At 33.7% G+C, this 67,989-nt stretch overlaps 3 protein-coding genes, 1 long non-coding RNA gene and 1 pseudogene across 17 annotated transcripts; 2 read left to right on the forward strand and 3 right to left on the reverse strand.

Annotated features, from left to right (window-relative positions):
• Nucleotides 1-5,347: 5,347 nt before the first annotated feature.
• On the reverse strand, nucleotides 5,348-9,740 carry LOC124821523 (protein KINESIN LIGHT CHAIN-RELATED 1-like). Its single transcript, XM_088102247.1, has 3 exons — nucleotides 8,740-9,740; nucleotides 5,985-6,893; nucleotides 5,348-5,678 (listed from the first exon to the last, which is right to left on the reverse strand). Exons 1-3 carry the CDS (start codon nucleotides 9,276-9,278, stop codon nucleotides 5,441-5,443), a joined length of 1,686 nt encoding a protein of 561 aa, XP_087958373.1. The 5' UTR covers nucleotides 9,279-9,740; the 3' UTR covers nucleotides 5,348-5,440.
• A 2,303-nt stretch (nucleotides 9,741-12,043) lies between these two features.
• On the forward strand, nucleotides 12,044-12,649 carry LOC148191405 (uncharacterized). The gene has a single exon (XM_088101650.1). The coding sequence runs from the start codon at nucleotides 12,229-12,231 to the stop codon at nucleotides 12,481-12,483; it is 255 nt and encodes an 84-aa protein (XP_087957776.1). The 5' UTR covers nucleotides 12,044-12,228; the 3' UTR covers nucleotides 12,484-12,649.
• A 2,346-nt stretch (nucleotides 12,650-14,995) lies between these two features.
• On the reverse strand, nucleotides 14,996-54,092 carry LOC148191406 (uncharacterized). 14 transcript variants are annotated; one of them, XR_015782979.1, is made up of 12 exons: nucleotides 36,571-47,614; nucleotides 36,378-36,458; nucleotides 35,872-36,097; nucleotides 35,602-35,659; nucleotides 33,341-33,392; nucleotides 31,998-32,039; nucleotides 31,014-31,074; nucleotides 30,440-30,890; nucleotides 30,288-30,352; nucleotides 30,117-30,198; nucleotides 29,752-29,901; nucleotides 14,996-15,522 (listed from the first exon to the last, which is right to left on the reverse strand). XR_015782979.1 is itself a non-coding variant. In XM_088102019.1 (9 exons), the coding sequence occupies exons 3-9, from the start codon at nucleotides 51,438-51,440 to the stop codon at nucleotides 15,455-15,457; spliced, it is 480 nt and encodes a 159-aa protein (XP_087958145.1). In that variant the 5' UTR covers nucleotides 51,441-51,486; nucleotides 52,975-53,162; nucleotides 53,874-54,092; the 3' UTR covers nucleotides 14,996-15,454. The 14 variants fall into 14 exon arrangements, 10 of the variants coding, with proteins under 10 accessions (XP_087958145.1, XP_087958148.1, XP_087958147.1 ...); XR_015782978.1 differs by lacking the exon at nucleotides 33,341-33,392; XR_015782980.1 differs by lacking the exons at nucleotides 35,872-36,097; nucleotides 36,378-36,458; nucleotides 36,571-47,614 and having other exon boundaries at nucleotides 35,602-35,846.
• LOC148191407 (uncharacterized) lies at nucleotides 33,864-34,778 on the reverse strand. The gene is made up of 2 exons (XR_015782982.1): nucleotides 34,735-34,778; nucleotides 33,864-34,653 (listed from the first exon to the last, which is right to left on the reverse strand). It is a non-coding gene; the product is annotated as an uncharacterized LOC148191407 (long non-coding RNA).
• Nucleotides 54,093-57,885: 3,793 nt separating the features above from the next.
• On the forward strand, nucleotides 57,886-65,777 carry LOC148191408 (uncharacterized; annotated as a pseudogene).
• The last annotated feature ends 2,212 nt before the right edge of the window (nucleotides 65,778-67,989 follow it).

Below are 67,989 nucleotides of genomic sequence, written 5' to 3' on the forward strand. Positions count from 1 at the left end.
GAAAGAATGAGACGAGCTTCTTAATTTTAAAATAATCGTATAATATAGATATAACTATTAAAGCTCGGTTCATTATCTAAATCACTTCATCTTTCTAAAACCTCCGTTCTCTACTCGTTCTCTGCCTTCCCTCTAGCTTTTCTCCTCACTGAGCTGTTGGATTGACGATCTGGAGGTGCCCAGACGTCCTCAGCGTAGAAGGCTTCATAACTAACCGATCAATTTCTCGATTCCAGCGGGTAAGTTGTTCTTCTCTTTTTCTTCGCTGTCTTGAACCTAGACCATGCAATCTCTGCTGGTTGCATGTGTTTTGTGTGTTCTCTTGTTCATTCTCTGTCCAATTCTAGCTCTAAGAGTTGTTTTTGATCACCAATTGGTGATTTGTAGGGTCCTATTGAGTTTTCCTTGCGGTACAAGGTACTGTAGAGGTGATCCGGCGAGCTGGGCTGTGAGTCTCTGAGGTAAGGGGAGTTAGATTTATGTTTAAATTAGTAGTTTGATAGGCGTGTGTAATGAACTCTGCATTTTTGTTGTTGTTTGAGCTGAAACGTTGTTCTTATGTAGTTTAAATATGTATTATCTGAAATGTTTATTGAGGAAACTGTGAAATGTTGTTTGTGAATTGATTAGATGTATGATGTAACTGTAATTGAGTAAGTTAGAGGTTTGTATTCTGTTATAGTAGCTATTAGAGAGAAAGTTCAGCGAATTGGTGGTGGTTTTAGGTCATTGTAGAGGAAGTGAGGTGGTGAAATTGAGAATTAGAGGTTAGGGGCTCATTTGGTCTGTTTAGGTAGTATAGGTAAGTCATTTAAGACTTGTGTATGTGTTTTAAATGGTCAAAAACCCGTGCAAAGTGGTAGAATTGATTTTGGCTCTCTAAGTTGTGAAATTGAATGATTTAGAGTAGGAATTGGTTCATAATCTCTTTCGATTGGTGGTAAGCATGTTTAGAATCACTTAGACAAGTCTAATTAGGTGTATAATACAATCTACGAGTGTTAGAAGTTGAGGAAAATAGTTAGAATAGGTATTTGGTGTTTGAGTTGCATAAATCTGCAGAATTACGTTCTGCAGATTATGCAGATTCGCTGTGCGAGTAGTTTCGCATAGCGAATCGTTATGACAAGGTGCTCTCTGCCAAGGGCATTCGCACAGCAAGTTGGTGCGCTATGCGAATGACGTGAGAGGTTGCTCTCTGTTTGTATATTCGCATAGCGAGTTTGGGCGTTGTGCGAATGGTTGGAGTGAGTTGCTCTCTGTCTAGTGATTTGCATGGCGAATCAAGGCGTTATGCGCGCTGGTTGTGGTCTGGGGTTATTTCTACTTTTATTCGAATGGCGAAAAGGATAACATAGCGAGTGGTTTGGGAAGGTTGGTCTCTGTTTGGGGTTCTCGCATAGCGACCTGGGTCCGCTATGCGAGAGGTTGAGGTCTGGTACCTCTGCGAGTTAATTCGCATAGCGAGACAAATCGTTATGCGAGTGACTCCTGGTCTCGCCTTGCGAATTGGGTGCGCAGAGCGAATGGTAGTAAGCATATTTCTTTCTTTTGCTATTATATGGGATGAAATTCTATTAAATGTTGATATATCTTGTGAAGTATGTTTAAGGTGTATGACAGTATATAAATATGTATGATTATGATTGAAATTACAAGTAAAAGTATGTGATTCAAGGGGATGAATGTAAGATCAGTATAGAATCTCTTGGTGAGATTCCAGGTTGTTTAGAATAATTGCAGGGAGCTCAATCTTGGGGGTTTCCTGAAACTCTAATGGTCTTTCATTCTCAAGTAGAGAGGATTGAACCATGTGGTGAGGAGTAGCAGGAGGTCTTAGTCTTGAGGGCTTCCAGTATGCCACAAGGCCCGAAACAGACTAAACTCGTGAGGGTGGCAGGATGAAACCCATTGGCAATGGCTTTGCAAAGCAGTAGAGGCCACCATGAGTGCATAACCCGCCATAGCTCGACAATTATTCTAAGTCCGAACGAGTCAAGTCTAGAATTTAACATGGTAGGATGTATGATTTAGTATTATGTGTTTGATTGAACTTTGCATGTTATATGTTATCTTAATTGTATGATCTTTGTTTATCTAGCTCACCCTTCTGCTTGTGTTTGTATATTGCTCATGTGGTGTTTTCTTTTGCAATGATCATCCATTTGGATGTGAGCAGAGGTAGATGAAGTTCCTCTGGAGCAGGCCTTGGAGGGTGATGACGCTGCTGTTTAGTTTAGTGAGGATCTTCTAGTTGTTTTGTATAGTTTTGAAGTACTCTATTGTAGATAAAGTTTTAAATTTTATAACCATTTTGGATGACTATAAGATTAACTTCTTATCTGCAAGTCTTTAATTGTTCTATCATATTATGATGTTGACTACTATTTATATAGTTTATACTATATATTTTGGGATGTTACATATGTTTTTTATAAACGAGTAATAAATTATTTCTAGCACACTAAATTCCAAAATTATTTATTAATACATTAATATTTTTATAAAATTTAGAAATTTCTAATATATAATTAAGTAAAGAAATGCTAATTGGCCCATGTAACATTACTCTTAATACTTTGATTACTTACATGGGATTTTGCTAAATAGTGCTTTCTGGAAAAACCTGTCACTTGTTATATGGACAATAACTAATTTTTACAGATTATAACTTCCTAATAGCCAAACACATACTTAGTTCTATAAAAGATGAACTTGAATTGTTTTTTCAAATTGAAAATAAATGAGAGATATTTATTTCTATCTTGACAAAAATCCAATAAAAGATTGAATTTGGAAGAAGCTTAAGATCAAACAGCATGAGGGAAGTGTTGATTGAGGTTGCAGTAGTCTATTTCAACTATATCACGAGTCCAATTAAGGAATTCAAGAACTATATCATGAGTGATTTATTACACTAACTTTGTTAGATACCCAAAAAATTATATTAAACTTGGTTAGATAACTTTAAATATATATGATAATTGAAGATTAAGAAGTAACTACTAATAGTTTAAGAGATATTATATCTTAAATAGTAATTGAATAAAGTTATTGTAGAGTACAATCATTATGTCGGATACAAATCCAACCATCACTCGTTATTCAAATAGTTTAGTGAGCCATCAGTTTATTGTAGTTTGTGAGAAATTACATCTTAAATAGTAATTGAATAAAGTTATTATATGGTATAATCGTTTGGTTAGTTACTGGACAATCAGCCATAATTCGAATCCGTAAGTTTGGTTGGATACCAAACAAATCATTAATTAAATCAAATATATTAACTTTAATATGAATTAATTTAAGAGTAAATAATTATCTATAATTAGACTGTAATTAAGTTAATATTAATAAAAAAAACTTATTTTAAAAGGTTTGATTTTTCAATTTGACCCCTTAACATGGTTTGGTCCTCATTCAAGTGGGTTGAGGCCAAAAATATTTATAGGACAAAAAACATCCATAAAAAAAGCTCACATAGTCAAAATATTTACAAAAATCATATGATCAAGAGTCAATCCATAGGTTTTTTTCTAGAAAAAATATTTATTTTAAATATAACAAAAATTTAATTAATTTTTAATTTGTTACAAATCTAAATGCTTTTAATTTATCAATTAACTATATATAAATATTTTAATAAAACTAAATAGATTTTATAAGAAATTTTAATAAATTTGATTATTTGTTTATATAGAAAAATTATACTCTAGTTTTAATCAACCATATTTAATGTTATCATCTATTATTATTATTATTATTGTTATTAAAACAAAAATTCATGTTAATATTAATATAAAAGTCTGTGTTACTTACCGCATAGGTCAACTCGTAATCCTTTTAATTTGAAATAAAACATTTTCCTTCTATCCTGTAATTTTTAAAATGGAGTCAGCAGAACCATTCGTGGATTTAACCTATGAAATTTTAATTTTTTGTCATATATTTTAATTTGTATAAATTATTAATTTATTTATATTTTGGTTTTAATAATTTGTATTCATTAGATTATTAATGCCTAAGTTATCATTAATGAGACAGAGTCATTCGTGGATTTAACCTATAAAATTTTATTTTTTTTCATATATTTTAATTTGTAAAATTATTGATTTATTTATATTTTGCTTTTAATAATTTGTATTCATTAGATTATTATACTATTAATATATAATATTAGTATTAACTAAGTATATTTAACATTTTTTGATTGATTAAATATATTTTTAAAGTATATAAAATAGATATTAAAATATATTTTAAAGTATATAAGATATTGTTTTTAAAAATTAATTAAAGTTTCGTGAGATTAAAATTATCTTAGCTCAGACCCTAATTCACTTAAGAGGGAATTTTAGAGATTGGATTTTTTTTTAGCCTCCACTTAACGGGTTTCTTAAAATGAGATTTTTTTTAAAAATAGATTATGACTAACCCATGGATCATGAGTGAAATTGACATCTTTAGATTTGAAATAAAAAGATAAATTACATGCATTTATTATTAAGTATCAAACGTTAAATTAACTCTGACGTTAAAATATTTGCTCAGTTAAATCAACCATCCAGCACTTTGACTTCTACACAACACAAACAGATTATTAACCTGAACCTCGTTACCGAAACATTTATAAATTGTTTATTTCCATCATTCAATTTTGTTTAAGTAACTAATACACTAAATATTTTTTTCCTTCAATATATTATTCGTAGATTTAGGATTCAATTACATCTATATTTATGTTTGAAAACCATGGAACTGATTTTCTAAACTTACTAGAGTATTTATATTATAAGTGTTTGCGACTTGGGATTTTCTTATTTATGTGATTTTATTCAATTTTAGTTTAATATAAAATTTACATAAATTTAGCCAATATTTTTTATTTTAGTTGGAATAAGCTTTTTCTGGTTTTTTTATTATTATAAAAATGTTAAACATCACAGTTAAAATGTTGTCAAATAAATAAATATTATAATCTCTTTTAATAATTATTGTCAGGTTTATAGTTTCAAACTTTTTAACATTATAATTAAATCAAATAACCACATAGTTAAATTTCATAATTGTTATTATATTTTAATAAATGTAAATACTATAAAGATAGATTCTACGCCTATACAAGTAATTGTTTTTCAACTTTTTTTATCATATGCAAGACGAGCAATTGAATCATGATATTCTCTCTTGATATCTACTGTTACTTAAAAATACTTCTATTTACCCCTTCCATCTATTCATAATCATGTTAATTCACACATATTACCACTATTTGATATATTAATGCCTTTTTCAACTACTTTAGCAGTCATTTCCAATGAACTAATCTTATAAAAATTAAATGCTATTAACAAAACATTAACTCTTTTCACTTTAAACAAGAGTAGCAGATGAAACAAAATAAGAAAATAAAACAAAAATGAATGTTTATATTTGGTGTTTAAGTTCTCAAGCCAAAAGCAGCCCATCTCTTTTTCCCTTCCTTCTTCATCTTTAAGGAATTGGAATCTATAAGGTTTTCAAGAGATTTTTTTCCCTTTCTATTCCGAACTCTTCCTGATTCTTTCAAAAGCTCAAATAATCGCTTCTTTTCATCATCAACATCTGGATTAGCAGTTCCAAGTTTTTCTTCTCTCATCTTTAGTATGTATTCCAATATCTCAATGGCATCTTCAACTCTGTGAACAACAATATTAAAAAATCAAGAAACAATCATCACAACATTATATCCTAATACTTCATGGATAACAAAATGATATGCACAATCACCAAGCTTCATTTTTAAGCCAAATTATGAAGAGGGGACCACTCATTTCTCTCATCACATGGCAAGAAAGAGTAGTCTCAGCATAATGAATGTTAATGATGATATTCTATGGTGCAGAGGAAGATGATAGTCCAAGTATTGGCAAGACACAGCAAAGGGAGGGAAAACCAAAGAAAAGGGACACATAATGATGTATATAGAAACAAAAGATGTTTACCTCCCCAAGGCATCATAAGTTGCTGCAAGATTGCTATACACTCCAAGAGTGTCAGAATGATATGTACCACACTCTCTCTCCAATATCGTTCTTGCTTCTTCAAAATGTTTGGCAGCATCCCCTATTTTATACAGTTGCACACATGCCAGCCCCATCTGGTTCAGTACAATTCCAAAAAAGGTAGACTTTTTCTCCCCACTTGCTCTCAGCTTGGTGATGGCATTCTCAAAAGACTTCCATGCCTCCATGTACCTCCCAACCATGTAGAACATCACTCCCATTTGAGCTTCTATTCCTGCCACTGTCCTATACTGTCCAGGGATATCCTGCAACAATTTCACTGCCTTCTGCAGCAGCTTCAATGCCTCCTCAGGCTCATTTAGAGCTTCATAGATGCCAGAGATTTCAGTCAACCCACTTGCAATCTCCCCAGCCGTTGTTCCTACCACGGGCTTACTGTATATTCTCAAGGCATTTTCGCAATATGATTTTGACTCCCTTAATTTTCCCGTCCTGTAGTAAAGCTCTGCAAGGCGAATGAAGACTAACGCCACAGAACTGTGGCTTTCACCTTTGGTGGATTTGAACACTGTTAGTGCTTTCTGATAGGCGAAAACAGCCTCATCAAAACGACAGAGTGACATGTAAATATCTCCAATGCTAACATCAATTGCTGCAACCTCATTTTCTTGTGCATTGGCGATCATTGACATGCTAGCTAGGACAAGGTGCTCCAGAGCTGGTTCATAGTCTCCCTTGGCCTCACATATAAGGGCCATTAGACGCCTGTCGGTTGCTTCTGTAAGAGAAGCAGGAGAGCAATGCTCCCTGTGAATTTCTAGGGTCTTCTTGCAGAACTTCTCTGCTTGCTCAAATTGCATGGCTTGGACATGAGCTTCAGCTAAGTACCTGCCCTTCATGGAAATCAATTATTTTAGGAAATTTTCAGCACCACAAAGTGTTCTAATCCTATTAATCAGACATGATATTGACAATAGATAAGCATAAACAGTAGCAAATCAATGGTATAGCCAATTTCTCCATTCTCTTACGTCCATCACAGCACAGAAAGAACACACTATTTCTTCCACAGAGTTTCACTTAGAAAATAGATGATATGACAAGGGTTTCACCAAAATAGTGGTATAATTTAAGGTGCTGTCAGAGTGCTAAGTAAAATGGTTAAAAAATTATGTCATTTACTGTAAAACTCACATTTTCATTGAAATCATAATTCACAATAAAGCAGTTCAATTTATTCATCCCAACAGTGTAATAAAAAAAGATTAAACATATCCAAAAAGCATTCTCCTTGCTTATACTGCCTCTTGTGAATTTAAAGCTATCCATTCACTTTTAATAACCAGCTGCTCAGAAGATGGCTAATAGTACATGTCAAAGGATGCAGCATTCTCTTCAAGTACAACAGAAAGGAGCTTTTTGTATATGCCGAAAAAAAAGAGAGAAATGATGCCTTCACAACTTTTTCAAATACAACCCTTTTATAATAATAATAATAAAAATAATAATAATAATAATAATAATCGTTATCAACTAAAAATACTTTGAGAAGTAATTAAGTTGTGGACTGATTGTATAACTAATATCGGTTGTCAATGTATCAGTAAAAAAAACATTTTGTTATAGTGAAAGAATAAGGGTAAGCATGATTTTCTTCTGGCCTTTTAACATCCCAACACTCAAATTCACATAAAAAAAAAACTTTAGTTTTAATTATTTGATTTTCCAAAGTGTTTTAAACACAAAAAAATAAAAATGAGACAACTGAGAGATGTTTTCTCATTATGGTCCTAACTCAAGAAATGCTGGTAATCTGGAATGTACTAAATGTAGTGAAACATAAGCTTGGTGGAAGTGTTTGTTTTCTTTATTTTTCTTTCTGAAACCAAAATGAGCCTTTGAAAGTAGATATCAAACGCGTACTATAGCATGAGAGGGACTATCATAGCTTAGTTCCAAGAAGGTTCAGCCAATTCATCAGTTGCTTGTAGTTTAGGAAAATGCTTAGATTCTGAAACTGACATCCCCAGATTCACAGTAGATTCCAAGGCCATTATGGCCAACAGCTACATGCTTATCAACATAGGGTCCAGCACATTAGTGATTCATAATTTGACATTTTAAATAGTACAAAATTGGCAGTGATGCAGTTTGTCACTGCAACTGTGATGCCCACAAGATAAAGGCTATAAATGATTTATACCAACAAAGTAATATTTTAAGAGATAACAACAAACCCACTGCTCTATTTTTCCAACAGCAAAGGCCCCATTCGCCAGTAATTCTCTAAGAAAATTTGACAGCAGATAACAGAAAGTTGAAAAGGAAAGAAAATAAAGCTAGGAATAAATTAGAAATAAAAATGATTCATTTAAAAAAACTGTGACAAAATAATGGAAATAATTTTTCTTTTTAAAGAATAATATTTAAAATTGATTATATTAAATCTGAACTTTCTTTTAGTTCTACTGAATCAAAGAACCAGTATACTAATTCAGTATAAGAGAGAGCATTACTTGGGAGAAAGTGCTAACTACACAGTATTCTTGTCTAATCACAGATATTTCTATATAATAAATTTATTAACTTGTAAAAGTCGTTGTTTAAAATAATATAGATGATGGATTTTTAACAGTTGAGATTATAATTTTTTATATATTGGTCAAGCACAATGGTAAAAAGACATGTGGGTCATAGCAATAAAATGGATAAGGTGATAATAGTGTTACTTTACCTACAAGTCTCAGCTATTCTCGGGTCGGACTCACCCAGAACATCCATTTGGATCTTCAAACCCGACTCGTAACACGAAATGGCCCTATCCAACTGCCCAATCATGGAATACGTATCACCAAGTTGCATGTACCCGGAGAACTGAGCCATGGCATGACCCGACTCGTTTTCCCCTTCCAGCAACAAAATGGACCTTTCCAAAGCCTCAACCGCCTCATCCAACCGCCCCAAACTGCTGTGTATCGCAGCAACCACGTGGAGACACGTGGCAAGCTCCAGGCCCGGGCCCGCACATCGCTCGAAGGACTTGGAGGCTCGAATGGCGAAATCCAGGGCCTTCACCGGGCTCTCACCGGAAGCTATTGTTTCTCGGGCCATCTTCAGAAGGAAAGGGCCCAGATCCGGATTGTCCAAGGAGGACTCTTCTACTACCAGCGTCTTCTTCACGGTTCGGTTCAGCGGTGGGGTCCGCCTCTCACCGCCGTCTGCCTGTGGCGCGGTGCGGAGGTAATCCGCGAAGGGCTGCATTTGAGGTGGCATGGGAAAAGATTGAATGAAGGATTGCCCAGAAATCAAAATTGAAACTTTTGTGGGGAATTTGAATGGGCAGTGTTGTATTTGTGGGTTTGGGATTGTGGGTGGAGATGAAAGGAGGGAAGCTTCATGATTTGTGTTTAGATTTGGAAAAGAGAAAGAAAAATTATTAGGGTTGTTGTGAAAATTGGGGACTGATAAATAGAGAGAAAAGTGGAAATAGATTAGGGGTGGTAGTGGGGGAAGGTTGCTTGGAAGAGACGCGTGATGATGGGAGAATTGGCATACCTTAATTTGAGGACAAGCTTGACGAGGAAGAAAGGGAAGAACAGAGAAATGAAGTCCATGATTACAAACAGAGCAGTGTTTGAATTGAAACAGAGAGAAATTTATGTTATTGAAACTGCTTATTTGCAGCAATGGCTTCTTTGTGTATTGCTTGATATATGCAAGTGTACATGGTGGTATTTGTTCTTAAATTAAGAATGAAGAGGACTTTTGTGACATTGCATTTAACATTTTTTTTGTTTATAGGTATAAAAATTTCTGTTAAATTTAGAAAGAAAAATTATGTTGCAGCTGAAAATAGGAAAATATTCAAAAGGGTAAATTATGTTTTAAATAAATTAATAATAAATCAGTGTTTTAAAGAGTTTGGAGGAAATATTTTAAATCGTGTTCATATATTTATTATTTCTTTATAAATGTTTCGTAACTTAATTTAAAATAAGAATAAAAGGTATGCTATTTGAATAAATTGTAAAAGAATTCTTAATTAATCATAGAAAAGTATGTCAAATGCACTGCAAAAATTATTAAAATATGTAATTCAAATGTTAAAAAGTATACTCAATTTTATTTTACAATTTATAATATGTGAAATATTGGATTAAGTTTTTGGAAAAAATATGAGAAATAAACAGGAGTCTATTTCTTCCTCTTGTTCTCCAGGTTCCATGTATTTATGAGGTTTGTGTTGTCCTTTCTTATTTAGTTTCTAATCCATCATTTTAGTTTTTTTATTTTATTTTATTCTTCATAATTTTAGTCTAAAATTTTAAAAGATTTGTATTTTTTTGTTCAACCTTTGATTTAGTTGTGTTTTGTTTATTTTAATTTAACCAATTAAAAGATTAACATACATAAATCTAAGGATTAAATTAAAGTTGTAGATTGTGAAAAGAGTTATGGGCTAAATCATAAAAAATAATAAAGGAACAAATTGCAAATTGCAAATTAAAGGAGACTAAATCTGCAATTTACACCTAAAAATTGTTTAGAATTGTTTTTCTGGATACTTTTATATTTTACTCATATAAAATATTTTTTATAAATCAATCATGGCATTGGTAATAACAATCATCACAAATTATATAAGAATTATAAAAGTGATAATAATAAGTCAATAGCAATTTATAAAGGATAAATAGTTATAATATTTTAAAACATAGTAATAAATATGTTTTAAATTTACAAACTTTATTTAGTCAATTTTTTAAATAATAATATAATTTTTTTATTTGAGTTTTAAATCTCTTAAGGCAAGCCTTCCGTTCCAATTAAACCATTAAAATTAGTTATTCGCATGTAAAAAGATTACTGCGGCATAACACAATAGTAACAAAGTCTTTAAGAATAATTATTTTCTTTTTAAAACCTTGACATAGTTCTGAAAAGTATAAAGAATTACTTTTTCTTTTTAAAAAAGTAAAACTTTTTGAGGAAATATAAGATTTTTGTCAAAAGTACACTGCTGAGAAGTTTGTTTGAGTTTTCTTATAAAGATATTAATTTCTCGAAATCTTTTTTGTATTATTACACAAATGAAAGTTGGGAGGTTTGTTTATATGTTTATTAGAAAATTATACTAAAATATTGAACAAACACTTTTAATTAGTGCTTTGTAGAAAATCCATCATATAATTTTGTTGTTTTGTGTGGATAATTTAGGTTGTTGGGACCTTGATTGTCTTGCAAGTTTAATTATTTGACGTATATTCTGTATTTATTAGTTGTCGTTTTTATTCTTCAATTTTAATTTGTAATTAACTTGAAAAAGTCAAAGGTCCTATAATAGTTCAAGCTCACCTGCAAATTTCTTATGGTCTACGTTTCTTCTGATTTTTTTATGTTGAATTAAAATGCTCAGAGCTTCGAGATTAAGAGACAGCTTATAAAATATTAATTAAGAAATACACTTCTAAAAATATTTTAATTTAATTATATTAAAATTTATGGGAGACATAACACCTAAGACATGTGTCTAATTAATATAAGATATTGACAATAGTTTTAATTTAAAACTTTTGGATTTCTAACTATATTATTTCAATCTGAATCCGTCGTTAAGACAAATTTAACTATGTTATTATACGTAAATTTTTCAAAAGATTCTTTAAAAAAAACACAACAATAAAATATACTTCAACTTGTTCGAAGAATTTACATCACTTTAAACTCAAATTCTTAAAACAATAATTTTATAAATATTTATTCTTTACATAATTACTGAACCTCTTTATCTTTAGATAATGTAAAACTTCACGTCACTAAAATTTTACATACATTACATCCATAGTTTGTTAAAGATTTAATGGTTAAAGATAAAAACGAGTTTATTTAGTATATAAATAAATATAAAACTCAATATAAAAAGAATGATTTTATTGATTTTATTATATTCCATTTATGTATTACTTTTATTAGATTCAAAATTCAAATATATTATAATGAGTGAAAAATATGGGAAGCCATAAAAGCTGGTGTGTACACTGAATTTGAGACCTGGAATTTGCAAAACGTAAGAGACAGAAATTGAATTAATAAATTGATACAGAAAAGTCAAAAAGTGAGAAAGAAGAAAAAGTTCTGAAGCACTCTCTATGCTACTGTTCTCATAATCTGCATCTCTCTTTCTCTCTCTCTGCAGAAACAGTGTGATTAGGAACCACCCAAAATGGACAACGTTAACAGCAGCAACGACAATAACAACTACTGTGGGTTCATGTCGTGCGACAAACTGGACCGAATGGCCAACTGGGTCGGTGCCAACGTGGCATATGCTTTCTTTGCTTCGTTGGAACGCTGTTCTTGCATCAACCTCAGCATCGACAACGATGATGACAGCAACCACAACCACAACGATGATCATCCTCTCTTCCTCGCTCAACCCACCACCCCTCTTCCCTCCAACTCCAATCTTCCCTCCTAGTTCTTAATCTTATGTTTCCTCTGCTGGGTTCGCATATTTCTTCATGTTTTTACTATAGACATATATGTAAAAAAGCTCTCATGTTTCTGTGTTTTTGCGGAGTTTTGTGGATCCTCAGTTACCTTTCGTGTTTTTAATATATGGAGTTTGTTTATTTTATTTCAGAGATCGTGGTTTCGTGTACGATTTAGTCAATGGGTAGATGGATGCATCTTGATAGGTTTACACTGTCTTCTTTATTTTTACTGTTTTGTGTTTAATTTGATTACAGAATGTGAAAAGTTATTTACTTTTGAGATTTTGAGATATTCACCTGAGTTTCATCATCTACCTGTGTATTTTCTCTTAAAGGGTTTTTTTTTTTTTTTTTTCAAGTTCAAGATGGAGATTTGAAAAGAAAGGAGAGGGAGTGATTGCATATGTTTCTTGGTTTCCTTTTGGTCGAAATGAAATTCTTTGAGGGGTGAATAAGGAGTGGAGGAGATAGTTTTAGGTTTTGATAAGGTATCTGATACCATTCTGCTAATGTCATTGATTGAGGATGAGGTTTTCTACTTCATTTGTGAAATCACACTTTTTTTTCTTTTTTATTGAAAGTAGATACTAAGCACGTTTTAGTGAGTAATGCTTTGAAAAATTTTGTTTTCAGTGTTTTTCTCCATTGTGGAGTTATGGAGTTCTGGTTTAAGTTGAACTCTTATCTTGGATTTCTGTTCTTTTACAAATTTTCAGTTTTCTGATACTATGCATAGAACCTGTTTGCCAAATGAATACTTGAGTTGAGAGCTTTAAACATTGAAACTGGAATAGAATCCAGAGGATTTGCCAAATTAAAGGATAAGTTTTAGCCATTAATTTCAAAATTCCATGCTGTATCAGTTTCAATATTTGACGAAATCAATGGATCAGATATTAAAAGTTTCACTAAATTCAGAAACAACTTATTCACACATGCAAGGCGATATGCTAGTTTATTTAGATGTTACAATGAAAAATGATGCTATGATTATGGTGGTGTTTGCAAAACTGGGAATTCCATCTTCAAAGCATTGTAAAGAACAAAACAAGTGAAAATTTAGTGAAACATCATGCACATGGACTGTTTGCAACTAAACAAACAACTTGGTACTCCTCACATGATTTTTCTTGATACATTCTCTAAAGTGGATGAATGAGACATGTGTACTCTTACCAAATTAAAAATCAGTACAGCACAGTACAGGGAGAATCAATCACAGTTATTTTTCTTCCAGCAAATTAGCATCAGAACACAGTGCTTGATGATGAAAAACCTTGCATACTTCTCCTTCCAAACTTTTCCTTTTGAAACTTGAAGTTCTTTAGGTTCTGACAGCTTACGAGGTAGGCATCCCATGGTTATGTTTGAGTCTGAGATAGCAGAGAAAGAGGGAGAGAAAGTTCTCTCAATTGATATCACTTCAGACTAGGCTATGTTGCTATGATTGTTGTAGACTTATTTATTTATGTATTTGTTTTTTTGCTTGAAAGATGCATTGGGGAGAGGAGGATACAGTTGTTTGTATCAGTGTTTTGTCTCTCAGTGCATCGAAACAAGAAAATGTTTGTGGTCTTTATCAAAAACAATTCTCAGTTAGATTTTTCTTATGTTTCAATTCGAAACCATTAATCTTTGCTAAATCTTGTTTGTGGAAGGTGTCTCACTTTATGTTGTTTTTATTATCAAGCCAAGCTTTGATGTACTGATAATACTGGTTTATATGTTACAGGCTATTATTATATATTACTGGTTACTTATTTTTGTCTTTTATTTTATTTTTTTAAAACTTAACTTCATTTTTTTTTCTTTTTCAATATATTCATTTAGCTTATTTATCTCTCTGATGGATTCGTTTTGATCCATTTTCAATTTTGAGACTTTTCTGATAAAAGATGTTGCTGCCTCTTCACAATTTTGTATGATTACATGTAATAGATGTAATAGGTGATAGAAATAACTATTTTTAATTGTGATACAAATATACAAATTAGAATAAAGTTATAATGTAGCCTTTAGAGGTTTTTCTTGAAATAAAGAGAAATATCTGTATAAATGGAAAATAAATGGTAAAAAAATAGCACAAATAATATTGATAAATGAATTCAGTATTGGAAATTTTTTTTACCTCATTTTGTAATAAGTCATTAGTACAAGTAATATGGAGATCAATCTTTTAAAATAAGATGTCACATTTTTTTATGAATGAAAAATATTCATTATTAGGGAGGCTTTTTAACAAAAGTTAATTAATTACCAAAGTTCTGTTTCTAAAATCTCTTCATTTTATTGTATTTTCGATCTTCTAAAGAATATATGATTTTCTTTCTTCGAGTTCGCTATACTCTCTCGTTTGTTTTTCATTATTATGTTTTTACATATGTTAATTTGTCTTTTTAATTTATATTTAATGAAGACCTATTTTATATTATTTGTATTCATGTGAATTTAATATACTTAGAATACAACTAAGACATTTTATAAGAAAAAATATCATAGGCAAATAAGTTAATAATCAATTAAAAATGAAGTTTAATACCTATATTATATTTTGTTGTATCTCTAATACATTATTACAACAATATCATAAATTTTAATATCATTGTATCATCAAGTAAAAGAAAATATTATTAAAACTATGTCTCTATTTTCGTCCAAAATCTCAAATAGGTCCATTTTTTTTTTCGACGTCTCAATTGGCTTCTTATTTTTGAAAAATTAAAACAAATACACTCCTACCGCTAAATTGGACCTAACGGTGTTATTGTTAAGTTGACATGGCATTGTCATCTTGGTTTTTAAATGACGTGGAATTTATTTTATTCTGACATGTCTTTCAGTCATCTCTACTGTCAACCTTCAGGTCGCTGACACACTAATCGCCACACACCTGTAAACGCAACCTAGCTGCTGCGACCACCTCTACTGCCACCAACCATCCTAGTTGTCACCATCCTATCGCGCTGCCAACACCCAAAAAACCCAATCGAAACCAAACCCTCGCGCCTCCGCCATTAACGCATCTGCAGAAAAACATTGAACAATAATAAGAAGAACAAGAAAAGCACGAATAATAACAAGAACAACAACAAGAACAACCAGAAAACAACAACAAGAACAACAACAATAACGACAACAAAAACAACAACAAGAACAACAACAATAACGACAACAAGAACAACAACAAAAACAACACCAAGAACAAGAACAACAACAACTAAAACAACAACAAGAACAACAAGAACAAGAAGAATAACAACAAGAACAATAACATGAACAACAACAACAAGAACAACAAAAAGAACAAGAACAACAACAACAACAATAAATAGAACAACGACAACAAAAACAATAATAATAACAACAAGAAGAACAATAACAACAACGATAAAAGGAACAACAACAACAAGAACAACAACCACAACAAGAGTAACAACAACAAAAAGAAGAAAAACAACAACAAAAAGAACAAAAAAAACAATAACAATAAAAAGAATAACAACAAGAACAAGAACAACAACAAGAGCAAGAACAAGAAAACTAAGAATAGCAACAAGAACAACAATAACAAAAACAACAAGAATAATAAAATTAACAACAACAACAACAACAACATCAACTACAACAAAAACAAGAAAAGAACAAGAATAACAACAACAAGAATAGGAACAAGAACAACAATAACAACTACAAGAGAATAAGAAATTTAACAACAACAACAAGAACAACAACTACAACAACAATATGAACAAAAACAAGAACAAGAACTACAACAACCCAAAAAAGAAGAAGAACAACAATAAAAAGAACAACAACAAGAACAACAATAAAAAGAATAAGAACAACAACAATAACAACAACAACAACAAAAACAATAATAGCAACAAGAAGAAGAACAACAAGAACAATAACAACAACAACAACCAGAACCACAACAACAACCACAAGAACAATAAGAATAACAACAACAAGAAGAAAAATAACAAGAACAAAAAAACTAAAAACAAGAACAAGAATAAGAACACAAAAAAAGCATGAACCAAACCGAAAACAACAACAATAGCAAAAACAAGAACAAGAACAATGAAAATAAGGTCATCAACAAGACTAATAACAACAAGAACAAGAAGTACAACAAAAAAAAAGCAAAAACAACAAGAACAATAATAACAACAACAACAAGAACAAAAAGGACAACAACAAAAACAAGAAGAACAACAAGAAGAAGAAGAGCAACAAAACCAATAGCAAGAACAATAAGAACAAGAAAAAGAATAAGAATAACAACAACAACAACAACACGAACAAGAAGAAGAACAACATCAACAAAAATAATAACAACGAAACAAAAAATAAGAACATCAAGAACAATAAAAATAACAACAATAACAACAACAACAACAACAAGAACCAAATCAAGAACAAGAATAACGACAACAACAAGCATAGGCATAAGAACAACACTAAACAATAACAAAAATAACAATAACAAGAAGAACAATACCAACAACAATAACAAGAAAAATACCAACAACCAGAAAAGGAACAACAACAAGAACAAGAAGAACAAAGAGAACAACAACACCCACAACAACAAGAACATGAACAACATCAACAACAACAATAACAAAAAGAACAACAACAACAATAACACCAATAAGAAAAAGAAGAACAACAAGAACAACAACAAGAACAACAACAACAACATCAAAAACAACAATAACATCAACAAAAAGAACAAAAACAAGAACAATCACAACAAGAACAACAACAAAAAGAACAAGAACAACAACAAAAAGAAGAAGAACATCAACAACAAGAACAAAAGAAAAAAACAACAAAAAAAACAAGAACAACAAGAATATTACCAAGAACAACAACCACAACAACAACAACAACAAGAACAATTGGAACATGAACAAGAACAATTGGTACAACAACAAGAACAAGAACCAAAATACGAACACGAATAATGACAAGAACAATAACAAGGACAAGAACAACAATAAACAATAAAAACGACAATAACAACAAGAAAAATACCAACAAGCAGAAAACGAACAACAACAAGAACAACATGAACATCAACAACAATACAAAAAGAATAACAACAACAATAACAAGAACAACAAGAAGAAGAACAAGAACATCATAAAAAAGAACAAGAACATCAAAAACAACAACATCAACAGAAAGAACAAAGACAAAAACAACAACAACAAAAAGAACAAAAACAACTACAACAACATCATAAACAACAAGAAGAATAATAAAAAAAAAACAACAACAAAAAGAACAAGAACAATACCAAGAAAAACAAGAACAACAACAACAATAACAAGAACAATTGGAATAACAAGAAGAACAACAACTAGAAAAAAAGAAAAGAAACCATAAAAAAGAACAACAACAATAACAACAATAACAAAAACAACAATAACAAAAACAACAAGAACAATACCATGAACAACAAGAACAACAACTACTACAACATGAACAACAACAACAAGAACAACTGAAACAATACAAACAAGAAGAAAAAGAAGAAGAAGAACAACAACAACAAGAAAAATACTAACAAGAAGAACAAAAGAAACAACAATAAAAACCAGAACCAGAAGAAGAACAAAGAGAACAATAACATCAACAACAAAAGCAAGAACAAGAACAACAAAAACACCAACAACATGAACAACAACAATAACATAAATAACAAACACAATAAGAAAAATAAAAAGAACAACAACAAAAACAAGAACAACAAGAACAAGAACAACATCAACAAGAACAAGAACAAGAGCAAAAGAACATCAAAAACATCAACAACATCAACAAAAAGAACATCAAGAACAAGAACAAGAACAACACTAAACAATAACAAAAATAACAACAACAAGAAGAAGAACAATACCAACAACAATAACAAGAAAAATACCAACAACAACTAGAAAAGGAACAAGAACAAGAACAAAAAGAAGAACAAAGAGAACAATAACATCCACAACAAGAACATCAACAACATCGGCAACAACAACAATAATAAAAAGAACAACAACAACAATAACAAAAAGAACAACAACAACAATAACAAAAAGAACAACAACAACAATAACACCAATAAGAAAAAGAAGAACAATAACAAGAACAACAATATCATAAAAAAGAACAAAAACAAAAACAACAAGAACATAAAAAACAACAATAAAATCAACAAAAAGAACAAAAACAAGAACAATCACAACAAGAACAACAACAAAAAGAACAAGATTAACAACAAAAAGAACAAGAACATCAACAACAAGAACAAAAGAAAAAAAAACAACAACAAGAACAACAAGAACAACAACAACAAGAACAACAACAATACCAACAAGAACAATTGGTACAACAACAAAAATAAGAACCAAAATAAGAACACGAATAACGACAAGATAAATAACGAGGACAAGAATAACAATAAACAAGAACAACGACAACAAAAAAAATACCAACAACAAGCAAAAAAAGAACAACAACAACAAAAAGAACAACAAGAAGAACAAAGAGAACAACAACATCAACAACAAGAACAATAAGAACATCAACAACATCAACAACATCAACAACATCAACAACCACAACAACAATAACAAAAAGAACAACAACAACAATAAAAATAACAAGAAGAAGAACAACAACAAGAAGAAGAACAAGAACATCCTAAAAAAGAACAAGAACAAGAACATAAAAAACAACAACATCAACAAAAAGAACACAGACAAAAATAACAACAAAAAGGACAAAAACAACTACAACATCATAAACAACAACAACAAGAACAAAAGAAAAAAAAGAACAACAAGAACAATACCAAGAAAAACAAGAACAACAACTAGAACAAAAGAAAAAAAATAACAAAAAAGAACAACAACAAGAACAATACCATGAACAACAAGAACAACAACTACTACAACATGAACAACAACAACAAGAACAACTGAAACAATACCAACAAGAAGAAAAAGAAGAAAAAGAACAACAACAACAACAACAAGAAAAATACCAACAAGAAGAACAAAAGAAACAACAACAATAAAAATCAGAACCAGAAGAAAAACAAATAGAACAACAACATCAACAACAAAAATAACAAGAACAAGAACAACAAAAACACCAACAACATGAACAACAACAATAACAAAAATAACAAACACAATAGGAAAAATAAAAAGAACAACAACAAAAACAAGAACAACAAGAACAAGAACAACATCAACAAAAACAAGAGCAAAAAGAACATCAAAAACAACAACAACATCAACCAAAAGAACATCAAGAACAAAAACAAGAACAAACACAAGAACAACAACAACATAAAAAAAGAAGAACAACAACATAAAAAAAGAAGAAGAATAACAAAAACATTATCATCAACAACAACAAGAACAAAAGAAAAAAAACAACAAGAACAATACCAAGAACAACTACAACAAGAAGAACAAAAAACAACAAGAACAATTGGAACAACAACAAGAAGAACAACATGGACAACAACAATAACAACAACAAAAACAAAAGAAAAACAAAACAACAAAAAACAATAACAATAATAGTAACAACAACTATAACAAGAATAAGAACAAAAACAAAAACAAAAACAAAAAGAACAACTAAAACAATACCAACAAGAAGAAGAATAACAACAACAACAATAAGAACAAAAGGAACAACATCATCGACAACAAAAACAAAACCAACAAAAATAACAATAATAGCAACAGCAACAATAAAAAACCAAAAAAAAACTACAAAAACAAGAACAAAATAATTGAAAATGTAAAAAAAATACATACTTTAAGCTATTCTCAAAAACAACAAAAGGATACTATAGAAAGGAATAATAATGTAGCACTTGCCCTACTTTTATCTAGCAAAAAAATGACAACAATTTGGTTGCCAAAATTGAACTCTAGAAAGTGTCTGAAATTTCGAAATCAAACTACAACCACAACAGAAGTCTAAAATGTAAGTTCTTACATTCAAATTAAAGATAATTGAATCAAGATTACACTATAAAAAAGATCCACTCAATTAGATAACTATAGAGAAAGTTATAGACCAACTAAGCCGCAAATGCCACATCTACCAACATTTAAAATCTAACTAGTCTCTATGATTATGCCACACAATTGTTTAAAGAACATTAAGACGGGAAAATGGAGCTAAAAACAAAACCAAAGGCTAACAAGAATGAACTAGAAACATGAAAGTAATCTAATGTCTACTCTTATCACTACCAAAACAGTAGAATAAATATGCCAACAAAGTATAATTCATCAAACTAACTTAAAATTATGGTTATCTACATAAACGAACTAAGGATGCAAAATATAACAACAACAAATAAAATAACAACAACAATACCAACAACGAGAACAAGAACAACAACAATAACAAGAAAACTAATAAGAACAACTAAAACTACAAGAACAAGAACAAGAACAACAAGGACAAGAACAACAAAAAGAATAACAACAACAAAAACAACAAGAAACCCACCAACAACAAGTACAAAAAATATAATAACAAGAATAACAAAAACAACAACAAGAACAACAACAATAAGAACAACGAGAACTAGAACAATAATTAGAATAACAACAACAACAACAGGAAAACCAAGAACAAACCAAAACAGTAAAAAACTAACTTAAAATTGTGCTTATCTACTTATAAGAACTAAGGATGGAAAATATTACAGCAACAAGAACTACAACAAAAACAAGAAACAAAGAACAACAACAATTAGAAGAAGAACAACAAGAAAAACAAAAACAAGCACAAGAACAACAACAAGAATTAGAACAAGAACAACTACAATAACAACAAGAACAACAATAATAACAAAAACAACAACAACAAAAACAAAAATAACCACAAGAAAGACTAAATAAGAATAAGAAGAATAACAACAACAAGAATGACAACGTCAACAATTATAACATCAACAACAACAACAACAATAAGAAGAACAATTTGAACAAGAATAACAACAACAAAATTAGCAAGAACAAGAATGACAACAATAACAACAACAACGTCAACAATAACAAAAAAAAACAAGAACAAGAACCAAAACAACAATAACAACAACAAGACAAAACAACAACAAGAACAAGAACGTCAACAACAAAAATAACAACAAGAACAATTGAGCAAGAATAAGAACAAGAAGAATAACAACAGTAAAAACAACAACAAGAACAAGAATAACAACAACAACAACAAAAAGAACAAAATAATAACAACAAAAAACTAATGACAAGAACAAAAACAATAACAATAACAAAAACAAAAACAATAATTAGAACAACAACAACAACAAGAACAAAAAAAAACAAGAACAAGAACAAGAACAAAAAAAACAAGAACAATAAAAAGAATAACAACAACAAGAATAAGAATAACATCATCAACAAGCAGAATAGCAAGAAGAACAACAACAACGAGAATGAAAACACAACAATAACAAGAAAACTAATAAGAACAACAACTACAACAACAACAAAAAGAACAAGGACAAGAACACTAAAAAGAATAACAACAAAAATAACAAGAAGAAACCCACAAACTAACACTACAAAAACAATAACAACAACAAAAACGAGAACCAGAACAATGATAAGAATAACAACAACAACAGGAACAACAAGAATGAACCAAAAACATGAAACTAATCTTATGTTTAATCTTATAACTACCAAAGCAGTAGAAAACTAACTTAAAATTGTGCTTGTATACTTATAAGAACTAGGGATGAAAAATATAACAAGAAGAACAAAACCAAGAAATAAAGAACAACAACAAGAAAAACAAAAACAACAACAAGAACTAAAACAAAAACAACAACAAAACAGAACAACAAGAACAAGAACATCAACAACAAAAATAACAAAAAAACAATTAAGCAAGAATAACAACATGAACAACAACAACAATAACAACAACAACTACAACAGCAACAATAACAACAACAACAAAAACAACCACAAGAAAGACTGAACAAGAAGAATAATAATATCAACAAGAACAATTTGAACAATAACAATAAATACAACAAGAAAAATAAAAAGAACAAGAACAACAACAACAACAATAATAACAACGTCAACAATAACAAAAAGAACAAGAACAAGAACCAAAAAGATAATAACAACAACAAAACAAAACAACAAGAACATGAACAACAAAAATAACATGAACAATTGAGCAAGCATAAGAATAATAATAATAACAACAACAATAACAAAAACAAGATCAACAACAACAACAAAAACAATAATAACAACAAGAACAACAACAACAAGAAAAACAACAACTAGAACAAGAATAACAAAAAAAAAAGAACAACACCACCAAGAACCAAAAGAACAAGAACAATAAAAAGAATGACAAGAACAACAAGAACAAGAATAACATTAACAACAAGAATGAGAACACAACAATAACAAAAAAACTAATAAAACAACTACAATAATAAGAACAATAATAATAACAATAACAAGAATAACAACAAGAAGAACAAAGACAAGACCAACGGCAAGAATAACAACAAAAATTACAACAAAAAGAACAAGAACAAGAATCAAAACAACAATAAAAATAACAAGAACAACAACAAGAATAAGAATAACAACAAGAACAAGAACACCAACAAGAAGAATGATAAGAAGAAGAAGAACAACAATAACAACAACAACCAGAATAAAAAGAACAATAACAACATCATCATCATAAACAAACAGTAAAACAACAAAAATAGTAACAATAATAATAACAAGAACAAGGACAATAACAAAAAAACCAGAACAACAACAATAACAAAAAAAAAAGAACAAGAACACAAAAAACAATAATTACAATACCAACAACAGCAACAAAAAGAACAAAAACAACAAAAAAAAACAAGAACAATAAAATCAACAAGAGAAATAAGTTCAACAAAAACAACAAGAGAAATAAGTTCAACAAAAACAACAGGAACAACAACAAAAACAACAATAACAAAAAACACAACAAGAACAAACAACTACAAAAAACAAATATACAAACAAAAAGAAAAACAACAAAGACAACAACAACAACAACAACAATATCAACAAGAACAAGAACAACAACATCAACAAAAACAATAACAATAAAACGAAAAACAAGAACATTAAAAACAATAAAATCAACAACAACAATAACAGCAGCAACAGAAAGAACAAGAATAAGAACAAGAACAAGAAAAATAACAAGAAAAGAAACAACAACAAGAAGAACAAAGAGAACAAGCACACTAACATCAACAACAAGAAGAACAGGAACATAAACAACAATAAGAACAAGAACAACAACAAAAAGAAGAAAAACAACGACAACAAAAACATCAACAAGAACATGAACAAAAACAAGAATAAAAACAAAAACAAGAACAATAAGAACAAAAACAACAACAAAAAGAATAAGAACAATAATGACAAAAGAAAAAATAACATAAAAAATAACAAGAACAACAAGAACAAGAACAAAAAAAATAACAAGAACAACAAGACAATATTAAGAACAATAACAACAACTACAATAAGAACAACAACAACAAAAACTAAAACAATAACATAAAAAAAAAGAACAAAAACAACAAGAATAACACCAACACCAACATTAATAACAAGAACAATAAGAACAAGAACAATAAGAAATAGAACAATAAAAACAAGAACAACAAGAATAACATCATCAACAACAATAACAACAAAACAACACCAAAAACTACAAAAACAAGAACAAAAGTAAAAACAACAACAAAAAGAACAAGAACAAAATCTAAGTAGCAAAGGGCACATCTATCAACATTTAAAATCTATTTAACTATTTTCTATGATTATGCAGAACTAAAATATCAAGCCAACTCAACACATTGACAATATAGGAAATGGAAACGAAACAACACAGAAGTTTTGAACACAACTCAAGACAATAACTAATCTAAAATTCAACTATCCGTACCAAGAAATATAATACTAACTAGTAGGTAAAAACTAAAACTGTATTAAACCATAAAAGCAAAATGCAACATAATTGTTTGAACAACTTTTGTATGATAAAAGAGAGCTAAAAAGAAAACCAAATGCAATAAATCAACTAAAGCTCAAAAACTCTCTAGTGAAATCCTACAAATATTCTAAAACAAACAAGAACGAAATAAAAACATACAACTAATCTAACGTTTACTTTTATCACTACTAAAACAATAAAATAACTATATTAACAAATTATAATTCATCAAACTAACCTAAAGCATTCCTTATCTACTCAAAAGAACCAAAGGTAGAAATTATGATTATGTAAGCTTAATAAAACAGATTATTGAAAAAAGTAAAAAAAGGACAAACTCTAAGATATACTAATAAGAATGAAGTAGAAACATGTAACAAATCTAATGTATATTCTTAGCAAAACCAAAACAATAGAATATTTATACCAACAAATTCTAATTCATCAAACTAGTCTAAAACTATGCTTATCTACTCGAAAGAACTAAAGATGCAAAATATGACTACTTCAACCTAAAAAAGACTTAAAACATTACAACAAAATAATGAAAAAAGTAAAAATATGACAAACTTTAAGCTATAAATAAAACAACAAAAGGGACAATATTTAAATCAATTCCTAATAGTTTATTAAGGTGTTAGAGTGAGCAACTTCATTAAATTTTATGTATTTTATCATATGAGAACTGATTAAAAAACAGCTATGAAATACTCGTTAAAATCACATCAAAAACTCAAAAACAACTCTTACAACAAAAAATAACTCAACTCTAAAAACAACAAATAACTCACCTCTAAAAACAACAAATAACTAAGAATCACACTATTGAATTTGAAACAGTATATTAAAACAGGTCAAAGACTCGTAACTACTCTTAAAACAACAAGAAAATCCTAATTAACATCTCTACAATTTTAGAACACAAAAATAAAATTTAAATCTACTTAAAACAATAAAAGAAATTAGCTACAAAAGTTTAAAACTAGAAATGAAAGTTCAAATCAAGACCAAACTATACAAACAAAAAAGAAGGGAATATGATATCCTCCTGTTATGATAAACATATTTGAAGAAGGGGGTGGGAAGTAAAAAATTAATGACAATGTACTTACAGCAATCACAAGAACCCGCACACAAACAACTGTCAAAGCATTATATATATTTATCCGCAATAGTAGCATTTTGATAAATAATAATATCAAAGAAAAAACAGAAAATACAATGACCACAGTAATCACACTAATGCTTAGCTCCTATCTAATTTGTCTTAGACTACTAATTAATTTCTTCTTAAACTAAAATTACCTTTAAAAACAAAATATATAACTCTATCACACACAAACAATTAAAGACAATTAAAAAACTAAACTCCTAATTTTGGACATCTAATGTGACAAAACTTAGAGTTTAATCTCTTTTAACCTAAATTACTCCTAAACAAGTGAAACAAAGATTCAAACAAGCTTAATTCCTATGGTGAGACTTGTAGCTGTGGCTAACAAGACACACTCACCGTCTAAAAAATGAAAACTCCAAACCAAGCAAGAAAAGTTGCCAAGGGTTGAAAGAACACCAAAGATTCTTTCAAAACACTTGGACTTTAATGGCCTTTTACACAGAAATCCAAAAAAAAAGTAAAACTAAGACAAATTACAAAATAGCAACTACAAAACAGAAACAAATTCACAACTATGCTGAATTTCCTCGAGCTGATTCCTTTTCACTTTTACGGCACTGTTTCAAAACTCCACAACGAGATGCTGCTGCTGTTTGTTTCACGGATTCAGCTCACGCTCGACACATTCTCTCTCGGCTTTACTGCACCAACACCACTCTCTTCTGGATAATCCACGCTTGAAAGTGCTTGGAAGCCACTCATCCAATGTCAAATCTGCACATTTCAACAAACATACCAACAGAGAAGTAGCACATAACAAGTAATAAGAATTGCAATGCATCAATCTGGAATTTGCAATGAGACAACACTTAAACCAGAATTTTCAATACAGCAGAACAAGATAATGGAATGAACACTATGGACAAGACTCCACAAAATGACTTAAACCAGCATTTATGATTAAGTGCACTAAAAGAAATTGAAATAAGAGCAGTGACTGCTCAAAAACTAGCAGAAACGAGTCAAATAATTCATTCACTCATGAAATCAATAATTGGAAACCACTCTTTCTCACAGTCTTCAAGTCTTTGCACTCAGTCACACAAACTCTCTCTCTTATGCCAAGGAAATTAGGCCAATTCAACCACATAAAATGGTGTTCTCTCTGCTGTTTAATGCACTCAGCTTAATGTTTTAAGAAAAATCCAGCCTTGGTAGCTCACAAGTTAGAGAATCTTTCAGATCACCACCACCTAAAATGCTACCATTCACACTAACTTCTTCCTTTCAGATTGTTCATAAACAGCACCACAATCCAAGGTAAAAACCAGCCACAAATATCCAGTGTAGGTCTCTAAACAATGCAAACAAGGACTCAGCTGAACAATTTCTTTTTTTTTTACACATTGAAGACAAAACCAGAAGTCCAAGAAATACAATCAAACAATTAAAGCTAATAATAAGGAAGGCACAACAAAAAGAACCTACCACAGCTCTAGAACAGATGAAGAAAACTAAAACGACCAGGCAATTGAATCAGATTGACAAATTTAGAGGTCCACATTATTTATACCAAACTGTTTGATAAAAATATGTTATAGAAAATTCTGGGCCTTCTATGGACGGGTTAACCTTTTCTTAAGGTATCAAAGCCTTGCAATGAACCTGATGTTTCGAGTTCAAACCTTGGGGGAACCTACTCCTACCATTGGGGGAGTCCCAAATTTTCCAAGCCGCAGGGTCCCGGCTTCTGATGTAGGGGCGTTTGTTATATGAAATTTGGCCTTGTATGGACAGGTTAACCTTTTCATAACAATATTGATATAGGAATTCAATAAGAAGCCACGTGGCTCCATATGGCAGCCAATAGCTTAATTACATTATGTTGCAATTCTATTAGAAGGTTGTAGAATTCAGAGGGAGGTGAGAACGATTCTTATACCAGCAAAAAAATCTTCTCAAAATTCTCTGGCATCATTTCGGATTCAGCTTTGAATCCCTAAGATTTGAGGTTCTTCGAATATTTCTATATTCCTAGAACTTCCGTTATCAGTAGTATCAACTTGGACCTTCTATCAACAATCACAACAAGAACAACAACAAAAAGAAAAAGAACAACAACATCAACAAAAAGAACAAAAGAAAAAAAACAACAAAAAGAACAACAACAACAAGAACAATACCAAGAACAACAACCACAACAACAACAAGAACAACAACAAGAACAATAACAACAAAAACAACAACAACAAGAACAAGAACCAAAACAAGAACAAGAATAACGACAACAACAATAACAAGGACAAGAACAACAATAAACAATAGCAACAATAGCAACAATAACAACAACAATAACAAGAAAAATACCAACAACAAGCAGAAAAGGAACAACAACAAGAAGAACAAAGCGAACTACAACATCAACAACAAGAACAATAAGAACAACAAGAACATCAACAACAACGACAACAATAACGAAAAGAACAACAACAATAACAAGAAGAACAACAACAAGAAGAAGAACAAGAACAAGAACATCAAAAACATCAACAACATCAACAAAAAGAACAAAAGGAACAAAGACAAGAACAACAAGAATAACAACAACAAAAAGAACAAGAACAAGAACAACATCAACAACAACAATAACAACAAGAACAAAAGAAAAAAAAACAACAAAAAGAACAACAAGAACAATACCAAGAAAAACAATAACAACAACTACAACAACAAGAAGAACAATTGGAACAACAACAACAAGCAGAACAACAATAACAAGAACAATTGGAACAACAATAACAAGAACAATTGGAACAACAACAACAAGAACAATTGGAACAACAACTAGAACAAAAGAAAAAAAACAACAAAAAAGAACAACAATAACAACAACAACAACAACAATACCATGATCAACGAGAACAACAACAACAACAATAAAAACAACAAAAAGAAGAACTGAAACAATATCAACAAGAAGTAGAAGAAGAACAACAACAACAACAAGAAAAATACCAATAATAAGAAGAAGAACAAAGAGAACAACAACATCAACAACAAAAACAAGAACAACAAACACAATAAGAAAAAGAAAAAGAACAACATCATCAACAAGAACAAGAACAAACAAGAAAGGAATCATAATGTAGCACTTGCCCTACTTTTATCTAGCAAAAAATTGACAACAATTTGGTTGCCAAAATTGAACTCTAGAAAGTGTCTAGAATTTCGAAATCAAACTACAACCACAACAAAAGTCTAAAATGTAAGTTCTTACGTTCAAATTAAAGATAATTGAATCAAGATTACACTACAAAAAAGATCCACTCAATTAGATAACAATAGAGAAAGTTATAGACCAACTAAGCAGCAAATGCCACATCTACCAACATTTAAAATCTAACTAGTCTCTTTGATTATGCCACACAATTGTTTGAAGAACACTAAGACGGGAAAAGGGATCTAAAAACAAAACCAAAGGCTAAAAAACTACAAAGGCTAAAAAACACACGTGTGAAAGCCTAAAATATGCTTAAAGTAACAAGAACGAACTAGAAACATGAAACTAATCTAATGTCTACTCTTATCACTACCAAAACAGTAGAATAAATATGCCAACAAAGTATAATTCATCTAACTAACTTAAAATTATGCTTATCTACTTAAACGAACTAAGGATGCAAAAAATAACAACAAATAAAATAACAACAATACCAACAATGAGAACAAGAACAACAACAATAACAAGAAAACTAATAAGAACAACAACTAAAACTACAAGAACAAGAACAACAACAACAAGGACAAGAACAAAAAGAAGAATAACAACAACAAAAACAACATGAAAGACGTTTTTAAGGGTTATAGATGGAATAATTTGAACTGCTCCTTGACCTGCTACAATCATTAGAGAGCCATTGGTTGTGGATATTTTCTTGTTGCTAGGGAAAGGGGTGTAAGAAGAGAAATTTTTAGGTACGGGTGTCATGTGGTCGGTAGCCCCAGAATCTAGTATCCAATATGGGGAAAGAGTGCATTGGAAGTTAGGTGTTCTGACCTCTTCGAGAAATAAACAACACAATCCAAAACAACCCTCCAAGATAAGGATTTAGAAGAGGAAATGTTCTGACCTCTTCGAGGCGACGAAATGCCCCAAAAATAACATAGAGAATATGGCATACCAGATCCGAGTATCCTCAAAGTATACCTGAAAAAGGAAAAGAAAATTTGGATAACTACATTACATATATTCAAATTTAAAACACTAACCAAGTCACATACTTGTAAACACATACCAGAATAATTGGAGACAAAAGTGCAACTACAACAACAAGATCTTTTAGAGTTGCAAATCACAAACCCTAGAAATTCATTTTGAAAAAATGTAATAATGCAAAAAACTAAAGACTTCCAGCTTACTACCATGGGGAAAGAATTCATGCCACTAAAAAGTTGAGCTTTTTACACTCATTAGAGCTTTTGTTGGTTCCACCAGAGGTTTTATCTATAGTAAAAATCAAAGATACACATCGTTTAAAAAAAGTAAAATTGATATATTTTGAAATAGCCAGACGAATGAAAATAAATCATCACCTGCATATAGCAACTGAAAGCTAGCTTTCTAACTACAAGGACAACCCAAAACATTGTCTACCTGACTATATAAACAATATACATTAAGATTAGATTCCTAGGAAAATAACACTATTCACAATTGAGAGGAACTTCTCAAACTAGATTCTTACTTGAAAAGGGAAAACGTGCCATAGTGCATTCCCCTATCAACAGAGAGACGTGGATGCCAAACACAAAGCATAAAAAACACCAATTTATTATCTCAAGAGCAAAAGAAAAAAACTATTTGTGTGTACAATCCAAATAATATACAAAGAAAACATTGCCATTGAGAAAGAGTCTTACCTCTGTATCTTTGGTGCTTACTATAAGAATTAGGAGCTTTGGTTTAAACCCAAAGGTCTTATCTATGAACTTGTTAGCTAATGTTGGGTTATGACCAAAGGGAGGGTTGAGACCAATGATATGGTACAGAAGAAAAAAACTAACTAGTGCATTCGTTTCGAGGATATCCATGCACAACTTAACCGAGCACACAATCACAATTCTAAAGCAAAGTATAATCAAAAGTACCTGAACTTTGACCAGTAAACTGGGTAGCTCTAACCAATTCCCCAATACCTTCAAGTGCATTCATTATATCCCCGAAGGAATTGAATCGACACAATATATTTTTAATTTCACTAAAATTTTCTAATAACAACTATGTAGAATATGATTTTAAATAATTCAAATTAACATTACCTGACACTTTCTCTGTAATTGGAGAAGATAATTATCCTGGAGCTTTGTTGATCGTTGATTTCTGCAACCACATCCAAACCAAAGAAGCCATCCATCAGCTTATCAGTATAATGATAGTTTATTAACTACATCCATGTGAATTCATTGTATGCATAATGCATCCATTAAAGAGTGTAATGGAAATTTGTTCGAAAAACAAAAAATGTCTGAAATTTTATACCAAATGTCTAAGATTGTCTTGAAAAATTAAAGAATTCAGAATAAAATTCAGTTTTATAACACAATAGCTATTATAGAAAAGGAAAAGAGGACATCCAAAAGCCAAAGAACATATCTTCTAACCTCCAAAAAATACTCAGTCTTAAGGCCCATGGCATAATCTAACTGCCCAAATCATAAAGGATAAATAGCATCCTAAACACACTGTTGGGATATCTTATAATATCAATATTTTAACTTTGAATATTTAGAGTATATTAAAGATTTTCTCTTAAAATTAATTTCATAATATTTGATGATTTGTTTCTTTATTTCATTAGCATTATAGCATGTAGATGGGAATACTTTATATTTTATAATCACATTATCATATCATTATACAACAGCATACACAAGTAAATATTATTTCAAGGCTCCATCCATATTCGATATTTGCATCATAGAAGCTCTTCTAAACACCCCTAGGTCAATCTAAAAGAAGCATACTGAACATCATTTTAAAACTCAAAACTAGTCTCTTCATTGGATTTTAAAGCATTCAAAAGTAAAAAAAGAAACTCACTGTAAATTTACATCAAATTCCCTACTTCTATTAGTTGGTGGCCCAGTTAATCTTGTGTAAGAACTTGGTTTTAATGGGTATAATGTGCTGTGAGAACTAAGACCAATGTCATTTACCTCAAGAATTCAAAACTTTCTTTACATAACAATACCGCAAGATAGTAGCAAATACCAACACCTTTTGAAAAACAGAATAATACTTACTGAGTTGTTCCAACAATACTTCTAGCATTTTGGACATAGATGCTACATGAGACAAAACGTTGCTGCATTAGTTGCCTTGCTTTCAGAATAACTTCACTTTTACTCATAAATTTTTCAAAATATCTGAAAGTAATCCCTATGGAATCATTTTTCAGAACTTTAAATATATGTAAAATATGTAATTCATAAATGTTGACAATAAAGGGATAAAATATTCCTAAAAGGCCTTTATATAAATTAAATATCAAAAGACACGCATAACATGGTTAGAGAAGTTTCTTATATATTCTTTTCTCAGCTATATCAATTAAGAGCGTAAAGTTAAATGACTTTTCATGACAAAGAACATTGGGCTTCCATTCAACTAAAGACAAATAAATATTAGTTACCAGTGATCTATTTTCTAAATCTAGTTCAATAATGCGTACATAAAAATATTACAAATAAGTGATTTAAATATGAAGAATTTACCACAAAAAGTGCATTACAGAGACAATCTAAATATTGCAAGAAATATTACCAGTGCATGACAGAAAATGTATAGTTACACTTATCATTCAGATGGAGCAAGAAAGCAAACAATTGAAGGACTAATCTAAGACAAACTTTTGGATGCCTAAAACTCCCTCCACGGGCAAGACTACTATTTGGAAAAACTCGTTTCACAAGCCAAAGCAAATGGAAGTTCTGATACAGCTAAAGCTCTATAATAGTGGGAAACTGCTTACTTTACGAAGTACCTAAAATTTCCTTCAAAGTAACCTTTACAGGTACCTCTTGCTCTTAAACTTGCTTTCGATTTAGGATATGATAGAGATTATGTTCTTATATTTCTTCGAGGGAGTTACCATTCTCAATTAATCATAAATTATGTTTTCTTTTGTTTTTTCAAAACTATAAGCTTAAGAGAACAGTTTATTACAATTTCCACTTTTCAACCCTCATAAAACTTTCCTTCTCTTGTTCCCTATTTTAGGTCTTTCCCTTCAATTATCACAATTCCATTTCTGTAAAAAGAAATTTGCAGTTAACAATAGAAGTACAATAAAACCTAAGAGTTAAAATGGGTAAAACTGATAGCGACTACTACGAGATAGTTCAAAATTCTAAAAAAAAATCTAGCTAGTGTTGTTTTAGAGCACACAAATAATACCCCAAACAATGTTGAAGATTAGAAATTTAAACAACAAATTCAAGTGAGAAGGAGAAAATGATCAAGAAGGAAGTATGGACAAGAATACAAATTGAAAAAACAAATTAGCATACAAAACTGGAGAATATTGCAAACCGGAATACAATATAAAGAAGATTCTTTAAGCACAATAATGAATAATGACAAATACCTTGTGGTGGCTGAAATGACTTCCTTAACAATGCATGTTACATGTTTTGGAACTGAAGCAAATAAACGTTTTTCATCATAAAAGTGTACCTTAACTTTCATTTCATCTGCCAACCCAGCAACAAAGTGATAATTCACTAGTAATAGAGAGCTAGATTGACTACAAGAGTAGAGAACAAACTTGTCGATAAATGCAGAGCCACTAATAGGCATTTAACATAATTGTATAGCAGAGGAACAAAAGGGAAAGGCATTGACTCAGGGCAAGAGGGTTAAGGTGTTGGACCTGGAAATGAAGGCCTGAGACAAAAGTTGTGTGAGAAAAGGAGCCAAATAGAAGAGAGTGGGGTGGAAATAAAAAGGGCAAGAGGTATGTGTTGATTATCTATACATTTTACATATAAATACAACAGTGAACAAGGAGTGAAACAAGAATAAAACTAACGACAGTGATTAGGATGCAATTGAAGTATTGGAACAAATTTTAAATGGCATGCATCATGGTCGCATTGAGATTTCAAACACTGTTGGAAGTCCCACATCGACTAGAGATAAGGCCAAATTATAATATATAAGTGAGGTGCAAACCTCACCCTACAAGCCGGTTTTGTGGGGTTGAGTTAGGCTTAAAAACTCACTTTCTAATATGGTATCAGAGCCATGGTTAGTGCCTATCCTAGCGAGTTCTAAGTGGACATTCTATTCTTCTATTCCACCCGCTATCGGGCCGTTATCGGACCACCCAATTTCTACTATCACGCACGAGATGTCTATACCTCGACGTGAAGGGGGTGTGTTGGAAGTCCCACATCGACTAGAGATAAGGCCAAATTATAATATATAAGTGAGGTGCAAACCTCACCCTACAAGCCGGTTTTGTGGGGTTGAGTTAGGCTTAAAAACTCACTTTCTAATATGGTATCAGAGCCATGGTTAGTGCCTATCCTAGCGAGTTCTAAGTGGACATTCTATTCTTCTATTCCACCCGCTATCGGGCCGTTATCGGACCACCCAATTTCTACTATCACGCACGAGATGTCTATACCTCGACGTGAAGGGGGTGTGTTGGAAGTCCCACATCGACTAGAGATAAGGCCAAATTATAATATATAAGTGAGGTGCAAACCTCACCCTACAAGCCGGTTTTGTGGGGTTGAGTTAGGCTTAAAAACTCACTTTCTAATATGGTATCAGAGCCATGGTTAGTGCCTATCCTAGCGAGTTCTAAGTGGACATTCTATTCTTCTATTCCACCCGCTATCGGGCCGTTATCGGACCACCCAATTTCTACTATCACGCACGAGATGTCTATACCTCGACGTGAAGGGGGTGTGTTGGAAGTCCCACATCGACTAGAGATAAGGCCAAATTATAATATATAAGTGAGGTGCAAACCTCACCCTACAAGCCGGTTTTGTGGGGTTGAGTTAGGCTTAAAAACTCACTTTCTAATATATTAGAAAGTGAGTTTTTAAGCCTAACTCAACCCCACAAAACCGGCTTGTAGGGTGAGGTTTGCACCTCACTTATATATTATAATTTGGCCTTATCTCTAGTCGATGTGGGACTTCCAACACACCCCCTTCACGTCGAGGTATAGACATCTCGTGCGTGATAGTAGAAATTGGGTGGTCCGATAACGGCCCGATAGCGGGTGGAATAGAAGAATAGAATGTCCACTTAGAACTCGCTAGGATAGGCACTAACCATGGCTCTGATACCATATTAGAAAGTGAGTTTTTAAGCCTAACTCAACCCCACAAAACCGGCTTGTAGGGTGAGGTTTGCACCTCACTTATATATTATAATTTGGCCTTATCTCTAGTCGATGTGGGACTTCCAACAAACACCATAACAGAGATACTTAGTTGTTACTAAACTATATAAAGAGCATGCAGAACACTAACATCAATCTAATTGCCCTGAATATCTACAACTACTACATCTATAGGACTCTAACATATCTACTAGATACTAACAATAGTGAAATCTATTAATGAGGCAATTACTTCTTATCCATGTAAATGAAAGCATTTATTAGCTTACTAATATAAGCCACATTCATAGGTGAAAAAATTATTATTTGAATTATGTGTACTGACATGAATTATAACCCCTCAAACTATTTAATTCTACTTGGGGCTTTTTGGAATAAAATTTAAACTTGTTGTAATTGGACGAAAAACAAGGATAGGATAGCAATTTGAGCATAGGAAGCACACTATATATAACCACACTAAAGATAGAAAAATAGTAGCATACCTGTCACAAAACTTCTCACCAGCATCTGAAGCATATAGAAGGGTTCCATTGGCTTCTTCTATTAGTTTTGAATATGAAAGGAAAAAAATATATAAAATGTTGTTTTCATTGTATTCTGTATGAAACATCACACCTTTTAGTTAATAAAAGTGTAAATATAAACATAAAATGCATAAAGAAAATGCTTTTTCGATAAGGATAGGATAGCAATTTGAGCATAGGAAGTACACTATTATTAACCACACTAAGATAGAAAAGACAGTAGCATACCTGTCGCAAAACTTCTCACCAGCATCTGAAGCATATAGAAGGGTTTCATTGGCTTTATCCATAATCATATAAAGCTCCTTTCCTCTTGTGAACCAAGAAATAACCCATGCATTATTTATGTTCAAAAGCACATCTTTAAATCCTTTTCAAAATTAAAGCCATCCAGTTCCATTCTCTTTTCGAACTCCACCTCTTGCCTAAGCTTATGCATGGCAAGCCAGGACTTCTGCACCAACAAAAAAAAGGAACTAAATTATACAGGATTATCAAACTTGAAAGACAATCCAGAACAACCGGGGTAGAGGTTGAAAATTAGGACATATTAACCTACAACATAAACAAAAATTACATGCTAAGGAAAGTAAGTTAGAAGAAATAGAAGTTACATTACGGAGATTAAGTAAACAAGTTACCAAGCTCTGCAAATGATAACATTAAAATGATTCAAGTAAACAAGTTACATTGTCGACCCAAGAACACTTCCCTCCGGGACTTTAGAGACTTACCGCATGATTCAAGGTGTCTACTTTGATATTTTCTGGAAGTGATTCCAGAAAAGGCCTGGCTCCTCTTTGGACAATAACTTGCTGTTAATGAAAAAAAAGACTAAGCATAAAGATTGGTATGGTCAGATTGAAGAAAAACAACAGTAAGAATCGACATGGAATTGGAATCGAGATAGAAGGAACAAGAAGGTACCCAGCTTCGAGAAGAATGAAAGAACCAAACCACTTGGCATAAAGAGCAGCTTGAACATTTTTTGGGGTTTGAACATCAAACTCCAAAGAATCAATGATGCAATGCAAAAAGAATCAACTCAATTAGATAACTATAGAGAAAGTTATAGACTAACCAAGCAACAAAGGTCAAATCTGTCCGCATTTAAAAGCTAACTATCCTCTATGACTAAGCCGAATAAAATAACAAACAAAGCTAGAAATGACATCACTACAACACTAAACGAAAATTGAAATGAAACTTCTTATACAAGGTCTAAAAGGTAAAAGAAATTGCAGGAAAATTGAATGCAATTCAAAACATCAACTAATCTAAAATTTAACTATGCAAATCAAGAATTATCCTACTAACTAGTGGCTAAAAACTAAAATTGTTATAAACCGAAAAAGTAAAATGCAATGCAACACTTAAAACAATTTTCTATGGTAAAAGAGAGCCAAAAATAAAACCAAAAGCTACAAATGTACAAAATCTCAAAAGCTAACAAGTGAAAGCCTAAACATGTGCTAAATCTAATAAGAATGAATTAGAAACATGCAACAAATCTAATACTCTTAACATAACCAAAACAGTAAAATAACTATAGCAAAATATTTCTAATTCATCAAACTTGCCTAAAACTATGCTTATTTACTCAAAAGAACTAAGTATTAAAAATATGACTACATCAACCTGGGAAAAGACTTAAAACAGCACAACAAAATACTGGAGAAAGTAAAAACACGACAAACTTGTTGGTCCCTGAGTACAATATATTAATTGAGGCAAGACACAAGATATTAAGATAGATAATTTTTTTAACTTTACTTTTTCTTTATAGAATATTTCCTCTTAGGTTTCTGACCTAGAAGACACTTACCTGCCAACTAAGCATGGATCTTCCACTCAAATGCTTTGCACTTGCCACAATTGGTCTCAAAGGAGTGTCTCTTTCCCCAGTAACAAATAGTCTCAAAGGGGTGTCAATTTTCTAAAACAAAATTCTAACTTGTTTTTTATTTTTTATTTAATTGACAGACAATTCTCCAGTAACCTAATGCTTTGCACTTGGTCTCAAAGGAGTGTCTCTTTCCCAGTAACATATAGTCTCAAAGGGGTGTCAATTTACTAAAACAAAATTCTACTTTTTTCTTTATTTAATTGACCGACAATTCTCCAGTAACCTGATGCTTTGAACTTGGTCTCAAAGGAGTGTCTCTTTCCCAGTAACATATAGTCTCAAAGGGTGTCAAGTTTTTTTCTTTTTTTCGCAATTGACGGACAATTCTCCAGTAACCAAATGCAGTGAGTGTCACCATAGAAACCTAAAAGAAAATATTCCATCTTTTTTCATTTCTTTTGTTTTTTTTTTTTTTGTGTATCACATATTTAGGAGGCACTACTAAACCCACACTTATCCTAAAACTTCTTCCCAAAACGATTTTAAAGCTCCTTTAATCTCTATGGTTATGGTATATCATGGTTTTTTGGTTAAAGGCTTCTAATGAGTTATATAATCAAAGAAAACGGTCAAAATTTAGATTAAGGCAATTTTCCCATAAGCTTAAAGAAAGAAGGCCTGAATCATTTCAATATTGCATGAGACAAAAGGCATCAAAAAGAGTCAAAGCAAAACCTAGAGTAACTAGCATGATAAGTGTAATCACAAGAAAGAAATTGCATAGAGAAAATGATTCATCCACAAAATAAGGCCTCAAAACTCACAGTTAAATGTTCTATCACAAATGTTTCAAAACTTTAATTTCTCACAAGTCATCTCACCAAACAAAACATGCACAAATGAGTCATACAAGTTTATAAAACCAACGCACCAAGAGTAATGTAACGTTCACAATTCATACACCTACAATCAAAGAAAACAGTCAAAGTTTTCTGCTGAGAATCATTAGGATTCCCCATAAGGGAAAACAACAAAAACAAAGTTAAAGAAATACAAAACACAGAAATCACATTATTAAGCTCTCAAAACATATTTCAAAAGTTTATTAAGCATAATGGACAACCTATAAGAAAAGGAAACACCCAAACTCCATGACAACATAATGTCTGTCAACCTCAATAAGTTTGGTTCTATCATGCTGCACTAGATTATGAGCTATGCTAATAGCATATTTGTTATCACAATAAAGTCTCATTGGTTCATTCAATTTTATTCCTAAGTTTTCCAAGATGATCTTCAGCCAAAATAGTTCACATATCCCTTGTGCCATTGCCCTAAATTCTGCTTCGGCATTGGACCTGGGATTCCTTTCAAATAGTGAACAATTCTTAGTGCAGCTTGTAAGTGAACCTCCTTCGGTTAGTGCATGAATTGGCTAACTAGACTCATGGTAAATGCAACATCAAGTCTAGTGTGAGCTAAATAAATCACTCTACCAATTAGCTTTTGATACATTTCCTTGTCAATCGCAATATCTTCTTCTGCATTTCCTAATTTCATGCTAGGATCCATTGGTGTACTTGCAGGCTTGCATGCTGTCTTACCATTTTCTTTCCACAAATCAGTAATGTATTTTTGTTGAGATATGAATATTCCGTTTTTAGAATGAGTCACTTCAATTCCCAAAACATACTTCAATTTTCACAAGGTTTTAATTTCAAATTCATTGGCTAGATGTTGGCCTAAAAACTTTTGCTCCTCGTCATCATCACCGGTCACTATAATATCATCCACATAATCCAGTATCACTGTTACTCCCCTTGACTTAGAGTGTTTAATAAACAAAGTGTGGTCCCCTTGCCTTTGTTTAAAGCCCATACCTATCATAACTTTAGTAAACGTCCCAAACCATGGTCGTGGTGATTGTTTCAACCCATACGAAGCCTTTTTTTGCTTGCAAAGAGTGTTGGTAGTTGTTTTTCCCTTATATCCAGGGGACAATTCCATGTAAATCTCCTCTCCAATTTCTCCATGAAGGAAGGCAAATTTAACATCAAATAGTTGCAACTTCCAACCATAATTAGCCGCTAATATCACCCTAACGCTATTCATTTTTGCAACTAGAGCAAAGCTTTCCATGTAATCCACTCCATAGGTTTGAGTGAATCCTTTAGCTACTAACCTTGCTTTGTACCTCTCAATGGACCCATCAACTTTGTATTCTATGGTATATACCTAGTTGCACCCTACTGGTTTTTTTCCATTTAGGAGAGCAACCAAATCCCAGGTACTATTCTTTTCTAATGCTTCCATTTCCAAAACCATGGCTTGCTTCCATTTTTATCACTCAATGGCTCAGATAAAGAGGTATGTGTGATTGCGGTGTTTAGGCTTGTGAGGAAGGCTTTATGGGTAGGTGAGAAGTAATTAAAGGATAAGTAATTGGCTAGAGGGTATAGCGTCTTGGTGGTACATTCCCTAGTCTCTTTCCTAAGGGCAATTGGAATATCTAAGTCCTCATAAAGTGGTGCTGAATTGGATTTAGGTGCCTGCAAATTCCGAAAATCAGAGGTTGATTCAATAGTGATTAAAGGATTAGGGTTAGTTACCTCATGTAATGCTGGGTTGGATTGTGGACATGGACAAATTCTGGAATAGCCTTTGTCTTCCTTGTATAAACCAGTTTTTTCCCAAATTTTACATCAGCTCCATCTTGAGTGGATTCCTTCTCAGCTGTAACACTTTTAGTCCCTATTTCTGGTCCTTATCTTAAGTCAGGGAGCATAGGAAGATCATCTTCATTTCTTGCAGTCTCCCCCTAAAGATGATCTTGGTGGAAGTAACTTTGGTGTTCAAAAAAGGTGACATTTTAAGATGGTGGGTGATAGCATTTATATCCTTTGTGTTGATGAGCATCCTACGAAATCACCACTATGCACATGGACAAAAGAAACACACCCAAATGTACTTGGAATAAGGTGGTTGGATGTGGACACATTAGGATAAAAAGAGGACAGAACCTCCATAGGTTTTTTGGAAGCTAGTATACTAAAAGGTAGTCTTAATTGGATAAAACATTTTAGGAACCTTATGTTGAAAAAAAGGGCTCGCATTTGGTCTAGGTGTCCAGTTTTCCTCTCTAGCATTCCCATTTTGTTGAGGTGTTTTAACACAAAATGACTCATGAACGATGTCTTCCTTTTGAAAAAAGGAAATAAGCCCATGAATAAAGTAATCTTTGGCATTATCAAATCTAATCCTTGTAATGCTAACTCTAAATTGATTTTTTACAGTGGAGAAAAAACGTTGAACCACATAGCTGACTTCGGATTTTTGTTTCAGTAAGAAAACCCATGTGACACGAGTACGATCATCTATAAAGGTAAGAAACCAACAGCCACCAGAAGAAACATTTGGGACAGTTGTGGGACCCCACATATCAGTATGAATTAAATAAAAGGGAAAAGTGTTCTTATTATTACTAACTGGAAAAGCAACACGTTTGTGCTTAGCAAGTTCACACACATCACAATTGAGACTTGCCACATCTAATTTGCTAAATAGGGAAGGGAATAACAATTTTATAACCCTAAAGGAAGGATGTCCAAGGCAACAGTGATGTAGGAAGACATTTTCCCTATTGGTCTTTATTGAATCAGAGAAAAAAGAGGTGTTATTTTCAGGGTCTAGTGGCAGATTCGAATGGTCCAAGTAATACATGCCATTCCATTCTCAAGCATGTCCAATCGCCCTCCCGGAGTACTTGTTCTGTAAAATACATTGTCATAAAATATAGCATTACATGATATATCTTCTATGAGTTTTTTTAGGGAAACTAATTAGGAATATGAAGGACGTTTTTAAGGGTTATAGATGGACTGATTTGAACTGCTCCTTGACCTGCTACAATCATTAGAGAGCCATTGGTTGTGGGTATTTTCTTAGTTGCTCGGGCAAGGGGTGTAAGAAGAGAAATTTTTAGGTAGGGGTGTCATGTGATCGGTAGCCCCAGAATCTAGTATCCAATATCGGTTAGGGTTTTTATCTGAGGCATTAAATCCAAAGGAAAGAACTCACTGTCCGTATCTGAATGTGCCAGAGCACAACTACCGGGTGACTTATCCAACTTGTTGAGGAATGATCTCATCTGCTCTACCTCATCTAGGTTAAGTGGAAGCACTCCTCCTATGTTTTCTTTATTGGTTGCAGCACCTCTATGTGTGCTTGTCCGCCCTTTCTAGTGTTGTCTCCCTTTGTTCCCCACTCCTTGTCACGGTGTTGGGATCCCCAATCTCTACTAGGTGGCTTTCCATGCAGCATTTATCACGAGTGTGAACAGGTTTGTTACAGAAGGTACACCATACTCCTTCACCTTTCTTCTCCATATTAGCTATGCCCCCCTTTTTCAGGTCAACCATCATGGTCGATCCAGCAGCTACCATGGCTGAATTTTCCATGGTTGGAGTTTCTAGCATTATTCCCCTTCTACTTTCTTCACTTTTGACCATAGCTGCTACTTCATTAATACTTGGAATTTTTTCTTTTCCAAGGATCTCGACTCTCAATTGATCAAAATCAGAGTTTAGCCCCACCAAGAAATCATAGACTCTATCTTGCTCAATATACTTTCTGAGCATTACAGAATCATTTGAGCACTTGGCTTTGATGACCCTTTAATTCCATCCATAGGGATTTGAGTTTATTGCCATACTATGTAACAGTCTTGTTGCCCTGTTTTGTAACAATAGTTTTCACCTTCACATCTTATATTTGAGCAACATCTTTAGCTTTGGAGTATGTCTGCTCCATGGCATTCTAAATTTCCATGGTAGATATAAGAAACATGACAGTCTCAGTGATTTTTTGGGATCATGGAATTCCATAGTCATGCCATGATCATAGAATCCTCTTCATCCCATTTTGTACATCTGGGATCTTCTTCTTAAGGAGCATCTTCAGTCAAGTGGTTAGCTTTCCGTTTTCCTTTCAAAGTTCTGCAAACAAGCTGGGCCCATTTCAAATAATTCTTCCCATTCAATCGGTAGGTGGTATTGAGGTTATGCAATTGTTCCTGATTGCTCTGTGACCCAATACTCACCACTTCAGCAAGTTGGTCTGCCATGTCCACAGCAGCAATGAAGGCTGCACTGCAAAAACACAATAGCAATGAAGGTTGCATTGCAAAAACTACAGTAGCAATGAAGGCTGAAGTATAGGCTTTTGTCTGTGACAACACTGAAGGTTGTCGTCTAGGGTTTTGGTGTGCGCAGTCAGAGGTAGCTCCAGGAATTTGAGAGCTCTGATATATATTTATTATGCTGAGAATACTATCCATATATACAAGTCTAGGAAGCTATTTTAGGAAGCATAATAATAACTCCTAGACAACCAGATCCCTTTGATTCAAGGATATCCCCATTATTCATAATGATTCTAACATAAATAAAACAGATTCTAACACTACATATGTAACTTGAAAGAAAAATAACCCGGTGAAAATTTCGTGTACTTATTCAAATAGTTGGCAACATCCAATAGTCACACACCAAAAAAAACAATAATAATTGTCAAACATTTATGGACACATAAAATTTATGCTTGAAGAATTGCAAACAATTGAGGAAAGAGTGCATTGGAAGTTAGGTGTTCTGACCTCTTCGAGAAATAAACAACACAATCCAAAATAATCCTCCAAGAAAAGGATTTAGGAGAGGACAATGTTCTGACCTCTTTGAGGCGACGAAATGCCCCAAAAATAACATAGAGAATATGGCATACCAGATCCGAGTATCCTCAAAGTATACCTGAAAAAGAAAAAGAAAAGTTGGATAACTGCATTACATTTATTCAAATTTTAAACACTAACCAAGTCACATACTTGTAAACACATACCAGACTAATTGGAGACAAAAGTGCAACTACAACAAGATCTTTTAGAGTTGCAAAGCACAAAACATAGAAATTCATTTTGAAAAAATGTAATAATGCAAAAAGCTGAAGACTTCCAGCTTACTGCCATGGGGAAAGAATTCATGCCACTAAAAAGTTGAGCTTTTTACACTCATTAGAGCATTTGTTGGTTCCACCAGAGGTTTTATCTATAGTAAAAATCAAAGATACACAAAGTTTAAAAAAAGTAAAATTGATATATTTTGAAATAGCCAGACGAATTCAGCTCACGCTCAGACACATTCTCTCTCGGCTTTACTGCACCAACACCACTCTCTTCTGGATAATCCACGCTTGAAAGTGCTTGGAAGCCACTCATCCAATGTCAAATCTGCACATTTCAATAAACATACCAACAGAGAAGTAGCACATAACAAGTGATAAGAATTGCAATGCATCAATCTGGAATTTGCAATGAGACAACACTTAAACCAGAATTTTCAATACAGCAGAACAAGATAATGGAATGAACACTAAGGACAAGACTCCACAAAATGACTTAAACCAGCATTTATGACTAAGTGCACTAAAAGAAATTGAAATAAGAGCAGTGACTGCTCAAAAACTAGCAGAAACGAGTCAAATAATTCATTCACTCATGAAATCAATAATTGGAAACCACTCTTTCTCACAGTCTTCAAGTCTTTGCACTCAGTCACACAAACTCTCTCTCTTATGCCAAGGAAATTAGGCCAATTCAACCACATAAAATGGTGTTCTCTCTGCTGTTTAATGCACTCAGCTTAATGTTTTAAGAAAAATCCAGCCTTGGTAGCTCACAAGTTAGAGAATCTTTCAGATCACCACCACCTAAAATGCTACCATTCACACTAACTTCTTCCTTTCAGATTGTTCATAAACAGAACCACAATCCAAGGTAAAAACCAGCCACAAATATCCAGTGTAGGTCTCTAAACAATGCAAACAAGGACTCAGCTGAACAATTTCTTTTTTTTTTTTTTACACATTGAAGACAAAACCAGAAGTCCAAGAAATACAATCAAACAATTAAAGCTAATTATAAGGAAGGCACAGCAACATGAACAACATCAACAACAAAAACACCAGCAACATGAAGAACAACAATAACAAAAACAACAAACACAATAAGAAAAAGAAAAAGAACAACAACAACATCAACAAGAACAAGAACAAACAAGAACAAGAACAAACAAGAACAAGAACAAGAACAAGAACAAGAGAAAAAAGAACATAAAAAACAACAACAACATCAACAAAATGAACATCAAGAACAAAAACAAGAACAACATAAAAAAGAAGAAGAACAACAACAACAACATCATCATCAACAACAACAACAACAAGAACAAAAGAAATAAAAAACAACAAGAACAAGACCAAGAACAACAAGAGCAACAACTACAACAAGAACAAGAACAACAACAAATAAAAACAACAAAAACAATTGGAACAACAACAAGAAGAAGAACAAGGACAACAACAATAACAACAACAAAAAAGAACAACAACAACAACAACAATGATAGCAACAACAACTATAACAAAAAGAACAACTAAAACAATACCAACAAGAAGAAGAATAAGAACAACAACAACATCAATAATAACAACTACAATAAGAACAATAAGAACAAAAGGAACAACAACATCATCAACAACAAAAACAACAACAACAAAAATAACAATAATAGCAACAAAAACAATAAAAAAACAAAAAAAACTACAAGAACAAGAAAAAAAATAAGAAAAAGAAGAACAACAACAATAGGAACAAGAACAAAATAATGGGAAACGTAAAAAAAAGACATACTTTAAGCTTTTCTCAAAAACAACAAAAGGGATACTATAGAAAGGAATCATAATGTAGCACTTGCCCTACTTTTATCTAGCAAAAAATTAACAACAATTTGGTTGCCAAAATTGAACTCTAGAAAGTGTCTAGAATTTCGAAATCAAACTACAAACACAACAGAAGTCTAAAATGTAAGTTCTTACGTTCAAATTAAAGATAATTGAATCAAGATTACACTACAAAAAAGATCCACTCAATTAGATAACTGTAGAGAAAGTTATAGACCAACTAAGCAGCAAATGCCACATCTACGAACATTTAAAATCTAACTAGTCTCTTTGATTATGCCACACAATTGTTTGAAGAACATTAAGACAGGAAAAGGGAGCTAAAAATAAAACCAAAGGCTAAAAAACTACAAAGGCTAAAAAACACACGTGTAAAAGCCTAAAATATGCTTAAAGTAACAAGAACGAACTAGAAACATGAAACTAATCTAATGTCTACTCTTATCACTACCAAAACAGTAGAATAAATATGCCAACAAAGTATAATTCATCAAACTAACTTAAAATTATGCTTATCTACTTAAACGAACTAAGGATGCAAAATATAACAACAACAAATAAAATAACAACAACAATAACAACAACGAGAACAAAAACAACAACAATAACAAGAAAACTAATAAGAACAACAACTAAAACTACAAGAAATAGAACAAGAAAAACAACAACAAGAAAAAGAACAAAAAAAAGAATAACAACAACAAAAACAACATGAAGGATGTTTTTAAGGGTTATAGATGGACTAATTTGAACTGCTCCTTGACCTGCTACAATCATTAGAGAGCCATTGGTTGTGGATATTTTCTTGTTGCTAGGGAAAGGGGTGTAAGAAGAGAAATTTTTAGGTACGGGTGTCATGTGGTCGGTAGCCCCAGAATCTAGTATCCAATATGGGTTAGGGTTTTTATCTGAGGCATTAAGTCCAAAAGGAAACAACTCACCGTACGTATCTGAATGTGTCAGAGCACAACTACCTCGTGACTTATCCAACTTGTTGAGGAATGATCTCATCTGCTCTACCTCATCTAGGTTAAGTGGAAGCACTCCTCCTATGTTTTCTTTATTGGTTGCAACACCTCTATGTGGGCTTGTCCGCCCTTTCTAGTGTTGTCTCCCTTTGTTCCCCACTCCTTGTCACGGTGTTGGGATCCCCAATCTCTACTAGGTGGCTTTCCATGCAGCATTTATCACGAGTGTGAAGAGGTTTGTTACCAAAGGTACACCATACTCCTTCACCTTTCTTCTCCATATTAGCTATGCCCCCCTTTTTCAGGTCAACCATCATGGTCGATCCAGCAGTTACCATGGCTGAATTTTCCATGGTTGGAGTTTCTAGCATTATTCCCATGGTTGATGACCCTTTAATTCCATCCATAGGGATTTGAGTTGATTGGCATACTATGTAATAGTCTTGTTGCCCTGTTTTGCAGCAATAGTTTTCACCTTCACATCTTATATTTGAGCAGCATCTTTAGCTTTGGAGTATGTTTGCTCCATGGCATTCTAAATTTCCTTGGTAGATATAAGAAACATGCAAGTCTCAGTGATTTTTTGGGATCATGGAATTCCATAGCCATGCCATGATCATAGAATCCTCTTCATCCCGTTTTGTACATCTGGGATCTTCTTCTTGAGGAGCATCTTCAGTCAAGTGGTTAGCTTTCTGTTTTCCTTTCAAAGTTCTGCAAACAAACTAGGTCCATTTGAAATAATTCTTCCCATTCAATCGGTAGGTAGTATTGAGGTTATGCAATTGTTTCTGATTGCTCTGTGACCCAATATTCACCACTTCAGCAAGTTGGTTTGCCATGTCCACAACAGCAATGAAGGTTGCATTGCAAAAACACAATAGCAATGAAGGTTGCACTGCAAAAACTACAGTAGCAATGAAGCCTGAAGTATAGGTTTTTGTCTGCGACAACACTGAAGGTTGTCGTCTAGGGTTTTGGTGTGCGCAGTCAGAGGTAGCTCCAGGAATTTGAGAGCTCTGATATATATTTATTATGCTGAGAATACAATCCATATATACAAGTCTAGGAAGCTATTTTAGGAAGCATAATAATAACTCCTAGACAACCAGATCCCTTTGATTCAAGGATATCCCCATTATTCACAATGATTCTAACATAAATAAAACAGATTCTAACACTACATATGTAACTTGAAAGAAAAATAAACCGGTGAAAATATGGTGCACTTATTCAAATAGTTGGCAACATCCAATAGTCACACACCAAAAAAACAATAATAATTGTCAAACATTTATGGACACATAAAATTTATGCTTGAAGAATTGCAAACAATTGGGGAAAGAGTGCATTGGAAGTTAGGTGTTCTGACCTCTTCGAGAAATAAACAACACAATCCAAAACAACCCTCCAAGAAAAGGATTTAGAAGAGGACAATGTTCTGACCTCTTCGAGGCGACGAAATGCCCCAAAAATAACATAGAGAATATGGCATACCAGATCCGAGTATCCTCAAAGTATACCTGAAAAAGGAAAAGAAAAGTTGGATAACTGCATTACATATATTCAAATTTTAAACACTAACCAAGTCACATACTTGTAAACACATACCAGAATAATTGGAGACAAAAGTGCAACTACAACAACAAGATCTTTTAGAGTTTCAAAGAACAAAACCTAGAAATTCATTTTGAAAAAATGTAATAATGCAAAAAACTAAAGACAACCATCTTGCCACTAAAAAGTTGAGCTTTTTACACTCATTAGAGCTTTTGTTGGTTCCACCAGAGGTTTTATCTATAGTAAAAATCAAAGATACACATCGTTTAAAAAAAGTAAAATAGGTATATTTTGAAATAGCCAGACGAACGAAAATAAATCATCACCTGCATATAGCAACTGAAAGCTAGCTTTCTATCTACAAGGACAACCCAAAACATTGTGTACCTGACTATATAAACAATATACATTAAGATTAGATTCCTAGGAAAATAACACTATTCACAATTGAGAGGAACTTCTCAAACTAGATTCTTACTTGAAAAGGGAAAACGTGCCATAGTGCATTCCCCTATCAACAGAGAGACGTGGATGCCAAACACAAAGCATAAAAAACACTAATTTATTATCTCAAGAGCAAAAGAAAAAAACTATTTGTGTGTACAATCCAAATAATATACAAAGAAAACATTGCCATTGAGAAAGAGTCTTACCTCTGTATCTTTGGCGCTTACTATAAGAATTAGGAGCTTTGGTTTAAACCCAAAGGTCTTATCTATGAACTTGTTAGCTAATGTTGGGTTATGACCAAAGGGAGGGTTGAGACCAATGATATGGTACAGAAGAAAAAAACTAACTAGTGCATTCGTTTCGAGGATATCCATGCACAACTTAACCGAGCACACAATCACAATTCTAAAGCAAAGTATAATCAAAAGTACCTGAACTTTGACCAGTAAACTGGGTAGCTCTAACCAATTCCCCAATACCTTCAAGTGCATTCATTATATCCCCGAAGGAATTGAATCGACACAATATATTTTTAATTTCACTAAAATTTTCTAATAACAACTATGTAGAATATGATTTTAAATAATTCAAATTAACATTACCTGACACTTTCTCTGTAATTGGAGAAGATAATTATCCTGGAGCTTTGTTGATCGTTGATTTCTGCAACCACATCCAAACCAAAGAAGCCATCCATCAGCTTATCAGTATAATGATAGTTTATTAACTACATCCATGTGAATTCATTGTATGCATAATGCATCCATTAAAGAGTGTAATGGAAATTTGTTCGAAAAACAAAAAATGTCTGAAATTTTATACCAAATGTCTAAGATTGTCTTGAAAAATTAAAGAATTCAGAATAAAATTCAGTTTTATAACACAATAGCTATTATAGAAAAGGAAAAGAGGACATCCAAAAGCCAAAGAACATATCTTCTAACCTCCAAAAAATACTCAGTCTTAAGGCCCATGGCATAATCTAACTGCCCAAATCATAAAGGATAAATAGCATCCTAAACACACTGTTGGGATATCTTATAATATCAATATTTTAACTTTGAATATTTAGAGTATATTAAAGATTTTCTCTTAAAATTAATTTCATAATATTTGATGATTTGTTTCTTTATTTCATTAGCATTATAGCATGTAGATGGGAATACTTTATATTTTATAATCACATTATCATATCATTATACAACAGCATACACAAGTAAATATTATTTCAAGGCTCCATCCATATTCGATATTTGCATCATAGAAGCTCTTCTAAACACCCCTAGGTCAATCTAAAAGAAGCATACTGAACATCATTTTAAAACTCAAAACTAGTCTCTTCATTGGATTTTAAAGCATTCAAAAGTAAAAAAAGAAACTCACTGTAAATTTACATCAAATTCCCTACTTCTATTAGTTGGTGGCCCAGTTAATCTTGTGTAAGAACTTGGTTTTAATGGGTATAATGTGCTGTGAGAACTAAGACCAATGTCATTTACCTCAAGAATTCAAAACTTTCTTTACATAACAATACCGCAAGATAGTAGCAAATACCAACACCTTTTGAAAAACAGAATAATACTTACTGAGTTGTTCCAACAATACTTCTAGCATTTTGGACATAGATGCTACATGAGACAAAACGTTGCTGCATTAGTTGCCTTGCTTTCAGAATAACTTCACTTTTACTCATAAATTTTTCAAAATATCTGAAAGTAATCCCTATGGAATCATTTTTCAGAACTTTAAATATATGTAAAATATGTAATTCATAAATGTTGACAATAAAGGGATAAAATATTCCTAAAAGGCCTTTATATAAATTAAATATCAAAAGACACGCATAACATGGTTAGAGAAGTTTCTTATATATTCTTTTCTCAGCTATATCAATTAAGAGCGTAAAGTTAAATGACTTTTCATGACAAAGAACATTGGGCTTCCATTCAACTAAAGACAAATAAATATTAGTTACCAGTGATCTATTTTCTAAATCTAGTTCAATAATGCGTACATAAAAATATTACAAATAAGTGATTTAAATATGAAGAATTTACCACAAAAAGTGCATTACAGAGACAATCTAAATATTGCAAGAAATATTACCAGTGCATGACAGAAAATGTATAGTTACACTTATCATTCAGATGGAGCAAGAAAGCAAACAATTGAAGGACTAATCTAAGACAAACTTTTGGATGCCTAAAACTCCCTCCACGGGCAAGACTACTATTTGGAAAAACTCGTTTCACAAGCCAAAGCAAATGGAAGTTCTGATACAGCTAAAGCTCTATAATAGTGGGAAACTGCTTACTTTACGAAGTACCTAAAATTTCCTTCAAAGTAACCTTTACAGGTACCTCTTGCTCTTAAACTTGCTTTCGATTTAGGATATGATAGAGATTATGTTCTTATATTTCTTCGAGGGAGTTACCATTCTCAATTAATCATAAATTATGTTTTCTTTTGTTTTTTCAAAACTATAAGCTTTAGAGAACAGTTTATTACAATTTCCACTTTTCAACCCTCGTAAAACTTTCCTTCTCTTGTTCCCTATTTTAGGTCTTTCCCTTCAATTATCACAATTCCATTTCTGTAAAAAGAAATTTGCAGTTAACAATAGAAGTACAATAAAACCTAAGAGTTAAAATGGGTAAAACTGATAGCGACTACTACGAGATAGTTCAAAATTCTAAAAAAAAATCTAGCTAGTGTTGTTTTAGAGCACACAAATAATACCCCAAACAATGTTGAAGATTAGAAATTTAAACAACAAATTCAAGTGAGAAGGAGAAAATGATCAAGAAGGAAGTATGGACAAGAATACAAATTGAAAAAACAAATTAGCATACAAAACTGGAGAATATTGCAAACCGGAATACAATATAAAGAAGATTCTTTAAGCACAATAATGAATAATGACAAATACCTTGTGGTGGCTGAAATGACTTCCTTAACCATGCATGTTACATGTTTTGGAACTGAAGCAAATAAACGTTTTTCATCATAAAAGTGTACCTTAACTTTCATTTCATCTGCCAACCCAGCAACAAAGTGATAATTCACTAGTAATAGAGAGCTAGATTGACTACAAGAGTAGAGAACAAACTTGTCGATAAATGCAGAGCCACTAATAGGCATTTAACATAATTGTATAGCAGAGGAACAAAAGGGAAAGGCATTGACTCAGGGCAAGAGGGTTAAGGTGTTGGACCTGGAAATGAAGGCCTGAGACAAAAGTTGTGTGAGAAAAGGAGCCAAATAGAAGAGAGTGGGGTGGAAATAAAAAGGGCAAGAGGTATGTGTTGATTATCTATACATTTTACATATAAATACAACAGTGAACAAGGAGTGAAACAAGAATAAAACTAACGACAGTGATCTAGGATGCAATTGAAGTATTGGAACAAATTTTAAATGGCATGCATCATGGTCGCATTGAGATTTCAAACACCATAACAGAGATACTTAGTTGTTACTAAACTATATAAAGAGCATGCAGAACACTAACATCAATCTAATTGCCCTGAATATCTACAACTACTACATCTATAGGACTCTAACATATCTACTAGATACTAACAATAGTGAAATCTATTAATGAGGCAATTACTTCTTATCCATGTAAATGAAAGCATTTATTAGCTTACTAATATAAGCCACATTCATAGGTGAAAAAATTATTATTTGAATTATGTGTACTGACATGAATTATAACCCCTCAAACTATTTAATTCTACTTGGGGCTTTTTGGAATAAAATTTAAACTTGTTGTAATTGGACGAAAAACTTACTAAGTGTTTGTTATAATTATTTAGGTATGAATAATAAGAAGCAAGAAGTAATAAACTTGTTGTAATTGGACGAAAAACTTGCCTAACTTTCTTTCCTACAAACACATTAGTATGTATAATAAGAAGGAAGAAACATTGGTTTTACAACTTTCTCCACATGGTATCAGAGTTCCCCATCTCGGGAGCTCTGTTTCCTTGCAACATTCCACCGCCGCAGTCAGTATTCTTAAGATTTCAGAATTTAGTTCTCATAAAACAGGTTTTCAGATATTTTTATGATAGGTCAATAGTTTTTTTTTTCCTCTAAGAAAATCAAACACTACATTTTGGAAATTTACTCAATAAACCTGTTCACATAATTAAGACAAAAAAATAGTTGGGAAATATGGCTAACGACACCGGCTAGCAGCAGATTGAAATCCACTGCAAGCCCTTGTGGCTAAGAGATTGCCACATAATAGTAACAGTCAAAGGGTGTGGCCTATTGCCACATAATAGTAACAGTCAAAGGGTGTGGCCTAGTGGAACCTGATGATCTTAGCCAAAAGAATATCAACTATTGTTGTTCATGTTAAGAGTAGAAAAAGCTATTAAATAAGAGAAATAATCCTTTCAAAACATCAATAGGATGGTGCATAATAGCAGTTTAAATTGTCAAAAGAAGTAAGGATATATAAGTATGGTCATAGTATAGCATATCCAATAAAGAGAGTTAACATGATCATATCATCAATATCGTGGCGCCAGCCAAAAAATAATATCTTCTCTGGTAATTTAGGAGGATCACGTATCAACAAAGGACAGAAATAAATAGAAAACCTTTTAATGGAGAGTAACCATGCCTAAGCTTGATTTCATTTCCAGTAAAACTAACAAAACCAGTGATGAATAAATAAACAGGAAAGGAGTGAAGCTTGCTTACTTGTTAGAGTAAATGCAAAGGGATTTTTCAGCTGGTGCGCTAACAGGCACTTCCATTTTCCTTTACTGTCCCGTGGTTCTTATCTCCCGATCCTTTTCTTTTAGTGCTTTGACTCCACCCAGGTGTCGTCTTCTCATGTGAAAAAGGGCATCCAAGCGTGGTGGTTGAAATGTTCTTAGGTGTCAAACCTATAGAAATCAATAAGAAATAAATCTTTCATTTTCTGAAGCAAAGAAGAAAACAAATTCTAATTAAAACCCACAAAAAAAAATATTTCAAATGCTTTATTTGTCTGTTCTTGTTTTTCCTATTTTGCTTTTACCTTTTTTAGGCTTACAATTAATGTCCAACAAAATCAAGAAATACATAATAATTTGAATCTTAACAAGAAAAATAAAAAGAAATACATCATAAACCATAAATATTTAAATCTTAAAAGGTATCATATTTAAATCTACATGGAATATTTAGGAGCCTTTTCATCATTTAATGAGGAGTCTCATCATTAAATGAGGAGCCTAAGCATTAAATGTGAGGAGCCTTATGTTATGTAACTTAGTCAAAGCATTTAATGCAAAAGGCTCCTTGTAACTAACTCCTTCCAAAACTCATTTTTAACCAATAATGTTGTGAATGAAAGTGAGAAGAAACGCTCAGGATTACCATTAGACACGAAAGAAAAACTGTAACAGTAGCACACACGGATAAATACACGGATATATAAAATGTTGTTTTCACTGTTTTGTGTATGAAACTTTACACATTTTTGTTAATAAAAGTTCAAATATAAACATAAAATACATACAAAAAATGCTTTTTCAATAAGGATAGGATAGCAATTTGAGCATAGGAAGTACACTATTATTAACCACACTAAACATAGAAAAACAGTAGCATACCTGTCGTTAAACTTCTCACCAGCATCTGAGGCATATAGAAGGGTTTCATTGGCTTTTTCCATAACCATATAAAGCTCCTTCCCTCGTGACTCAAGAAATAACCCATGCATTACTTTTTGTTCTAAAGCACATCTTTAAATCTTTTTAGAAATTACAGCCATCCAGTTTCGTTCTCTTTTCCAACTCCACCTCTTGCCTAAGCTTATTCATGGCAAACAATGACTTCTGCACCAATAAAAAAACGGAACTACTGTTTAAAATTTTTGCAAGCATGTCAGCTCAGAGGCAATGAGAGCTCTGGTGGCATGACCATTATAGTGCCAAACACAAAAAGTGTCACCAGGATTTGTCTTCTTAACAGAGAAGAAATAACAATTGAAATTACTATTTTGCCTTTTTAAACACTCTGAATTGGATTCTCCCTATCTTTTGTAATTTTAAAGGTAAATACATAGTTATGTTATACGTCCCTTGTACTATAAAACAAGACAGTAATTACATAATGTAATACAATATTTATTAGGAACAGAAAGCTAAGAAAAGAACCTCCTCAGCTAAGAAAAGAACCAAAATAGAGATGAAGATGTTGGTGATGTATGATCTTGGTAGATGTCCTTCTAGGAGGTTAGGCCAACCATGAAGGAGAAGGTATGAAGTCTAGAAGAAGACAATTTCATAAGGTAAGAACTCAAGAAGAGAAGTCTTGCAATTTTGGCAAAAAGACTTTACATTCAATCAAGTTCTAAGGATTACAAAAGGGTGTCTCTTCTTTTATAGATGAAGGAGAAGGCTAGACTACATGGAATATTTAGGAGCCTTTTCATCATTTAATGAGGAGCCTCATCATTAAATGAGGAGCCTAAGCATTAAATGAGGAGCCTAAACATTAAATGTGAGGAGCCTTATGCTATGTAACTTAGTCAAAGCATTTAATGCAAAAGGCTCCTTGTAACTAACTCCTTCCAAAACTCATTTTTAACCCATTTCTAACACATTTTAGGTGCTACCTTCTAACTAAGGACCTAATGGTGCGCTAGCTCTCTTAAAGCCACCAAGCCTTCTAAACTAAGCTAAACAAAGTGTCTTGACCAAATACAAGGCCTAAAAATGAGTTATATTACATACTTACAAAAAGTGTTTTAAGATAAAGAAGAAGACTAAAATGTAATCTTCCACAAGAGTAAAATCCTTGAAGCTCCATCTTCTTCGTCCATCTTCTTTGACGATGGCTCTTTATGAGAGGTCCAATGTCTTCAAAGGCTTGAGGGTAAACAAGAACAAGCTTGAAAGTCCTTCTTATGCTTCTAATCTCTTAGCCTTAGTTTAAGTTGATGTTCTCTTCATAGATCTCCATTTAGTTCCGAAAACGAATTTCATCATGCTCAGAAGCATAATCATATCCAATAAATTTGCATAAATGTACTTATGTATGGATTTACCTTTTAGTTATATATGCCATAGTGCTCTTAATATTTACATGGTGCATAGGTGCTAGAGGATTCTTTCCTAAAGAAACTATTACATTTAAAACCTGAAATACTATAAATATACTTGAAAAGTTGAGAAAAGGGGAGGAAGTTCCTAACAAAACCCTAACATAAATATTAATAATAATAAAGACATTATACTTCAACACTCTCCCTCAAGCTGGAGCATATAGATCATATGCACCAAGTTGGAACATATAAATTTAATTCTAGGCCCCCTTAGAGATTTGGTCAGAATGTCTGTGAGTTGTTCATTAGAGTTGACAAATTCAATAACAAGATCCTTTGACAATAACTTCTCTCTAATAAAATGACAATCAATTTCTATATGTTTTGTTCTTTCATGAAACATTGGATTGGAGGCTATGTGAACGGCAGCTTGATTGTCACAGGACAACTTCATCTACTCATTTTCACAAAATTTCAACTCTTGAAGGAGTTGTCTAATCCACACAAGTTCACATGTAGTTAGAACCATAGATCGATACTCACCTTCAGCACTAGATCGAGCAACAAACACTTTGTTTCTTACTTTTCAAACATATAAGGTTCCCTCCAAGTAAAACACAATATCCTGTGGTAGATCTTCTGTCAATTGGACAACCAGCCCAATCTGCATCACAATATCCCTCAACTCGAGTGCTTCCCTTATCCTCATACAACAATCCCTGTCCTGGGTTCCCTGTTACATGTCTGAGAATGTGAATCACTGCATTCCAATGATCAACATGTGGATTTTGCATAAATTGACTCACAACTCCCACCGAATAAGAAAGATCAGGTCTTGTTATGGTAAGATAGATGAGTTTTCCAACAAGCCTTCTATATATATCTCTCTGGGTCTGAAAAAAGTTCACCTTGGTCTTTCATTAACTTTTGATTTGAGTCCATAAGACTATTAATGGGCTTGCAATTTGTCAGGCTTGTTTCCTCCAAAATATCAAGAGCATATTTTCTTTGTGAAATGATGACACCTTCCTTTGATTGTGCCACTTCAATACCAAGGAAATATTTTAGCCGACTTAGATCTTTGGTCTGAAAGTGGTTGAACAAATGATTCTTTAATTGAGCAATTTTAGTGACGTCGTTTCCTGTAATGACAATATCATCAACATAGACCATAAGATACTGAATGATCCGCCTCACATCGTTTCAATCCAAAATTCTGCACAACCCGACTAAATTTACCAAACCAAGCTCGAGGTGATTGCTTCAAGCCATAGAGGGAACGATGTAATTTACAAACTAACCCAGACTCCCCTTAAGCAACAAACCCAAGAGGTTGCTCCAACTAGTAAAGGGGCCACTGACGAATGGCAGCCATAGCAAGCAAAATACGAACGGTACTGATTTTCGTCACAGGAGAAAAGGTATCACAATAGTCGAGGCCATAGACTTGAGTATATCCCTTAGCTACCAGACGAGCTTTGAGACAATCGATTGCACCAGTAGGACCAACCTTAATAGCATAGACCCATCTACAACCAACAGGCTTCTTACCAGGAGGAAGAGGAACAATGTCCCAAGTGCCATTGTGTTCAAGTGCCTGCATTTCATCAATCATGGCTTGTCGCCATCCAGGATGACCAAGTGCCTCATGAACATTATTAGGAAGGAACTGTTAGATGTTAAGATGTGTGTTTATGTTAATTGGGCTCAGCCCATTCTATATTAAGGGCCTTGGCCCATATCTTACACTATAAAAAAATACCCTACGTGTATGCAATACACACAAGGGAGATTTCTCTCAATCTTCTCTATTTCTCATAAAGGAGCCTATGTGTATGCAACTCCACGGTCTCCAGCACACATCACCGTCGTTGTCGCCGCCGCCAACGTTGCCGCCGTCGCCGGAGTTCCAGAATCGACCGACGACCACACCATTGAAATCGTCTCGGTCGGGCAACCATCGTGGTGCAAAGATCGCAGCGAACGAACCACCCACGCGCCGCCACAACAGTCGCCGACGTCGTCGCTTCCCGCCGCGTGTGCCTGAGGGTCGCCGGAGAGTTCCGCCACCGATCAGGACCGTCCTAATACCTCCTCGCCCTCTTTCTAGATCTGTGATCGTTGCGTCAATCGGAGCACTTTGGACTTTTAGGGTTTCTCCCTCTCCATGGCGTCTTCCTCGTCTACAAACACCTCTGTTGGTGGCTCATCTTCTGATCCCTCAATATACACCAATTATGTGAATGTACATTTGTCCATTGACAAGTTAGATGGCACAAACTATGCAACATGGGCATCCGACATCAAACTTTGGTTGAAGAGTCAGGGGTACGTAGATCACCTTACTCAAAATGTGACTACTGCTACCACAGATGACAATTCCCGCTGGATGAAAATTGATGCCCAGTTATGCATTGTTATAAAGTCCACCATTCACTCCTCACTAAAAGAAATGTTGCAATCATATGAAACATGTTCAGAAGTATGGGCACAAGCGAATACAAATGACACTCAGGGTCTTTAAGGGTGTTTGTCAGGACCTATTCACTGTTATTGGTTCGCGCAGTCCTAGTCCCATGGCAGAATATTTGGGTTATGCCCTTCTTCATGATTTTAATGAGCTATTACCTCTTGCTTCCACTCCTGCTGAAAAACTTGAACAACGATTAAAGTTCTTCATGTTGTTGGCATTATACGGACTCTCTGATGATTTCTCTCATGTCCGTGATCAGATTTTGGGTTCTCCTGTCATACCCAACTTTACTTCTACTTGTTCTGCTCTTTTGCGTATACCGAGCAAACCAGTCACTGAGACATCTCCTCATACTGATGATTCCTCAGTTATGGTTGTCCAACGTGATGATCGAAGTCGATATCGCAAGCCAGGTAAAGGACGTCAAAAATGTGAACACTGTGGCAAGTTAGGCCACAAAATTGATAGATGTTATGCGCTTCATGGACGTCCTCCTCGACCTGTAGCAATGGCTAATTTTGATCCACCTCCCCGATCACCGTTGTGAAAGTTTGAGAGATGGTAAAAATATTATTACTGTGGGTTAAAGTTTCTATTACACAGAAAAGTCCTATATAAGGAACAATGGACCAGCACCTAAAAGCCCAAAACTAAAAGTCCAGTTATACAGTACAATATATTTCAACACTCTCCCTCAAGCTGGAGCATATAGATCATATGCACCAAGCTTGGAACATATACATTGAATCCTAGGCCCCCTTAGAGATTTGGTCATAATGTCTCCGAGTTGTTCATTAGAATTGACAAACTCAGTAACAAGTTCCTTAGTCAAAAACTTCTCTCTAATAAAATGACAATCAATTTCTATGTTTTGTTCTCTCATGAAACACTGGATTGGAGGCAATATGAAGGGCTGCTTGGTTGTCACAGTACAGTTTCAACGACTCATTTCCACAAAATTTCAACTCTTGGAGAAGTTGCTTGATCCACACAAGTTCGCATGTAGTCAAAGCCATAGATCGGTATTCAGCTTCAGCACTAGATCTAGCAACAACACTTTGTTTCTTACTTCTCCAAGATATAAGGTTCCCTCCAAGTAGAACACAATATCCTGTAGTAGATCTTCGATCAATTGGAGAACCAGCCCAATCTGCATCACAATATCCTTCAATCTGAGTGCTTCCCTTGTCCTCATACAACAATCCCTGTCCTGGATTTTCTTTTATGTATCTGAGAATTCGAATCACTGCATTCCAATGGTCAACATGTGGATTCTGCATAAATTGACTCACAACTCCCACTGGATAAGAAAGATCAGGTCTTGTTATTGTAAGATATATGAGTTTTCCAACCAGCCTTCTATATCTCTCTGGATCTGAGAAAGGTTCACCTTGATCTCTCATTAGCTTTTGATTTGAGTCCATAGGACTATCAATAGGCTTGCAATTTGTCAAGCCTGTTTCCTCTAAAATATCAAGAGCATATTTCCTTTGTGAAATGATGACACCTTCTTTTGACTGTGCCACTTCAATACCAAGGAAGGATTTTAGACGACCCAGATCTTTAGTCTGAAAGTGGTTGAACAAATGATTCTTTAATTGAGTAATTTTAGTGTTGTCATTCCCTGTAATAACAATATCATCAACATACACCATGAGATAAACACATTTGTCAGGAGAAAAATGACCATAAAACACTGAGTGATCCGCCTTACATCGTTTCAATCCAAAATTTTGCACAACCCGACTAAATTTACCAATCCAAGCACGAGGTGATTGTTTCAAGCCATAGAGGGAACGGCGTAATTTACAAACTAACCCAGACTCCACATGAGCAACAAACCCAGGAGGTTGCTCCATGTATATCTCCTCTTCCAGATCACCGTGAAGAAAAGCATTTTTAATGTCCAACTAGTAAAGTGGCCAATGACGAATGGCAGCCATAGCAAGTAAAATACGAACTGTACTGGTTTTAGCCACAGGAGAAAAAGTATCACAATAATCAATGCCATAAACTTGAGTATATCCCTTAGCTACTAGATGAGCTTTTAGACGATCAATTTCACCAGTAGGACCAACTTTAATAGCATAAACCCATCGGCAGCCAACAAGCTTCTTACCAGGAGGAAGAGGAACAAGGTCCCAAGTACCATTGTGGTCAAGGGCCTGCATTTCATCAACCATGGCTTGACGCCATCCAGGATGATCAAGTGCCTCATAAAGATTATTAGGAGTCTTAAGGGAGGATAAGGAGGAAACAAAAGAGAAATAGGTAGAAGACAAACGATGATAACTCAAAAAATTATAAACAGGATATGGATTACGAGTAGAACGAATACCTTTTCGAAGGGCAATGGGCAAATTATCATCTGAGTCAGTAGAAGATGAGGAGGATGAAGGATCCATGGTCTGGTGAGCTGATGGAGGAGGAGATGAGTCTAGAGGATCTTCGTTGTTCTGAGCTTGAGATTGTCTCCGACGCTGATATGTGAGAAGAGGTGGAGGAACAATGTCATTCACATTTTGAGTTTGAGGTATAGAAGCAGGAATAACCAAGGGATCACACGATGGTAGAGGCAACATTTGTTTTACAGATGAACGATCCTCCACAGAGGACGAGAAAAACGGTGTATCCTCAAAGAATGTGACATCAGCAAACATATAATATCTCTTGGTGGAGGGAGAATAACATTTATACCCTTTCTGAAGACGAGAATCTCCCAAGAAGACACACTTAATAGCCTTTGCGGATAGCTTATCAAGACCTGGAGAAACATTATGGACAAAACATGTACACCCAAATACACGTGGGGAGATATGATATAGAGTGTCATTTGGAAAAATGACAGAATGAGGAATTTTATTCTCAAGAGAGGAAGAAGGCATCCTATTGATTAGAAAACAGGCATTGAGGACTGCATCGCCCCAATGATGTACAGGAATATTAGTATTCAACATCAAGGAGCGTACAGTTTCAATGCGATGTCTATTCTTCCTCTCTGCAATACCATTTTGTTGTGGAGTGTGAGGACATGTTGACTGATGTAAAATTCCTTGGGAAGATAAAAATGATGAAAACGCTGAAGAAAAATATTCCTTAGCATTATCACTACGAAGGATTTTAATTGTCTTCCCAAATTGGTTCTTAATTTCATTAATGAAGGACACAAATATGGACAAAAGTTCAAATCTCTCTTTCATTAAATAAACCCAAGTACATCGAGAGAATTCATCAATGAAGGTTACAAAATAATTAAAACCAAAAGAAGTAACACGACTTGGTCCCCAAATATTAGAGTGAATAGTTGAGAAAGGAGAATTACATAGTGTCTCATACTTTTTAGGATGAGAAGATCTAACATGTTTTCCTAATTGACACGACTCACAATCTAAGACTTGAATGTTCTTGAGACTTGGAACCATCATCTTCAACTTGGATACACATGGATGGCCCAACCGATCATGCAAAAGTTTTGGAGATGAAGTGGTAAAATAGGAAACTGAAGAGCTATGTTTCAAAAAATAAAGTCCTCGAGACTCGTGTCCTTCTCCAATCAGGCGACCCGTACCATGTTCCTGTATAACAAAGGAATTAGCAGTAAAGGTTACAGAACAATTTAAGGAACGACTCAATTGACTCAAGGAGATTAAATTGTAAGGACAATGAGGAATATACAAAACAGATTTAAATTTAGTGAAGAAGATAAGGAAACTCTGTCAATTCCCTGAGATGCAACTTTGGATCCATTGGCAACAGTAATTAAATGAGGAATTTTCTGAGAGGACATGGAAGAAAATGAAGAAATAGTACCAGAGATATGGTCTGAGGCACCTGAGTCAAGGATCCATGGATTGTGACCTTTCACAGATTGAGATATACAGGCAGTTGACACATTGGACATGGAAGAGGATTGGTCAGGATTAGAAGATTTTCCAGACTTGTACTTCAAAAATTCTTGGTATTCTTCATTTGAAATTTTGGGTTCGAGATCATCAGATTTCGAAACATGAGCGACGTTGTCAGGATATCCATGTAAGGCATAACATTTCTCTCGAGTATGGCCTATCCTCTTATAATATGTGCACTGAGGACGCATACCACAGCCACCACGTCCTCCTCGGTTGCCTCTGCCTCCTCCTCTTCCTTGTGGTGCTACCATAGCTGATGTTTCAATACCACCAATTGAACTTTCTTCTTTAACTAATGAAGGTACCCGAAGAAGTCGAGTAACTAAGTTGTCCATTGATGGAACTTGATCACCAGCTAACATTTGATCACGAACATGATCAAAATCTGAATGTAGACCTCTCAAAATTAAGACCATATAAAACTTATCAAACTTCTTGTTTAGGCCTTCTAAAGAATCAGCCACAAAGAAATTCTTCAATTCTTCTACAGCAGCACGGGCCGTTCCTATGTAAGTAACCATATCATGATTGTTTTGTTTGAGGGAAGTCACTCTTTGAGTTGCATCAAAGAGACGTTGCACATCGTTAGCAAAGATATCCTGAGCTTTTCTCCAAAAGGAAGAGCACGATTTGTAAGGTCTTAAAATTTCTAAGATTTCTGGTTCAACAGATTGCCATAGGACAGCACATAGTTGAAAATCAAGTTTCTGCCATTGAGATTTCTCTTCTTCAGGAACGGTGGAAACATCTTGTTCAAGATGATCATGGTGTCCTTGACCAAGAAACCATAACTCCACGGAAGAAGACCAAGATAGATAGTTTTTCCAATTGAGTTTTGCAGAAGTAATGGTTGGAGTAGCAGAGAGAGACGGTGTTCCAAGCCTAGCCATTATAAAGCCAAACAAGAAATGAGGGGAGAAAGGTAAGGGAAGAAACCCTAAACGGAGCAACCGTCAACAGAACAGCAAATCAGAGACCACAATACACTCAGGAGACGGAGGCGAAACGACCGGCAGTGGAGCGGTGAAGATCCGACACGGGAGAGGCGACGCGTGAAGCCCACGCGCCCGATAGAGGTTAGAGAGAAACGACGCGTGACGGCGCGTCGAGAGACGGATGAGGCGGCGACCACCAGGGATGGGTCGCGCTCGTCGAGGCGCACCGAACCCTTAACGTCGCCGGAGAAAAGGCAGCGACGACGGCGGCGACGGCGGACGGCGGCAGAAACGACGGTGAACGACGACGCGGGCAGTGAGCAGTGGCGAACCCTAACCAGCTCTGGATACCATGTGAAAGTTTGAGAGATGGTAAAAATATTATTATTGTGGGTTAAAGTTTCTATTACACAGAAAAGTCCTATATAAGGAACAATGGACCAGCACCTAAAAGCCCAAAACTAAAAGTCCAATTATACAATACAATATATTTCAACAACCGTCTGCAGACCATCCTACTTCATCTAATACTGTAGAAAACCCTACAATCTTTCACAAATTTCTCAGATGGTATGAGGATCGTTAGCACTCTAATTCCACTACATCTGCATCTGTTGCACGTACAGGTACACCTTTTGTTGGTCTGACTCACTCTCACTCCCTCAGACCTTGGGTCCTTGACTCAAGCGCCACCGATCATATCACTGGTAACAAGTCCTTGTTTTCTTCCTTGTCATGTCCGGATAATTTACCCTCGGTAACAATAGCGGATGGGTCTAAAGTCTCATCTCATGGTGTTGGTACTTTTCATATTTTTCTGTCCATATCCATTGATAATGTACTTTATGTCCCTGGGTCTCCCTTCAACTTATTGTCTATAAGTCGTCTAACTCGTGCCCTTAATTATGTTATTTCATTTACCAAAGATTTTGTTTGGTTGCAGGGCCGGAGTTTGAAACACATGATTGGCACAGGATGTGAGTCTCATGGCCTATATCATTTCCGCCCTTCTCCACATGTTGGCATAATCATGGAGTCACCATCCCTTCTTCATGCTCAGTTAGGTATCCTAATCTTGCCAAACTGCAGCAACTTGTTCCGAGGTTATCAAAATTATCAAGTTTGTCGTGTGAGTCTTGTCAGTTAGGAAAGCATACTCGTAGTTCCTTTCCTCGTAGTGTCTCACAACGAGCGTCGTCCCCCCTTTTCATTGGTTCATTCTGATATTTGAGAATCTAGTCGTGTTAAGTCCACTTTAAGTTTTCAGTATTTTGTTACCTTTATTGATTATTATTCTAGATGTACTTGGTTGTTTTTAATGTAAGAATCGTTATGAGTTGTTTCCTATTTTCCAATCATTTTTCAATGAAATAAAAACACAGTTTGGGGTTTCTATTCGAACTTTACGCAGTGATAATGGTCGTGAATACCTTTCTCAACCGTTTAAACATTTTATGGCTTCTCATGGCATTCTTCACCAGACCTCATGTGCTTATATACCCCTCAACAAAATGGGGTGGCTGAGCGCAAGAATAAACACCTTATGGAAACAACTTGTACACTTCTAATTCATGGTCAAGTACCCTCGCGTTTTTCGGGTGTTGCAGTTCTCACTACATGTTATCTTATAAACCGCATGCCATCTTCAGTCCTAGATAACAAAATCCCTCATTCTATCTTATTTCCTCAAGACCCTCTACATTCATTACCTCTTAGAGTTTTTGGGTCTACATGTTTTGTTCATGATTTTAGTCCTAGTCTTGATAAGTGGTCTCCTAGATCTCACAAATGTGTCTTCTTAGGATTTCCACGGTCACTAAAGGGCTATAAGTGTTTTTCTCCTTCCCTCAATCGTCATTTTATTTCTGTTGATGTCACTTTTGATGAATCTTCTTTTTACTTTTCACATCTATCTTCTAGTTTTGTACCTCCACCTGCTACTGTTGATATTCCTTGTTTTTGTGATCCTCTTCGTGATGCTCCATCCATTTTGCCTCCTCCTTCTTTAGACTCTCATTCACCACAGGATCATCCTTCACCACCACCCCTTCAAGTTTATAGTCGTCACAATCGTCTCCCTCATGACTCACTTTCAGTGTCGCCTCCTGTGTCTCCTCCGGCTCCAGCAAATGAGTCTGACCTGCCCATTGCCCTTCGTAAAGGTATACGCTCTACCCGTAACCCTCCCCCCCATTATATTGTTCTTAGTTACCACAGATTATCTCCAACACTTTACACATGTCTCTCATCCATTTCTTCTGTGTCAATTCCCAAGTATGTGGGTGATGCCTTAACTCATCCTGGCTGGCGTCAAGCCATGCTGGATCAATTAAGTGCTTTACAGGAAAGTGGAACTTGGGAGCTTGTCTAATTACCATCTGGAAAATTTGTTGTTGGTTGCAGGTGGGTGTATGCTATCAAGGTTGGCCCTGATGGCACAATTGAACGTCTGAAAGCTCGACTGGTTGCCAAAGGCTACAGACAGATTTTTGGTTTGGATTATGGTGATACTTTTTCTCCAGTGGCAAAAAATACATATATTCACCTATTCATTGCCATGACCGCTCTTTGACAATGGCCTCTTTACCAACTTGATGTCAAAAATGTTTTCCTTAATTGTGATTTGCATGAAGAAATTTATATGGAGCAACCGCTCAGCTTTGTTGCTCAGGGGGAGTCATCTGGATTGGTATGTTGTCTTCGCAAATCCTTATATGGCCTAAAACAGTCTCCTCATGCCTGGTTTGGTAAATTCAGCTATGTTGTTCAACAATTTGGTATGTCTCGTAGTGAAGCATATCGTGTTCTATCGCCACTCAAGTGTTGGATGTATCTACTTAATAGTGTATGTCGATGACATTGTTCTCACAGGAAGCAACTATCTTGGCATCTCTCAGATGAAACAACACATTTGTCATCATTTTCAAAGCATAGATCTTGGCAAACTCCGGTACTTTTTGGGTATTGAAGTGGCACAATCCAACACTGGTATTGTCATATCTCAGAGGAAGTATGCGTTAGACATCTGGGAGGAAACAGGGTTAATGAACTCTAAATCTGTTGAGACACCTATGGATCCTAACATCAAACTCCTACCAAATCAGGGGGAGCCTTTCTCAAATCCTGAACGGTACAGAAGATTATTTGGTAAATTAAACTATCTTCCTGTTACGCGTCTTGACATTTACTTCGTAGTTAGCATGGTGAGTCAATTCCTAAAAACCCATGTGAAGACCATTGGGATGCAGTTGTTCGCATACTGAAGTATATTAAAGGATCAACTGGAAAAGGTTTGTTATATGGTCCTAACAACGATACAAAAACCGTTGGTTATTCAGATGCTGATTGGGCTGGTTCCCCTTCTGATAGGAGGTCTACTTCTGGATATTGTGTCTCTATTGGTACCAACCTGATATCTTGGAAAGGTAAGAAGCAAAGTGTTGTGGCAAGGTCCAGCGCAGTAACAGAATATAGAGCTATGGCATCAGCTACTTGCGAGCTTGTATGGCTTAAACAATTACTTAGTGAATTGAAATTTGGAGATGTCACTCACATGACACTTATATATGATAATCAAGCTGCTCTCCATATTAGCTCTAAGCCTGTCTTCCATGAGAGAACCAAGCACATTGAAGTTTATTGTCATTTTATTCGAGAAAAAATCATATCCGGAGATATCAAGACTGAGTTCGTTAACTCAAGTAACCAGTTGGCAGACATATTCACTAAGTCCTTACGAGAACCTAGAATTAACTATTTTTGTAACAAGCTTGGAACATATGATTTATATGCTCCAGCTTGAGGAAGAGTGTTAGATGTTAAGATGTGTGTTTATATTAATTGGGCTCAGCCCATTCTGTAGTAAGGGCCTTGGCCTATATCTTACATTATAAATAAAATACTCTATGTGTATGCAATACACACAAGGGAAATAAGGAAGATAAGGAAGAAACAAAAGAGAAATATGGAGGAGACAAACGATAATAACTCAAAATTATAAACAGGATAAGGATTACAAGTAGAGCGAATACCTCTTTGAAGGGCAATAAGCCAATTATTATCTGAGTCAAGAGAGGGTGAGGAGTAGGGATGGCAACGGGTCGGGTCGGGCACGGATAGTGCCTACCCGCAACCCGACCCGACAAAAAAAAAATCCACCCGCTACCTGCACGGATACCCGCTTAAAAAATATCCACGAGTATTTTAAAAACCGCGGATACCCGTGGATATCCGCGGATACCCGCAAATATTAAAAAAAATATATTTTAATAAACTATTAAAATAAAATTTAAATAGAATTACAAAAAATATATAAAATATAATATAAATTAAATTAAATTTAAATTTAAATTCAATTTTAATTAAATTTAATCTTGTAAAATATAAATTAATGTTAATTTTAATTAAATTTAACTTAATAAAATATAAATTAAATTTTTATTTTTATTTTTTGCGGGTAGCGGGTATCCGCGGGTACGGATAGTATAATACCCGCACCCGACCCGTTTATAAGCAGATATTAAAATATCCGTTACCTGCGGGTTGCAGGTAGTAAATATCCGTGAGTATCAACTATCCGTCGCGGATTTTATACGCGGATATTCGCGGGCACGGATTTTTTTGCCATCCCTAGTGAGGAGGATGAAGGATCCATGGTTTGGGAATCTGATGAAGGAGGATCTAAGTCTCGAGGATCTTCAGTGTTCTAAGTTTGAGAGTGTGTCCGACGCTGATATGTGAGAAGAGGTGGAGGAACAATGTCATTTGCATTTTGAGTTTGAGGTAAAGAAGTAGGAGTAACCAAGGGATCACATGATGGTAGAGGAAACATTTGTTGAACAAATGAACGATCCATAGAGGACAAGAAAAAAGATGTATCCTCAAAGAATGTGACATCAGCAAACATATAATACCTCTTGGTTGAGGGAGAATAACATTTATACCCTTTCTGAAGGCAAGAGTATCCCACAAAGACACACTTAATAGCTTTTGCAGAGAGTTTATCAAGACCTAGAGAAACATTATGAAAAAACAAGTACACCCAAATATACAAGGAGAGACATGGTAAAGAGGGTCGTTTGGAGAAATGACAGAGTGAGGGACTTTATTCTCAAGAGAGGAAGAAGGCATCCTATTAATCAGAAAACAGGCAGTAAGGACTGCATCACTCCAATGATGAACAGGAACATTAGTATTCAACATCAGGGTGCGTGCAGTTTCAATGAGATTTCTATTCTTTCTCTCTACAATGCCATTTTGTTGTGGAGTGTAGGGACATGTTGACAGGTGTAAAATTCCTTGGGAAGATAAGGATGAAGAAAATGCTGCAGAAAAGTATTCCTTGGCATTATCACTTCTGAGGAT

This window comes from Vigna umbellata, chromosome 11 (assembly GCF_029865625.1).
Source record: "Vigna umbellata cultivar VRB3 chromosome 11, Vumbellata_1.0, whole genome shotgun sequence".
Taxonomy (NCBI): domain Eukaryota; kingdom Viridiplantae; phylum Streptophyta; class Magnoliopsida; order Fabales; family Fabaceae; genus Vigna; species Vigna umbellata.

Excerpts from the sequence above, each read along its gene's own strand:
- LOC124821523 (XM_088102247.1), bottom strand. The coding sequence starts at position 9,278 with ATGCCACCTCAAATGCAGCCCTTCGCGGATTACCTCCGCACCGCGCCA. Across the intron at positions 6,894-8,739 it reads AGAATAGCTGAGACTTGTAG|GTACTTAGCTGAAGCTCATG; the intron begins GTAAAGTAACAC and ends CATGAAGGGCAG. Across the intron at positions 5,679-5,984 it reads ACTTATGATGCCTTGGGGAG|AGTTGAAGATGCCATTGAGA; the intron begins GTAAACATCTTT and ends TGTTGTTCACAG.
- LOC148191406 (XM_088102015.1), bottom strand. The coding sequence starts at position 51,440 with ATGCCTTTCCCTTTTGTTCCTCTGCTATACAATTATGTTAAATGCCTA. Across the intron at positions 51,240-51,367 it reads GGCTCTGCATTTATCGACAA|TTCCAAAACATGTAACATGC; the intron begins GTTTGTTCTCTA and ends TATTTGCTTCAG. Across the intron at positions 48,922-49,844 it reads AGTATTGTTGGAACAACTCA|AAATCAACGATCAACAAAGC; the intron begins GTAAGTATTATT and ends ATGTGGTTGCAG.
- LOC148191405 (XM_088101650.1), top strand. The coding sequence starts at position 12,229 with ATGGACAACGTTAACAGCAGCAACGACAATAACAACTACTGTGGGTTC.